This window comes from Dysidea avara, chromosome 1, assembly GCF_963678975.1.
Source record: "Dysidea avara chromosome 1, odDysAvar1.4, whole genome shotgun sequence".
Classification (NCBI taxonomy): domain Eukaryota; kingdom Metazoa; phylum Porifera; class Demospongiae; order Dictyoceratida; family Dysideidae; genus Dysidea; species Dysidea avara.
Window position 1 is genome coordinate 28,141,470 of NC_089272.1, and position 68,782 is coordinate 28,210,251.

Genomic DNA, 68,782 nt, shown 5'->3' on the forward strand with positions numbered 1-68,782 from the left:
TAAATTGCAGCCGATCTCTCTACAAGGTAATTTGTTTGTAGCTGAACTGTCTATAAAGTGATTTATTTGTAGCTGATCTCTCTGCAGGTTGATTTGTTTGTAGCTGATCTCTCTACAGGGTGATTTGTTTGTAGCTGATCTCTATACAAGTTGATTGTGTGTAGCTGATCTCTCTGCAGGGTGATTTGTTTGTAGCCGATCTCTCTACAAGGTAATTTGTTTGTAGCTGAACTATCTATAAGGTGATTTGTATGTAGCTAATCTCTCTGCAGATTGATTTGTTTTAGCTGAACTCTGATTTGTTTTTAGCTTATCTCTGTACAGATTGATTTGTGTGTAACTGATCTCTCTACAAGCTGATTTGTTTGTAGCTGATCACTCTGCAGGTTGATTTGTTTCTAGATGATCTCTCTGCAGGTTGATTTGTTTGTTGCTGATCGCTCTAAAGGTTGATTTGTTTGTAGCTGAACTCTGCAAAATGTTTTGTTTGTAGTTGATCTCTCTACAAGGTGATTTTTTGTAGCTGACCTTTCTTCAGGGTGATTTGTTTCTAGCTGATATCTCTACAGGGTGATTTTTGTAGCTGACCTCTCTGCAGGTTGATTTGTTTGTAGCCGATCTCTCTACAAGGTAATTTATTTGTAGCTGAACTCTCTACACGGTGATTTGCTTGTAGCTGAACTCCTTACATTGTGTCTAGTTTCTAGCTGGTCTCTCTACAGGGTGATTTGTTTGTAGCTGATCTCTCTACAAGTTGAATTGTGTGTAGCTGATCTCTCTGCAGGTTGATTTGTTTGTAGCCGATATCTCTACAAGGTAATTTATTTGTAGCTGAACTGTCTAAAAGGTGATATATTTGTAGCTGATCTCGCTGCAGGTTGATTTGTTTTAGCTGAACTCTCTACAGGGTGATTTATTTGTAGCTGATCTCTCTACAAGTTGAATTGTGTGTAGCTGATCTCTCTGCAGGTTGATTTGTTTGTAGCCGATCTCTCTACAAGGTAATTTATTTGTAGCTGAACTGTCTAAAAGGTGATATATTTGTAGCTGATCTCTCTGCAGGTTGATTTGTTTTAGCTGAACTCTCTACAGGGTGATTGCTTGTAGCTGAACTCCTTACATTGTGTCTAGTTTCTAGCTGATGTCTCTACAGGGTGATTTTTTGTAGCTGAACTCTCTTCAGGGTGATTTGTTTCTAGCTGATCTCTCTACAGGTAGATTTGTGTTGATTTGTTCATTGCTGATCGCTCTAAAGGTTGATTTGTTGCAGTTGAACACCCTGCAAAGTGTTTTGTTTGTAGCTGATCACTCTAAAGGGTAATTTGTTTGTAGCTGAACTCTCTCCACAGTGACTTGTGTGTAGCTGAATTCTGTGTAGCTGAATTCTCTAGAGAGTGACTTAATTGTAGCTGAATTCTCTACACAGTGCATGACTTGTTTATAGCTGAACTTTCTTCAGTGTGACTTGTAATGTTCTGAATCTCTATAGTGATATATTTGCTTAACTCTCCACATGGTGACTGTCTTCTTGCTGAACTGTCTATAAGATTAACTGTTTGCAGCTGAACTCCCTACAGAATAACTTGTGATGTAATGAAATTCTACAATGGAATAAATAAATTAGCCGAATGCTCTATTAGGGTGACTGTTCTATTAGAGTATCTCGATCTCGCATTTGCTACACGGAGTTGGCTTTCGAATCATAACTCAGTGGTTTGTAATCCGATTCTTCTGTACTACTGCAAGGACTTTCTATGAAGATTATTCCAGCTATACACCGATTTTCAGCTCATTGCTCTAAGCGGTTTGCCTAGTAGGCGTGAAAACTAATACTTTTTTATTCATAAAAATCGATCGCGTAATTGTGACACAGGTTGGGTTTTGTGTCATCTCCGTGGTCTTTATCTCGATTCCTTTCAAACCACCAAAAGGCACTCCTACGATGGTTACTCCATCTACATAGCAATTTTCAACTCATTCCATGAATCGGTTTACCCTGTAGGCGTGGCAACAAATCGATCTTGTTTTACGCGAATAATCGGTCATAACTCCTTAACCATTCATCGGATTTGTACCAAATTTGATGCTAGGATTCGCCTTTGGACTCCCTTGCTGTGTGCCAAATTTCAAGGCGATCGGAGTACGTGTTTGCTTGTTATAGCAATTTTTGCAAGTGTGCGAAAAGACGAAGAAGAAGAAAAAAAAAACGAAGAAAAAAAATCGAAACTTTGGCAGCTCGTATCTTGGAAATGGCTGGAGCGATTTCCTTCAAATTTGGAATGTAGACTCCCTTGGCTGGCGGGCAACTGTGTAGCAAATTTGGTTTCAATCAGATACGTGATCACCGAGATACAAAGGTGTGAAAATGACGTTTTCGTTCTTCCTGTCAATATACTCACGATGTGGCGTGCCGGCTTCTTGGGCCGCACGACACACTATCGTGTGTCTTGATATTCACTTCATTGATAAATTTGCTATTGAGTATAGTAGCTAAAGCTGTATGATGAAGCAATAACCTACAACTAGATGTGGCATAAGTATGAGTCAGCAATTTTATATGCTGGCATTTTGTAGCAGAACTGCTGAAGCATAATGCATTATGCTTGAACAGTTCCAAAAAAATATGCTCGCTTGCTCAGCTATAGCTTAAAATTAATTATAACTGTGCATGACAAGCACAAGAAAACTGAGTCAAGAAAGTATAAAATAATAAGCACCCAGGAGTATTATAGCTTAATTACTGTAATAAATTCTTTAACTATATACAACATATACAATTAAAATTGTATACATAATGTATTGCATAGCTCTCAGATAATATGTTGTATGTGGATAGAACATGAGATGAAATTTTTAGCCTAGTGAATGAGGTAGCTGACTAATGTGGACTGAACATCACTACAAAAAAACCTCATTTCTAGCTGAAGATGAATGTGCTTGAGGACATTGTATGTTTTCTTTTTGTAATGCTTATTTTTCTTTGTATGTACAAATGTGTGTACATGATCTATGCACCAATGATATGATCTACGTACCATTATTACATAGAGTATGTTAAAACCAGCATTATATAAACCCAGCTCATTTCAGTCATTTGCTGACACGTACCACTGCTTGAAGGTTCTTAGTTTACTAATTTGTTAAGATGCCTTACTGTAGTTATACTTATAGTAAAGTGTCAGTAAACTTAAGTATATGGAACATAATTATTTTACTAAGTTTTAAACTCTCAGTAAAACATCAGTAATGCGGGTTTACTGAAAAACTACTAAAATAACAAACAATTAACTGTTCCATATACTGGGGATATACCACTGTAGTAAACTAAGATACTTCAAGCAGTGTACATACATAGGAAATTCTCCAGACTGGCTGTCAACAGTATCAAGTACTAATTGTGTCAGCAGCCTTTGATTCCTTTCAGTGTTCATTGTATAAGAAGTGCTTATAAATCACTTGTCTTATCTACTTTTAAGTGGAGTTTTATACCACAAGTTATAGTTAGCATTCAATAACAACATGTTGGAAGACATAAATCCATCCTCACATCTCTCTGCAGCTGGAGTTTCTACTCACATTGAGTCTCAATGCTGTTTCAACCAGCCTATGCATATTACGTATGCTGACATAATTTTAACATAATAGGAACTTAAAGCATCAAGCAAAATAGGTGCAGAATACCATATGTAAGAGGAAGAATTTTCATACTCTAATAGAACAGTCAGTAACTAATCGACTACAGTAATTATTATTGAACAATTTATTTTTACTTTTAATCATAAGATGAAGTCCTGAGGCATACTTATTAGTATTGAGCATAGGGATGCGGCGATTATGGCAGCATAATTTCGGGCATAATATAGGTATGCATGGGAATCAAGAATTATGCTAGCATTTTGAGGTGATTATAAAGCTTTAACAGTAGGAAAATCTGCAGATTGCATAATTCCATTAGAAAAGATTGAGATACTCTAATAATGCAGTCAGAAACTCTAATAGAACAGTGAATATTATTTACTCTAATAAAGCAGTCACATTCAAACGAAATACTCTAATACAGCAACCAGCTAAAGAATTCAAGATTATTGGAAGCTTATTAGCTTAAATAAACATCAAAGAAAATGGTCTGATACAGCAATAAACTGGCATTATTAGCCAATTATGATGGCATAATTTTGGGAATAATGGGAAATTCTCAAAAACATAATAGATGATTTATTAAGCACTGCTCAAAAGCATAATGCTCAATTTTTGGAGCATAATAGCCTCATGCCTAATTGAGCATACATACTTATGTTTGAGGCTAATGGGCAGAATTTTTGAGCATTGTAATTGTAACATAGCATAATAATAGGTTAATGCCTACCATAGACTTCTTGAATTGCCACTCAGACAACCCATAAAGAAAACATATCTGAAGAGCATACGTAGACAGACTATTAGCATATGTACATCTTCACCTTGCAATTGTCAAAAAAATACTTTCTGTAACAACCTTAAACAGACGGGACTCGGAATCCTACAGACCTTCAGCACTTATGCTGTAATGTCTTAATAAATAAATAGCTATCATTGTGTTGTAGTATATAACTTATGTAATGATGTTGGTCAAATCCCACATGTACTGTATGTATGATGCAAATGCTGGAAAGGTGTACACTTATATCTCTGCATGAAACGCAATTGTTATTAGTGTTCTACTAGTACCCCTGTACTTGATACCTTACTTTATAACTACATAGCTGTGACCAGATTTTATGAAACCAGTACAAGTCACACATCAGGTAAAATCTAACTAACATAATGCCAGTGGATGGCTACATGTAAACTTCTGTACTATTAGTTTTGATCCTCAGCATTATAATTACTCAAGGTTAGTTTTAAGAGACATCTAGTTGGTGTGGCAAGCTCTAATGGCAGCTTCTAGCTTTGTGCATGTGAGGACTTGGCTTAACAAGTGTGCTGGTGGATGAGTGAAGTACAGACATGAGATTATAGGACTATGCTGGCTCCTCAGTGGCTGATATGCATCAAAATCAATACAGAAAATGCTGTATCATTCGGCCATCAAGGTCTGACTACACTTGAAGTCTACCCACTCCACCAACCCTACCCCCACCCCTTTGTGAGCATTTGTGATACTACTTCACCTGTCCATCTACTCAGATTTTCTGCCTTATTTGGCAGGAAACCCTACAAGCAGCTATAGTATGTTCACATTGAGCTGAATCCTGAAAAACAGCTAAAAATTAAAAGTGGATTTTTTCTCAACAGAGTTAACATTTCAGCCAACCAGATGATTATTGGTAACAGCAAAGGTGTCAACAACAGACACGTACGGTTTGGCTCCATTACAAGTTCAGGAAAGGGGTGCAATGGACACTGTACTTACATGGCTTCCCAATAGGAAATGTATTGTGAAAATTTTGATTGGCCGTAAATATTATTTTAAACATTTGAACAAGATTTTGAAATTTTTTAGTGGGTCAAGCAGTACTACAAATGAGCCAAATTTCAAGATCGTGTGTAATTGCATCTATGAGTTATTAAATGTTTTTGAGGATTCAGCTCAACGTGAACATACTATACAAGTACTGGAGGCAGTCTGAAAGGTAATAAATTGATCAATCTCTTGTCACAGTCTTGTGTAAATTTCATAGCTATGTGTGCTCACTGTCCTTGGCAAGTTATAATGGCTTGAATGCTTGAAATACTTTAAAACCATTTATCTTGAAACTTCTAATGTGTGATTTGGATTGTTTCTTCCAAAATCCATAATATTATTTTCTAAGCTCATGCATAAATGGAATATTGGCTTTAACTATACAGTACACAAACATTTTCCCATGCCTTTTCATATACAGTATAAAATTAATACTGTACATACGCATAACATATGTGACCATCTCAGCAAAAACCTGACTTGTTTGCACAAGCATGTGTATTGAGAAAAACGAAATTTAAAAAAAAATCATAAAATTACACACGCTACAAGAAAAATACGCAAGTTTTTATTGGGCCAGTACTCAAAGAAGGAAGACTCAAATCAATTAAAACTATACACCATCATATTTGCCTGCTCATGGAGAGTTCGAAGATGTTTGTTTCGTTTCTGTAGCTCCAACGGTTTGCGTGTCATGTTCATTTTTTTACGATGTGGTAAATGTAAACAAGATCGTCATCATTTCTTCTACTAAACTGCCTTCATACCCATATGTGCAAGTGACTACAGGGCTAACACTATACCTTGGCTGATGTGCTAATTTATGTAAGCCAAATTCCAATGTTGTAGACTAATCCAAACAGAAGTTATGGCTGCGAATGTAAGCGCCTGTAGTTTATTTTCAGTATAGTCGCTGGTTGACCTGGCTGTGCACAAGGGGCATATCCAGCCTTAGATTGGAGATTAATATAGCCGTTTTTGTCTGTTTGCGATAATGATTATTTATTATTATTCTAAAAAGAAAAGTATAGTAGCTGTACATATCGATTATCTTGCTCTTCCTACTATAATTCCAAAACTACTCACCACAGAAGGCTGAAATTTTGGTGATTCATTTTTTGGACACTGTAGATAATGCTGAGATAATATCAAAAAAATTATTGTGTGAACAAGTCTGTTTTTTGGCGAGACGGTCACATATAGCTAGACTGTATGAACAACATGAATAATGGACATGCACACACAATGTACACAACATACATAACACATTCTACACACTCAAACTAAATGTTATGTGCATGAATATTCATGTATCAATATATCACTACAATACAAATTCTTAAAGTTATTTTGCCAGTAACATGTATATTTATGCTGTACATACTGTGTGCATGGACCTGCTAATGCATTCATCATTTGCAATGTAAAATATATTCACACGTAGGCATAATCATGTACCACTGTGTACAAATACATAATAACGTATATAGTACATAGGTACACAGATGAACCTGTAAAAATGAAAAGTGTAATTATTTGCAAATAGTCCTTCACCCAGTAAAAGTCAAACTACAAACTGCAGTACAGAAATAAAAGAAATACTATAGCCTGAAAAATGAGGTAGAATACAAAACGTAGAAAATCACACCAGTTTAACACATATGCTGTTACCAGCTAGGTATAGGCAACCTGGGTGTACTTAACAACAGGATCATCACCCATGGAAACCTTCACTCCAGATGTAGATCCATGATGTATTTCAGCATAGCTAATCTATGGTGAAATATGATACCATGCATAACATGTATAAATTTTATTATTCTAGTACTTATGTACTGATTTAATGTTCATGCCGTTCACATAAATAAACTAGTCTGGTTTTTTTTGTTATATTTTATCTAATCCAAAACAGCCAGCTGTAAAAAAAGTGTGCGGTCCTCAAAAAGGCTATGGGGAAAAAAGATGTGAAATCCAAGGTGGCGGCCAAGAAATGGCTGTGATGGTAGGTTAATGGTAAAAATTTTAATAACAACAATTCAGGTGAATTTTTGTGCCGCTTGATCTTGGCAAAAAATTCATCTAAATTGCCGTTATTAAATTTTTTACCATTAACCTACCATCACAGCCATTTCTTGGCCGCCACCTTGGATTTCACATCTTTTTTCACCATAGCCTTTTTGAGGGCCGCACACTTTTTTTACAGCTGGCTGTTTTGGATTAGATTTCACTTCTTTTTGTATTTGTATACCCCAAAGCCGGCCGCTTTGGGACTTTTTTAACCTGTTTTTTTTTCTTTTCCACAGGAAGAAGAAAAGATGAAGCAGATGTACTTTAAATATTTCTGATTTTATCAGTAAATGTACAAATTATATGTGTATAATACATATATTTATTACAGAACTCTCCATGGTGGTTTCTTTGTAACTGAACACTCTACAAAGTGACTTCTTCTTGCTGCTCTCTCTATAGGGTGAATTGTTTGTAGCTGAACGATATACAAGTAACTTCTTCGAGCTGATCTCTTTACAGGGTGGTTTGTTTGTAGCTGAATTCTGCGCAGGTGATTTGTTTGCAGCTGAGCTCTTTACAGAATGGTTTCTTTGTAGCTGAACTCTCTACAAGGTAACTTCTTCTAACTGATCTTTCTACAGGGTAATTTGTTTGTGGCTGAATTTTCTACAGTGTGATTTCTTTGCAGCTGAACTCTCTACATGGTGGTTTCTTTGTAACTGAACTTTCTACAAGGTAATTTCTTCTAGCTGATCTCTCTACAGGGAGATTTGTTTGTAGCTGAACTCTCTACAAGTGATTTGTTTGCAGCTGAACTCTCTACATGATGGTTTCTTTGTAGCTGAACTCTCCACAAGGTAACTTCTTCTAGCTGATCTTTCTACAGGGAGATTTGTTTGTAGCTGAACTCTCTACAGGTGATTTGTTTGCAGCTGAACTCTTTACATGATGGTTTCTTTGTAGCTGAACTCTCTACAAGGTAACTTCTCCTAGCTGATCTCTCTACAGATCGATATGTAGAGAGATTTGTTTGTAGCTGAACTCTCTACAGGTAATTTGTTTGCAACTTAACTCTCTACATGATGGTTTCTTTGTAGCTGATCTCTCCACAAGGTAACTTCTTTTAGCTGATCTCTCTACAGGGAGATTTGTTTGTAGCTGAATTCTCTACAGGTGATTTGTTTGCAGCTGAACTCTCTACATGATGGTTTCTTTGTAGCTGAACTTTCCACAAGGTAACTTCTTCTAACTGATCTTTCTACAGGGTGATTTGTTTGTAGCTGAACTCTCTACAAGGAAACTTCTTCTAGCTGATCTCTCTACAGGGAGATTTGTTTGTAGCTGAACTCTATATGGGTGATTTGTTTGCAGCTGAACTCTCTACATGATGGTTCTTTGTAGCTGAACTCTCTACAAGGTGACTTCTTCTAGCTGACCTTTCTACAGGGAGTTTTGTTTGTAGCTGAACTCTCTACAGGTGATTTGTTTGCAGCTGAACTCTCTACATGAGGTTTCTTTGTAGCTGAACTCTCTACAAGGTAACTGATGTCTCTACAAGGTCACTAGTTTGTAGCTGAACTATCTAGATGGTGGTTTCTTTGTAACTGAACTCTCTACAGGGTGACTTCTTTTAGCTGATCATTCTAGAGGGTGATTTGTTTGTAGCTGAACTCTCTACAAGTGATTTGTTTGCAGCTGAACTCTCTACATAATGGTTTCTTTGTAGCTGAACTCTCTACAAGGTAACTTCTTCTAGCTGATCTCTATACAGGGAGATTTGTTTGTAGCTGACCTCTCTACAGGGTGATTTTTTTTGTAGCTGAACTTTCTACATACAAAGTGACTTGTTCTAGCTGGTCTGTCTACAGGATGACTTGTTTCTAGCTGATCTCTCTGTAGGGTGACTTGTTTCTAGCTGAACTCTACCGGGTGATCTATTCGTAGCTGAATTCTCTACAGGATGATTTGTTTACAGCTGAACTATCTACATGGTGGTTTCTTTGTAGCTGAACTCTCTACAAGGTAGCTTCTTCTAGCTGATCTCTCTACAGGATGACTTGTTTCTAGCTGGACTCTCTACAGGGTGATCCTTTCATAGCTGAACTCTCTACAGGGTGATTTGTTTGCACCTGAAGTCTCTACATGATGGTTTGTTTGCAGCTGAGCTCTCTACAAGGTAACTTCTTCTAGTTGATTTCCCTACAGGGTGACTTGTTTCTAGCTGATCTCTCTACAGGGTGATTTGTCTGTAGCTGAACTCTGTACAGTTTGATTTGTTTGCAGTTGAACTTCCTACATGGTTGTTTCTTTGTAGCTGAACTCTCTACAAGGTATCTTCTTCTAGTTGATCTCTCTACAGGATGACTTGTTTCTAGCTGAACTCTCAACAGGATGATCTGTTCATAGCTGAATTCTCTACATGGTAGTTTCTTTGTAGCTAAACTCTTTACAAGGTGACTTCTTCTAGCTGATCTCTCTATAGGGTGATTTGTTTGTAGCTGAACTATCTGCAGGGTATATGAACTCTCTACAAGGTGATGTTTTCTAGTTGATCTCTCTACTCAGTCTGGATGACTTGTTTCTAGCTGAACTCTCTACAGTGTGATCTGTTAAGTTTCTACCTGATCTCTCTATAAAGTTATATCTTGTTTGTATAGCTGAACTCTTTTACATGGTGGTTTTTTGATTGGTTGCTGAACTCTCTCTCCACGGTGACTTGTTTGTACTACAGAGTGACTTGTTTGTAGCTGAACTCTCTACAGAGTGACTTACTTGTAGCTGAACATTGCATAAAGTAACTTGTTTGTAGCTGATCTAGATGAACTCTCTACTAGGTAGCTTTTTTTTGTAGCTGAACCCTTTACGCAGTGACTTGTTTGTAGCTGAATTCTCTACAGAGTGACTTGTTGTAGCTGAACTCTCTACAAGGTGACTTGTTTATAGTTGAATTCTCTTCAGTGTGACTTATAATGTTCTGAATCTCTACAGCAACATATTTGTAGCTGAACTCTCTACAGGATGACTTGCTTGTAGCTGAATTGTCTATAAGATTAACTGTTTGTAACTGAACTCCCTACAGAATAACTTGCAATGCCAAAGAAATTCTATAATGGAGTAAGTTATAAACGTAGCTGAATGCTTTATTAGGGTGACTGTTCTATTAGAGTATCTCGATCTCGCATATGCTACACGTAGTTGTCTTTGGAATCATAACTCAGTGGTTTGTAATCCGATTCTTCTGTACTACTGCAAGTACTTTCTATGATAATTATTCCAGCTACACACCGATTTTCAGCTCACTGTTCTAAGCGGTTTGGCTGGTAGGCGTGAAAACTAATAGTTTTTTTATTCATAAAAGTCGATCGCGTAATTGTGACATAGGTTGGGTTTTGTGTCATATCTCGATGGCCTTTAACTGGATTTCTTTCAAACCACAAAAAGGCACTCCTACGATGGTTACTCCATCTACATAACAATGTTCAGCTCATTCCTTCAAGCGGTTTACCCTGTGGGCGTGACAGACCTTCGACCTTATTTTACGCAGATAATCGGTCATAACTCCGTGAATGTTTATCGGATTCCTACCAATCTTGGTACTGAGATTCGCCTTAATGAGCCCTTTAAGTGTGCCAAATTTCAGCCCGATCCAAGCACACATTCGTGTTTTATTGCGGATTTTGCAAAGTGTGCGAAAAGAAGAAGTAGAAGAAAAAAACGAAGAAAAAAAACCCAAAGTATGGCCGCTCGTATCTCGGAAATGGCTGGAGCGATTTTCTTCAAATTTGGTATGTGGACTCCTCTACCTCGCCGGCATTTCCGTAGCAAATTTGGGTTTAATAGGATAAGGAATCACGGAGCTACAAGGGTGTTAAAATTGCGTTTACTTTCTTCCTGTAAATATACTCACGGTGTGGCGCGCCGGCTACTTGGGCCGCACGACACACTACCGTGTGTCTTGATATAATATACTTCAGTAAAACAGCCACAATACATTGTGATGCTGATATGCATAGACTATTTATGCATAGACTATTTATGCATGTGCAGGGTTACATAATCATGAAGTACTTTTCATATCCAAGTTTAACCCTCTCACCGTCACAACCGCCATATGGTGGTTTCAATTATAAACGCTCGTAGTATTACATTGCAAATGCTCTGTAACATCAGTCGAGTGTTTTAGTAGCCCCTGTGCTTATCCTGTAGAGGGAACGCCCTTAAGTGAACGGGAACAGGGATAACCGGTCTCTTGTGCACTGTTATGTGGTTAGATGATGCAATCACGTACTTTCAGAACGTCGATAACAAGCATTGTAGATGAGTCTTCGATGTGATAATGGCACTACTCATAAAGAGAAACAATAAGGAGAGGGGTTATTATAGGTTGGAGTGGCGTGTTGCTACTTTTGTATGCCTCAAAACGGTAACCTCGTGCTTGTATGCGCATGAGCACTTGCTCAAATGCTGGAAAGCCAGACTTAGCTTCAACTGTAAACAGGTTGGTGATATTTATTGTATCAAGACACACGGTAGTGTGTCGTGCGGCCCAAGAAGCCGGAGCGCCACACCCGTGAGTATATTGACAGGAAGAACGAAAACGTCATTTTCACACCTTTGTATCTCGGTGATCGCTTATCCGATTGGAACCAAATTTGCTACACAGTTGCCCGCCAGCCAGGGGAGTCCACTTTCCAAATTTGAAGGAAATCGCTCCGGCCATTTCCGAGATACGAGCTGCCAAAGTTTCGTTTTTTTTTCTTGTTTTTTTTTCTTCTTTGTCTTTTCGCACACTTGCAAACATTGCTATAACAAGCAAACGCGTACTCCGATCGCCATGAAATTTGGCACACAGAAAGGGAGTCCAACGGCGAATCCTAGCATCCAATTTGGTGCAAATCCGATGAATGGTTCAGGAGGTGTGACCGATTATTCGCGTAAAACAAGATCGATTTGTTGTCACGCCTACAGGGTAAACCGCTTCATGGAATGAGTTGAAAATTGCTATGTAGATGGAGTAACCATTGTAGGAGTGCCTTTTGGTGGTTTGAAAGGAATCGAGATAAAGACCATGGAGATATGACACAAAACCCAACCTGTGTCACAATTACGCGATCGATATTTACGAATAAAAAGTATTAGTTTTCACGCCTACTAGGCAAACCGCTTAGAGCAATGAGCTGAAAATCGGTGTATAGCTGGAATAATATTCATAGAAAGGCATTGCAGTAGTACAGAAGAATCGGATTACAAACCACTGAGTTATGATTCTAAAGCCAACTCCGTGTAGCAAATGTGAGATCGAGATACTCTAATAGAACAGTCACCCTAATAGAGCATTCGGCTAATTTATTTACTCCATTATAGAATTTTATTGCATCACAAGTTATTCTGTAGGGAGTTCAGCTGCAAACAGTTAATCTTATAGACAGTTCAGCAAGAAGCAAGTCACCATGTGGAGAGTTAAGCAAATATATCACCATTGAGATTCAGAACATTACAAGTCACACTGAAGAAAGTTCAGCTATAAACAAATCATGCACCCTGTAGAGAATTCAGCTACAATTAAGTCACTCTCTAGATAATTCAGCTACACAGAATTCAGCTACTCACAAGTCACTGTGGAGAGAGTTCAGCTACAAACAAATTACCCTGTAGAGAGATCAGCTACAAATAAAACACTTTGCAGAGTGTTCAGCTACAACAAATCAACCTTTAGAGCGATCAGCAATGAACAAATCAACACAAATCTACCTGTAGAGAGATAAGCTAGAAACAAATCACTCTGTAGAGAGTTCAGCTACAAAAAATCACCCTGTAGAGACATCAACTAGAAACTAGACACAATGTAAGGAGTTCAGCCACAAGCAATCACCCGTAGAGAGTTCAGCTAAAACAAATCAACCTACAGAGAGATCAGCTACAAACAAATCACCTTATAGAGAGTTCAGCTACAAACAAATTACCTTGTAGAGAGATCCGCTACAAACAAATCAACCTGCAGAGAGATCAGCTACACACAAATCAACTTGTAGAGAGATCAGCTATAAAATAATCACCCTGTAGAGACATCAGCTAGAAACTAGACACAATGTAAGGAGTTCAGCTACAAGCAATCACCCTATAGAGAGTTCAGCTACAAACAAATCACCTTATAGAGAGTTCAGCTACAAACAAATTACCCTGTATAGAGATCAGCTAGAAACTAGACACAGTGTAAGGAGTTCAGCTACAAACAAATCACCCTGTAAATAGTTCAGCTAAAACAAATCAACCTGCAGAGTGATCCACACAAATCAACTTGTAGAGAGATCAACTGCAAACAAATCACCCTGTAGAGAGATCAACTAGAAACTAGGCACAATGTAAGGAGTTCAGCTACAAGCAAATCACCCTGTAGAGAGATCAGCTAGAAACTAGACACAATGTAAGGAGTTCAGCTACAAACAAATTACCCTGTATAGAGATCAGCTAGAAACTAGACACAATGTAAGGAGTTCAGCTACAAGCAAATCACCCTGTAGAGAGTTCAGCTAAAACAAATCAACTTGCAGAGAGATCAGCTACACACAAATCAACTTGTAGAGAGATCAGCTACAAGCAAATCACCCTGTAGAGAGTTCAGCTACTAACAAACCAACCTGTAGAGCGATCAGCTAGAAACAAATCACCCTGAAGAGAGGTCAGCTACAAAAAATCACCCTGTAGAGATATCAGCTAGAAACAAATCACGCTGAAGAGAGGTCAGCTACAAAAAATCATCAGAGATCAACTACAAACAAAACACTTTGCAGAGAGTTCAGCTACAAACAAATCAACCTTTAGAGCGATCAGCAACAAACAAATCAACCTGTAGAGAGATCATCTAGAAACAAATCAACCTGCAGAAAGATCAGCTACAAACAAATCAGCTTGTAGAGAGATCAGTTACACACAAATCAACCTGTAGAGAGATAAGCTAGAAACAAATCACCCTGTAGAGAGTTCAGCTAAAACAAAACAATCTGCAGAGAGATCAGCTACAAACAAATCACCTTATAGATAGTTCAGCTACAAACAAATTACCTTGTAGAGAGATCGGCTACAAACAAATCACCCTGCAGAGAGATCAGCTACACACAAATTAACTTGTATAGAGATCAGCTACAAACAAATCACCCTGTAGAGAGATCAGCTACAAACTAGACACAATGTAAGGGGTTCAGCTACAAGCAAATTACCCTGTAGAGAGTTCATCTACAAACAAATCAACCTGTAGAGCAATCAGCTAGAAACAAATCACCCTGAAGAGAGGTCAGCTACAAAAAAAATCACCCTGTAGAGAGAAACAAATCACCCTGAAGAGAGGTCAGCTACACACAAAACACTTTACAGAGAGTTCAGCTACAAACAAATCAACTTTCAGAGTGATCAGCAATAAACAAATCAACTTGTAGAGAGATCAGCTACAAACAAATCAACCTGCAGAGAAATCAGCTACAAACAAATCAGCTTGTAGAGAAACCAGTTACACACAAATCAACCTGTAGAGAGATAAGCCAGAAACAAATCACCCTGCAGAGAGTTCAATTACAAGCAAAACAACCTGTAGAGAGTTCAGCGACAAAGAAACCACCATGTAGAGAGTTCAGCTGCAAAAAAATCACCTTATAGAGAGTTCAGCTACAAACAAATTACCATGTAGAGAGATCGGCTACAAACAAATCAACCTGTAGAGAGATCAGCTAGAAACTAGACACAATGTAAGGAGTTCAGCTACAAGTAAATCACCCTGTAGAGAGTTCAGCTAAAACAAATCAACCTGCAGAGAGATCAGCTACAAACTAATCACCTTATAGACAGTTCAGCTACAAACAAATTACACTGTAGAGAGATCGGCTCCAAATTAATCAACCTGCAGAGAGATCAGCTACACACAAATCAACTTGTAGAGAGATCAGCTACAAACAAATCACCCTGTAGAGAGATCAGCTAGAAACTAGACACAATGTAAGGAGTTCAGCTACAAATAAATCACCCTGTAGAGAGTTCAGCTAAAACAAATCAACCTGCAGAGAGATCAGCTACAAACAAATCACCTTATAGACAGTTCAGCTACAAACAAATTACACTGTAGAGAGATCGGCTACAAATTAATCAACCTGCAGAGAGGTCAGCTATACACAAATCAACTTGTAGAGAGATCAGCTACAAACAAATCACCCTGTAGAGAGATCAGCTAGAAACTAGACACAATGCAAGGAGTTCAGCTACAAGCAAAATCACCCTTTAGTGAGTTCAGCTACAAACAAATCAACCTGCAGTGAGATCACCCACAAAAACGCACTTGTACAGAGTTCAGTTACAAACAAATTACCCTGTAGAGAGATCAGGTAGAAGAATTCACCTTGTAGAGAGTTCAGCAACAAAGAAACCACCATGTAGAGAGTTCAGCTGCAAAACAAATAACCCAGTAGAAAGATCTGCTAGAAGAAGTTACCTTGTAGAGTGTTCATGATCAGTTACAAAGAAACCATCACATAGAGAGTTCAGCTATAAAGAAATTACCCCATAGAGAGTTCAGCTAGAATAAATCACCTTGTAAAGAGTTCAGCTACAAAGAAACCATCATGTACAGAGTTCAGCTACAAAGAAACCACCTTGTAGAGTGTTTAGCTGCAAAAAATCACTTGTAGAGAGTTCAGCTAGAAACAAATCACCCTGTAGAGAGATCAGCTAGAAGAGGTCACCTTGTAGAGAGTTCAGCTACAAAGAAACCACTACATAAAGAGTTCAGCTGCAAATAAATCACTTGTAGAGAGTTCAGCTAAAAGTAAACCCCCTGTAGAGGGATCAGCTAGAAGATATCTCCTTGTAGAGAGTTCAGCTACAAAGAAACCATCATGCAGAGAGTTCAGTTACAAACAAATCACCCTGTAGAGAGATCAACTAGAAGAAGTTACCTCGTAGATAGTTCAGCTACAACAATTCACCCTGTAGAAAGATCAGCTAGAAGAAGTCACCTTGTAGAGTGTTCAGTTACAAAGAAACCATCATGTAGAGAGTTCAGCTGCAAACAAATCACTCTGTAGAGAGTTCAGCTACAAAGAAACCACCATGTAGAGAGTTCAGCCTCAAACGAACCACCTTTTAGAGAATTCAACTACAACAAATCACCTTGTAGAGAAGAAGTTACCTTGTAGAGAGTTCAGCTACAAAGAAACCACCATGTAGAGAGTTTAGCTGCAAACAAATCACCTGTAGAGAGTTCAGCTAGAAACAAATCACCCTGTAAAGAGACCAGCTAGAAGAGTTCACCTTGTAGAGAGTTCAGCTACAAATAAACCATCCTGTATATAGTTCAGCTACATTTCAAGTCACCCAGTAGAGAGATCAACTGCAAAAAAATATCCTGTGGGGAATAATGGGCATGTAATAAATATATGTATATAATTTGTATAATTACTAATAAAATCAAAAATAATTGAAGCATTAAAAATCTTCTTTAAGTTCTTTTCTTATTCCTGTGGTAAAGAAAAAAACACATGGGTTAAAAAGCCCCAAAGCCAGCCATAGGCCGGCTTTGCAGTATACAAATACAAAAAGAAGTGATATCTAATCAAAAGCAGCCAAGCTGTAAAAAAAGGTGTGGCCCCCAAAAAGGCCATGGTGGAAAAAGATGTGAAATACAAGGTGGCGGCCAAGAAATGGCTGTGATGGTAGGTTAATGGTTACATTTTAATAACGACAATTCAGGTGAATTTTGTGCCACTTGGTCTTGGCACCAAATTCACCTGAATTGTCATTATTAAAATTTAACCATTAACCTACCATCACAGCCATTTCTTGGCCGCCACCTTGGATTTCACATCTTTTTTCACCATGGCCTTTTTGGGGGCCACACCTTTTTTACAACTTGGCTGTTTTTGATTAGAATATTATAAACAGTGCTAGCCTGTAAAGTAGTGAAATATCACGTTTGTTTTCACTTAGATCAATTTTCGTACTTTAAAGTTACATAATGGATTTGTGGTTGTTCTTGTGTAAACAACAACTTCATAATCGAATTCCTTGGTCTATAGCAAGTAAATTGATATATAGTTTTATAGGATTATATGGTATGGTGTGTAAGTTATAGCAGTTTAGAAGCAGTAGATTGGAGCCTCTACAAATTTGGTGGTGAGGGGGTTAATTAAATAGTAATAATAAATGCATAATAATATTATGAAGCTGATGTCCATTTATACACTTAATTCCTCACTCCTTGTGGGCTCTTGTCCTTCACATCATCACGTTGATGAGCTGCTGATTTAGAAGACACAGCATATACTGCTCCAGTAGCTGCGGTTTGATGTGGAACATTCTGTTGAAATTAAAGTGCAAGTACGTATAAGCATCAATGACTATCAAAAATTTTGTCACAATTTTAACTACACGATGAAATCTAGCTGCCCAGTATAAGTAAGATGGCTAACAATTTTAATGAACAGTTTGTACATACACTACATATAGACACATACATACATACATACACACTCAGTTACAGCAGCTAATTTTTTATGTATTTCTGTACTCAAACATCAATCTACACAGACAGACAAAGACACACACACAGACACAGACACACAGACACAGAGTGAACTTCACTTTTCATCACGAATGGATAGCCACACCAATACACTACACATTTGCACCACAACTATGCCACTGATTTGCTAAGGATACTTTTCACAAGTAGATTTCTAGAGATGTATGCAGGCCACTGGGAATACTTTGGCACTTTGCAATGCCATTGGCCAGCTGGGTAGAGATATGAACAGGACGTGCAGTTGCCCAGATGTTTTTCACATAAATTTCATTCATTTTCAGTAGCACATGTACAGGTGGTCTTGAGAGCCCAATATCAAGACTGGAGACACCGTATTATCTACTTGGCTATTTTCTGTTCATATATCAATTGCCTGCCATTTATCCCTACCACCACCCATGGTGATGTGCTTGTGTTGCAGATACCATAATGAAAAGAGGTGCTCAAAATCATAGTTATATCAGTTGCTATGGAACAGACACTATGGTGAGCAGCATTCACAGTGAAAATAGACTCATTGCTTTTGACTTCCCAAACTAAACTGGATTGAAATGTTTAAAATAGCATATTTCACAATCTATTGATGTGCGTAGATTGATGGTTTTCTCAAATTTGGTCACAATTATTAGGTTCCAGTGATAAAAAGTAGCAAAACAAGATCTATGAATGACAGTAGTTTTACAGCATATTTATGTCCAAAAATGCCTACATTGGCATGCTACTACCATCTGTTCAATGCCAACATAGGGATTTCCCACCTACAATCCTGGACATGTGTAGCTCTCAAGCATATTACCAGTTCATTTCATGTAATACCACACTGATAAATGTACTGTACAATAATACCTGTCCAGCTGTTTTGGCATACATTACAGGAAAGTAGTGAAGTATTTTACTGAAAGCCAGCAAATTTTTGAGTTTAAAGTAGACTGCAAAACTCGAACACTTTCGAAATTTAATTTCACATGGTATTACATACGTACTATGTCATTAGGTAATACCTTTAACACATCAGACAAACCACATACTTTCAAGATTCAAAATCCTAGATACACTATTGCCCTTCAGGAATGGAGATGGTCACCTTGTGTGTAGCTAAATCTCGAGTTTAATTTGAAGTAATATTAGATGCAAGCACATGTACTGTAGTTATATCATACAATACTGTACTGTATATTAGGGATCATGACATTTTCTGGCTAAAAATATCACCCAAAAAACCAGTTCACATTATCATCCTAGTGCTTTGGCAGTATTGGTTAGGTATAGCCAAGCCCAAAAGTGACCTCAGTATGACCCTAAATGCTTCCAATATGTACATAGCTACAAAATGAAAAATTATTCAATAGAATTTTCTACTGACTGACTAACTGTCTGACTGATGCCTTCAGTCAAGCATAACTTGATAACCACTAAGGCTATGGGCTTGACTGTTTGATGTCACTTCATTCCTAGATGTGCCTTTTGGCATACTGCTGTACACAAAATGCACACATCATGGACATACCTTTGTCCTCCTTTGTAGTGGTGCAATGCATAACTCCCTGTTTGTTAAATCATCCATATTTTCTGTGGTGACTGAATTGATTGCAAAGACGTTTTTGTTTGTAATGCTGTGTAACAGGAAGCGTACTGACCACTTCTTCACTTTTGAGTCAGTAATTGAAAGTTGGGGCATGCAAATCGTTTGTATTTTTCATGTTGGCTGGATTGATGCAGAGGTTCTTCTCCTGCTGCTCTTCGTTTGTAGCGCTTTGTATGGGATCAACATAGCTGAAAGCAAAGTGTAATGTTTACTTCACATTCAAGTCAACAATTGATAGCTGGGCGTATGTTAAGATGAAAACATTAACTCTAGTGCCATCATTACTTTTGATGTGGTATGTGCGGCTTTACCGGTCATAATAATTTTACAAAAATGTAAACAAACAAGTATAAGAAAAAATTAGGAATTTTAAGTTCAAATAGGGATCATAGATTAATATTAATTACTTGACTAACCTTTGACGTGTCCAGGGAGGTGCAGCACTGGTCGCTCTTCACCACCGACCAACTGTTGTTGGTAGTGGTGGTTTTGGTATGTGTACCTGGTCCCGGTTCCTGGGTTTGATTTAAAGAATTTTCTGTCCTAAGATTTCTTTTTGGGCCTACCGGGTCTTATATTTGTATTTTCCAGATGTGCTGATACTTGGGCAGGGAAGGACTTTGGTACCTAGAGGCATTCTACACACCAAAGGCCTTCCTTTAAGCCATAGAAAGGTGAGCACCCCCCACCAGGCACACAGGTGGGTGGGGGGAGAGACCTTTCACCCAAGTATCTAGATTATGTGTTTTGGAGATACCGGCTGTTTGGGAACAGCACTTATGGCAGGTGTGCATGCCAACAAATTGTGTAGGTCAACCGTTATAGCATGAAGCCACTTTGCAGTAGTGTCAAGACAAGCACGGTAGCAACAAGAAGTGACTGTACAACACTATCAATATGACATATGCAGTACTATTAGACAGTCCTTAGTACATATAAATACACCAATTACATGCTGAGTTTGTCAAAAAGGAGTCAGTGATGACCAGCTGCGATGATCTTGGACATATTTGCTACCTCACTGGGAGGAGGTCTGATATACCTTTTAAATGCGTTGCTTTTCCAGCGGCCAAGAATTTGTATGTGAGAGTCTGGCAGTTTGGCTAGAGACGCAGATGTTGCTGCCCCAATCCGAAGGCTATGTGTGTTATAGCGGCGCTTATCGAGTTTGAGGCTGACCATCAGGGACTGGAGGCCTGCACGAAACATGGCTCCCGTCCAGCCATTTCCTTCTTCAGTGATGAAGAGTGGACCTGGTTGTTCACTCCTTCTGCCGAGGTATGAAATCATTGCTTTTATTGGACATACCAAGCTATCTGTGGCACCCATGTGCACCTTGGCACCCTGCCTGAATGGGTCTGTTTTGGATTCTTTGAGGGACAGTTGCAGGAGAGGGGGTTTCTTCCTGTTGTCAACTGCAATATCCTTGAGAGATAGGTGTCGTGATGGATCATAGGAGCCTTCTGTAGGAATTGTAAACTCGCTGACTCTTAAGAACCCAAAAAAGGCAAGACAGCACATAGCCCAGAGTGTGGTATTATAATAGGAAGGAGGTTTCTTTGATAGGAGGGCTTTTATGTTATAGAGCATCTGGATGGTAATCGGCAGTCGGGTTTTTCCTGAGTGCATGCCTGCTTGGCGCTTTTTGATTCCCCTTAAGATGAGATGGAGCCTAGGAGTGATTTGGCGGTTGAAGTGGTTATGAAGCCCCTTGCATACATGCATGTGTCTAACTGCTGATAGATACACCTTGATAGTTCCCTGCGAGATGTTGGAGGTAGCTAGGTGCGATATGAACAGAGTTAGGGTGCACTCGGATGTTGGGATCGGGTGAATCCTTGCCATTTTGCAGAAGTTAACATATTGTCTTCGTCCAGCCGTGTAGGTGTTTCTGCTGGATTTGGCCAGTCCATGATGTAGTAGCTTTTGGGCTTTGTTCAGTAGCTTGTTGAGGTGAGTACTCCTTGGTAGGTCTACAAATGGAATTTAAGTATGTATGTGTGGCCTTGTTTGCAAGTGTCTATTGGGATTTTGTAACAAGAATGGCAAATGAATTATCAGCTAAGTTAATCATACAGCAATTACAATGAACAGCATAAATTACATTGAACAACAAGTTGGGGCATGCAAATCGTTTGTATTTTTCATGTTGGCTGGATTGATGCAGAGGTGCTTCTCCTGCTGCTCTTCGTTTGTGGCGCTTTGTATGGGATCAACATAGCTGAAAGCAAAGTGTAATGTTTACTTCACATTCGAGTCAACAATTGATAGCTGGGCATATGTTAAGATGAAAACATTAACTCTAGTGCCATCATTACTTTTGATGTGGTATGTGCGCTTTACCAGTCATAATAATTTTACAAAAATGTAAACAAACAAGTATAAGAAAAAATTTGGAACTTTAAGTTCAAATAGGGATCATAGAAAAAAAAAAAGTAAGGAAACAAGGGAGGTTGCCTACACACTATTGAACATTTAATTTCATAGATATAGACTTAATCAGGGATTAAATGTTCACTAGTATATCTGCAGATTTGGGCAACCTCCCTTGTTTCCTTACTTTCTTTTCTATTGAACTTAAAACTCCTAATGTTTGTCACTTAACAAGGAAATGTGTATACTGTACATAGTTTTATGCATGGGCTCCATCATCTAAAGTCACACAGAATACCCAAATAACCTTTGGACACATAGTACTTCACTCAACCATATTGAAGAACCTTATTATACACTACTGTAAAGATTCTAGGTACCTCCACAAGACTACAGACACTAGGACACTGAAATTCAGCTTTCAAACCAGACCTGTCTAGTTTTCACGTACGTAAGGTTTGTGTAGATTCCTGAGGGACATGTACTGTATTACCTAAATGCACTGTTCATATACAAACAGTATGAACTGATTACATATTACTTACTGCTGGCTCATCCCTTGTTGCATCATAACGATGAGGTTCTTTAGCTTCTGCTGCTTTTGTTGACACAGCATATTGCACACCGGTAGTTGAACTTTGACGTGGAATAATTCCAACAATGTACTGTAAAGCAAGTATGTAGCAATACATGATATAAATATTGCTTTATGTAAAATGTGTAGATAACGTATCAAAATGCATTTACACCTTCATACAATGCAGTAACTACCTTTTTCTTATCCACTGCTGCATAGGCATATTCAGGTGGTGGTTCATTGAGTGAAGCAGTTTTAGTAGACACGGCATATTCTACTCCACCAGCTGAAGATAGGTGTGGGACAACTCTAATACCAGGCTTATCAACTGCATCACAGTAGTTCTCTGGGAATGTGTCTTTCGCAAAACTACCTGTTGGGCTTTAAACACAACAAAATAAATTACTATTAATAATTAAACTTTATTGATTAGGCTAAATAAACAATGCATACGTAGCTGTATTGGGTTCTACATGGTACTGCTAATAGCTGATCTATAGCCTACCTCTGCAGAGCTGCATATGTCTCTTTCTCAAGATCAGCTCCACCTATATAGCAGGAAAGGTATTTAATTAAGTGTGTGGAATTAAATTGGTAGAATTAGTACTAGTAATAGCATGGGTAGCAGTGAAATTTGGGATAAATACCATGAGTGTTGTATTGGAAATTTACCATTTCCAATACAACAAGAGTGGTATTTATCCCAAATTTCACTGCTACCCATGCTATTCCCAGTTAATACCATACTAGCTGCATATACGCATGCTGTGCATTAGCTGCTATGTACGCAATTTGTCACTATGTACTAAACATGTGTCAACACTAATTGTTAACATAAATTCTAGCCAATGAAATTGCAATTACAACATTTTCACTGCTACCAGTGAAATACGGGATAAATTTCACTGCTACTATTGAGACTTTTGTATGGGCAGTAAAACAGGTATGGTATTATACCCTAAAATACTTCATTACTCTGAAATTATTATATTAAATACCCATTGTCACCTTCTGACTGGTTTAGTGCTATAGTTAGGTATGTTTGCAGTTAATTATGTGTACTACACATACTACTAAGTTACAATAGTAACTAGATACAATACTTATGTACACACAGTCACTAGTAAACATGCTTTAAAAAAAATTCTACTACTTTTGCACCATTCATGCCACAACCAAAATAAGTAAACACATTCTGTGTACTGTACTCCATGATTCATGTTGCATATTTTAGTTGAAACTGAGCTAAAATGGTGGAAAATAATAATTGGGAAAGCGTGTGTATGTATAGTTTATTTTTTCCTCTTTCACAAGGTACAGTATATCTGAGTGGAATAATCGTACAAACATGAAGTTAACAAACAAGCATATAAAGTAACTTATCCACTAGTTACTTCTGCAAAAGTAATTCTAACTAGATAATAGTAATGAGTCACTAGAAACTAGTTACTATTTGAAGTAACTCTGTCTACTGTGTCTCTACTGTTGAAGTTCTAGGCATGTGGGGATAAAATTCCTACAATCTCTGTTTGGTGAGGTAGAAATGGTACTGAAAAGTTGGCATCTAGAATAGTTTGATTAAAGTCATATTTGACCGGATTTGCGAAAAGGTATCTTTTCCACACATTTTACATGCCAGCAAACAAAATGATGTAACACTTGACTCCTTACACTGATTAACTTGCTTTTAGTTTCGAACTGCAGCCAGATACTTTATCTGCACTCATGGAAAATTTCAAGCAATTACATACAATTATAAAAAAAGGTACGAAGTTACAAAGTTCAAAAAAATGGGTCAAATTTTTTGTGTGAAAAAGGTACCTTTTTGCAAATCCAGTCACATATTATGCTTTCCATTATATATACTTGCATTCATAACCAGGCCGGTGGAAGCTCTTAGTAGCTGGTCAGGTAACAAGCCAGGTAATGATTCAGGGATTGTGATGAATGTATGAACTCTAGGGGGGGTCTGGGGGCATGCCCCCCCCCCCCCCCCCCCCCAGGAAAATTTCAAACTTTTAGTGTTTGTAAACCACATTCTGAAGCAATTTTAGCACTTTTAAAGAGTTGATTTTAAGATATTGCTTCATACATACACTGACTTTTGTAGCTAACTTCCCTGAGCTGTCACACTAGCTACCTTTCTATAATATGTTGTAAAGTCTAATTTCGTTTATACAATTGATCAGGTTTTTACAGGCTTTGCCTTCTTACCTGTACCCCAATAATAATAATAACCTACCTCTCAGCAGAGCTGGAAGAACGTCCACCGCACGTGCTTCGATCATTAGATGAACGAATATAATAGAGGATAAACAAGTGGTAACGTAAAGTCGGCTGCACATCCTTTTTCTGCATTAAAGGTTAGAATGGTTGGTGTCTATAAATTAGTGTATGTCATGACGACGTAACTACTATACGGAGCTACCTTATTAGTGTGTAGCTATATTAGCTTAGCTAGGCATACGCTCACATGACTGGCTTGGGCTGTGAAAATCTGCTACGGCAGTGGCCGTAGTGGCCATAGTGCTTCCACCAGCCCTGATAACATAGTGCCTTTATGTACTCGATGCTTTCCCATTGCACCCATACTTAGTATATATGTGACCGGATCTGCAAAAACCTGACATAATGGCGCAAGCCTAAATTTTCAGTATAGGTTATTCATTGCAATGCGTAAAATATTTGCATAAATGAAAAAAAATTGGAAAATGTTTAAATGCTTTGTTCTTTATGAAGAAAGAGTGCAATGATAAAAACATGGGTGCCATCTTATTCACCCACCCAAGAGGAGTTCGAAAATCTTTGTTACGTAGCAGTAGCCTAAAGGATACATGAGTTATAGGTGTCTGTTTACGTCATGTCAAAGCAGTCATACGCGATTGGTTTTTGTTCACTGATTTCGTCTCTGTATGTAGTGAAGAAAGGTAATAGGAGAAACAATTCACCATATAATGGACTCCCCTATTCATGGCGAACACGACGGTACAAATGGCAACTCTGTACTACATTGCATTTGTAAGTTACAGTCATTTTTGTAAGCACCTGTAATTTGTTTTCCCAATACTTGCTGTACAAATCGATCTTTCTGTTGCTGCTACTTTGCCGGGCTGTAACTCCAAAAGTTGTTGGCATACAAGGCTGAAATTTGGCCAAAGCATGCACTCGGCTAAGTAGATTATAAATATTCAATAATAAAGAATTGGAAAAATGTGCCATCATGTCAGGTTTTCGCACATCCGGTCACATATGTAAAACATATATGTGAAAGGGTAACCTGTCAAAGTATTACACTGTACCTAATCTACATAATTTAAAAATGCAGCAGATGGAGCTTCTTCACAGCTACATAAAATAAAGGTATTTAAGTAGATAAATTTTGCATGGTTAAACATTGATGTGAGAAATTCTATACCTGGTGGGCTACAACCATTCAATAGTTGAAACTATGATTATCGTAAATTTTATGGACTGTGTTAATTTCATTAGCTATATATAGCTATCCAGTAAGAAGAATAGTTAGCACTATGTACATGCTTATATCATCCATTATACATGATATAGCAATTAACGCATGATATATTCTACAATATCATTTACAAAAATACTTTATAGTTTGAAAAGTAGCAATATGCTGCATTGCCATCCATGCAACCAGGAGTCTACAGAGTTAGTAGATAAAACTCAACACACTTCATGTAATTTTTATAATATTCATAGGTAAACAATGTATGTGTGCTAGAATTGGGATATTTGCATTAACTGTATAAGAAGGGAAGGGTGTTTATATGCATTGACTAATATGGTCACAATAATAATAAATGTACCATTCTCATTTACCATTCTTCTTGTAAACACAAAACCAGTACAACATAACAATGATGATGATCACCACAATAACTGCAATTATTCCTCCAACAACTCCACCAATAATACCTCCAGTACCTCCACCTCCACCGCCACCACCACCACCAGTACTATCACTACTACCACTGCTGTTGCTAGTAGCTACAAAATTGTATGAAAGAGCAATACATTACAATGTATGCATTGTGCATATACATATGAAGACCATGAATTTTATTTGGACATACACCTAATGTAAGAGATACATAGCACAAAGTGTGGCCAGCCAGCCGGCCAGCCAGCCAGATCACTGTTACAAGGCTGGAGACCAAATGAGCAGCATATGGCCACCATTTTACACCACAGTAACTACTCACCAGTGAGATGTGTCTTTACGAGTGCATGCCCTCTGCGCCCTACCATTCTTTTTATCTTCAATCATCATCTTCATGCATATTGAGGCATTGATTTTTCCAATTAACAATTTCCTTGAGCAGCTAATTTAGACACTGCAAAATTATTTAAAGAGTTTAGTTACTGTTAAAGATACTAGACACCTGATAGATGCCTTTAACTTCACGATAGGTCTAAGACCATGCCCATTGACAATCTTGGATGGTTAATAATAATCAAGTGTGGAGACCACACCTCTTAACAATTAAATTGTTTATTAGAAGTTTCAAGATATATAGTTTTAAAGAATTCAAGTCATCATACATAACTTTTCAAGGATAACAAGTACACATATGAAATCGACACAAGAAATTGTGCAAATTTCATAACATATTACTAATAAAGTAATAAATCTACACAATTCATTACATTATAGACCACTTGCAATATTTGTAGCTGCTTGTAGATTTACAGAAAATCTGATGAGTTTGATGAGTGAAGTATTATCATAAATGTTCACAAAGGGGTGGAGGGGTGGACAAGAGATAGATTTTATAAGGAGATAGAGAGCCCAGACAAGGGATTATAGGACTGTTTTAATTAACTCTTTAGTGGCTGATACGCCTCAACACGGAAAATGATTGGCCAACTAAAACAGGCTATCCACCAGTGTACCACTGATTTTCATCAAGCCCGATTCTCAACAAGGCCATAAATCATGATTCAAGCTTGTCACACCACCCAGAAAAGATAGCTAAAACCAGCCTTAAGTAGTTTGAGGGTCAAAATCAATAATATGGTGGTGTTGGTTTGATTTTGACTGATGTGCAATTTGGATCGAATTTTTTACATAATACAATATTGCATACATAACAGCCTTACACCAATTTGATTAATTAAATTTAAATGGTATTGATAAGTTTAAAATCATACTATGAGCTGTGTAAATTGGCTAGTACGTATGTGCAAGATTTAATGCTAAGTACATACAGGGTAATAGCCAAGTGGTATTGTATTACAGTTTATTAAACACAGTCAATCTCACTTACACTGAACAGGTTACAATCAAGAGGGAGGAGCAGTATTCATTGTTGATGGGTTGGCTACGCTACCGTTAATCCTTTTGTTCTGCTGCGTAGTGTGATTTTGTGTATTTGTGGAAGCAGATCAAGTAGGGGGCATCCAGTTCAAGTAGATGACCTTACTCTGGCTGGAGGCCTGCCATTGGACTGATGTTACATTACTGTTTTATTTTTAATTGTATTTTTAATCAATGTAATAACAGGTTACAATCATAGTACAATTAAGAAGATTAATAGTCACTGCAACTCAGAAGAAGTACAACAATAAGTGTACCAGCTACATAAGCAGAGTACAAGTACGTATACAATTACAACAACTATTGATGAAATTGTTGAGGCCTTTTTCCTGAGTTGGCGTTTGTATAAAGCCCAACCAAGGTCCTCAAAGCCACTGTAGGTGTCAATTATTAAATTCAGGTAGACTATGAGGTCTATAACACATTCAGATTTGGCATGCAGTACCACTCCAATGCATGTAAGTTATAAAGCATTGGATCTGGTCCATGATATGTGTGACATCCTGTTGTTTGTGTCTGGAAGCTTATGGATTAGTCGTTGTCTGTAGTATTTGTTTCTATTGGGGATTAGCTTGCCATATCTATGTTCAGACCACTTTCAAGACTTGTACCTGCTTGTAGAGTTTTCTGCCAAATAAGATAGAAAATCTGAGCAGTTGGATGAGCAAAGTAGTATCACTAGTGCAGGAAGGGGGAGGGAGGTGACGGGGTTGGCAGGAGATAGACTTCAAAATAGAGTCAGACAACGATTGGAGTCCAGACATGAGATTACAGGGTTGTGCTGGCTTCTTAGTGGCTGTTACAGTTGTATGCAGCAAAATCAACAGAAATAACATTTGTCCAACATCATCAGGCTATCCACCAGTAACCCACTGATTCTTGCCAAGCCAGGTCCTTCACAAAGCCAGAAGCTGCTATTTGAGCTTGCCACACCACCCAGAAAAGTTGTCTGTTAAAACCAGCCTCGAGCAGTTTGAGTAATGCTAAGTGTCAAAACCAGCAGTACGATAGTATAGCTGGTGGTGGTGTTAGCTTGTTTTTTGCCAGATGTGCAATTTGTATCAGTTTTGTAAAATCTAGTCACATACCTATGCTGTTGTTCCTTTGTTTAAGGTTATCTTTTCCTCTGAATCCTGGTGTTTTCACTTCATCTTCTGAATCAGTGCCAGTCTTGTTAAAAGTGTAAAGGACAATCTTCACAATTTTTGGGATGTATTTCTAACCTGTATGTCACGACAATGCTCAGCAGTGGTTGTTTCACTGGCTGACCGATTGCTTCACTTCCTTGAGGGTGTTCCTGCTGGAGCAGTATCCTTAGTGGCAGTCGATGATTGTTGATGAGTGGAAGCTCTGGCTCTGGTAACACTGTGGGTTGATGTAGAGGATGGTTTCTTCATCAATATTTTCATTTTACAGCAATCCATTATCACTGGTAGCTTTTTTTGATGATGATACATGGCACCTGGTTGTACGTATTGTTGCTCAAGTGCTATTCCTATTGTTGCAAACATGTTACTCTTTTTGTTGCACCTCCCACATTCTTATTAATACAATACAGTATATCATCGACTGAGATGTGTTGCATGCTAGCTTGAGTATAAGTTTAACTACTTAAATGTCATCTAAATTAATTTCACAACAATGCGTGATATTGATAAAAGTCTATAGTTAATATAGCTATCTAGCAATTGAAGCAGTAGCAGCTTTAGTGTCCTGTATAATACAAACTGCACATAAAAGGTATGTAATTCACATGTGATGTTTGCAAAAGTGCATAAATAATCATAAGAAAATTTAAGAGTAGGGATCATAGAAATAAAAAAGTAGTAAAATGAAGGAGATCATTCTACACTTCAGCCATACACATTTAATCCCTAATTAAGTTATGGCTGTACAATTACAGAACTATATGACCAAAGATATGTATGGCTGTGGGTGTAGGGTGGTCTATCTTGGTCAATATAAAATATTGCTTTAACGACACAACTGAATTATTAAAACTGTGCTTTTGCATTGGATGATATAAATTAATAATCTACTAATTCTGTTCAACTAAAATTTCCATTTAAGCGGTCACTAAATTGAGTACTTAAAGTTTAAGTAATTCAGCTGTACCTGTAGACATCACAATTTTAAAACCAGGTACGTGCCCACAGCCAGCCAAAAGCCAGCTGTGGGCACGCACATGGTTTACTGAAATTGTTTTTGTAAGTGTGTGTGTGTACCTACAGTACAGCTCAAATACAACTTCGTGCACGCATGGAGTAAAAACGCGTGCTACTGAACACCAAAACGCATGTAGCTTAACAGTGCACGCGTGGAGAATAAAGTTACACATTACACGCCATGCGTTAATACGCAGGGCACAGGCTAGTGCACGCGTGTAGATTCTCCAATGCTCGTGCATTCTATACAACACGCGTGTGCCTGTTGGTTGTGAAGTTGGCTGTCTGCGTGTATGCTACTGCACGTTTCCTTCGTACAGTAAGTAAGGTAGATGTATAATTGTAATTACTCCACAGAACGTACATACAGTGTACAGTATACTAATGTACGAATGTGGTGCTGGTATTGTATCATGTTTACTTTGCTATTGAAGACAGTTATGGCAAAGCCCCCAGGCGTACATACAGTGTACAGTATACTAATGTACGAATGTGGTGCTGGTATTGTATCATGTTTACTTTGCTATTGAAGACAGTTATGGCAAAGCCCCCAGGCGAAACTCGCTTACTGCGTCAACCCAGCCAATGGCAGAAAAACTCATGTTCTAAACTCTCAACTTAAGAGGTATGTTGCTAAATTATCAATGTATAATTCTTTAACAGTTCAGTTCAGGTATATAATAACAGAAATAGCTATAAATACGGAGCCTTTTGAAGCACCTGCTAAATTCGAAGATGTTAAATTAAGTTGAAATGCTGAAGCTACAAAGCAAGCTGTGGGCTACTGAGCTGGCCTGCAATATTGGAAACTTTATACATTGTGCATGATGTACTACTTACCTGATAGAACTTCAACAAAGTATTCTGCTCACAGTACCCAGCAATGGTGCTTATCAATAGAAAATGACAAAATAAAATAGATAAGCCTTAATTCTTTATACAAACTAATAAATATACTACAACTAACCTAGAACAGCACAATTTTCTATCCTATGACAAACTTAGCCATGCATGCATTACACAAGTAACAATAAACACTCCATACAGAAATGAGTGAATTGATTAGAATTGCTTCAGTTGGCATAGTGGGTTAATGAGTTGTATTATGACTTGTAGCTGGCTGCTACTAAATTCTTGCATTCTGTGCTTATTAGGTGTAATAGAAACTACATATATTTTTAACAGCTTATGGTCAATGTACCTCACTAGAAACAGTGGCTCTCAAAGCCGCTATGGTACTTCCACCTTTACTACTTCAAAGACCACACCATAGGTCTTCAAATCACAACAACAAACAGTGTTTGGAACGTTGTTTACAACTGTGGCATGATGGTGATTTGTTGCAGTTATTGCAAGAAGGGCGTACCATCCAACAGCATCTGCAGCCCTCTAAGGCTTGTTCTTCTACTGATACTGCTCACATATTTGCTCAATTAATGTTCCAAGGAAAGGTTAAGGCTGCCCTTCGGTTACTTTCATCTAACTCATGGGGAAATTTCCTTCTCCTTAGTGCTAAAGTGGGAGACAGTACTGTTTTAGATGAATTGAAGAAGAAACATCCCTGTTCATCTCCTATTAATTATGATGCTCTGATTGACCCTAAGCTTCCATCATCAGAGACCTGTCATGAAGTGATCTTTGAGGGTCTTGATGGAGTAGTCATTCGCAATTCCTGCCTCAAAACTGATGGGGCTGTTGGTCCCTCTGGTATTGATGCTGCTGGTTGGTGGCGTATGTGCATTTCCTTCCAGTCTGCATCTGCTGATTTGTTTGATTCCCTTGCCTCTATTGCTAGACGGATGGCATCCATTTACGTAAATCCTCATGGCCTTTCATCCCTCTTGGATTCCCGCCTTATTTCCCTTGATCAGAATCCAGGCATTCGTCCCATCGGCATAGGTGAGACGAGTCGCCGAATTATATCCAAAGCTATTCTTTTTATGGTGAAGACTGACATTTTGGAGGCTGCGGGCAACCTTCAACTTTGTGCTGGTCAAGAGGCTGGCTGTGAAGCTGCAATCCATGTTATGGAAAGCCTTTTCCATTCTTCTACCACCCAGGCTGTGCTTTTGGCCAATGCCTCCAACGTTTTCAATTCCTTAAATCGGAATGTTTCTTTACACAATTTACATTTTATCTGCCCTCCACTTGCTGTTACTCTTACCAATGTGTATAGGGAGGCATCCTCTTTATTTACTGATGGTGAATGTCAACTCTCTGAAGAGGGGACCACTCAGGGTGATCCCTTGGCTATGGCCATGTATGCGCTCTCTACTGTTCCTCTTATACAAACGTTTGATGGCTTGGCCACCCAAGTATGGTTTGCAGATGATGCTGCTGCTGCCGGGTCTCTTGTTGACCTGCTGGTCTGGTGGAAACAGTTGTCTGGTTTGGGTCCTGGTTATGGGTATTGTGTGAATGCTTCTAAGTCCTGGTTGGTCGTTAAAGAAGATTACTATGACACTGCTTGCACTTTATTTGCTGGAACTTCCCTGCGCATTACAACTGAAGGTCGTCCCTCCTCTAGGTTTAAATCCATCTTTCTTCAGAAAAAGGTATGTCAATGATGACATTATTCAGCTTTCCAATTTTGCTTCCAGTCAACCACATGCTGCATATTCCGCTATGATTCACGGCCTGTCATCTCGTTGGACCTTTTAACTAGGACTGTGTGTGATTTGTCCTCTCCACTTGCTCCCCTTGAGGAGGCTATTCATCTGCATTTGCTGCCAAAGTTATGTCTCCATGCCCCTAATGACTCTGAACGGGCAATGTTTGCTTTGCCAATTCGTCAAGGGGGCCTTGGTATATTTGACCCTTGTAAATCTTCCCAAGACAACTATTAGTTTTCCACATCCGTTGCATCCCCCCTAGCATCTGCCATCTTGAATTAGCTTTCTTGTTTTGATTCCTCCATCCTACAACAACAGCGTGCTCTTAAATAAGAAGCTCTATCCATCAAACGTCAGAATCTCTCTCAAAGATTTTCAGAGTTTTTCTCAACTTTGTCCAACAATCTCCAACTGTCCCTGAAACTTGCTGGTGAGAAGGGTGCATCCTCCTGGCTTTCCATTTTGCCTTTGGAATGTCATGGATTTACTCTCCACAAAGGTGACTTTTGCGATGCGTTAGCTCTCCGTTACGGTTGGTCTCCTAAGAATCTTCCTGTCAGCTGTGTCTGTGGCAGATCCAACAACATTGAACATGCTCTAAGCTGTCCGAATGGAGCCTTCCCTACCATCCGCCACGACGACATCTGAGATTTGACTGCAGAATTAATGTCAGAGGTTTGTCATGATGTATCTACTGAACCTCCCCTTCAACCCTTGAGTGGTGAATCTCTCTCCCTACGTACAGCTAACCAAGCTGTTGGTGCTCGGTTGGACATCAAGGCTTCTGGTTTCTGGGGTTCTCGGTTTGAACCTACTTTTTTTGATGTTAGAATATTTAACCCTTATGTCCCTTCAAACCGTTGTAATCCCTATCGCCAGCATGAAACTTCAAAGCGTCTTCAGTATGAGGAGAGAGTGTGAGAGGTGGAACACGATAATTTTAGTCCTCTTGTTTTTTCAACTTCTGGAGGCATGGGTGCCTCCACCACTGTGGATTACAAGCGCCTGACCTTCCTCCTATCATGTAAGTGGAAATCACCCTACTGTAGGGTGATGAGCTGGCTTCGCTGCCATCTTGGCTTCTCCTTATTGCACTCTGCCATCATGTGCATAAGGGGTTCTCACTCCTCCTCTGGTCATCCCTTTAAGGGTCATGTTCCAGTATCAGTTGACCTTGCGCGAGTTTTCCTCCTACCTCTCCGATAGAATCCATTGATACCCTTTATTACTTTGTTCTAAGGACTAGCTAGTTTTGTCACAGCTGAGTAGCTTATAGCATAAAGGCCTTGAAGCCTACAACCAGTTTGAATGCTAGTGGTTGGGGAAGGATGTTCAAGACATATCCTACTGACACAAGGAAAGTCACTGTCTGGGTAAGTATGCAGCCAAGTAAATGTTGACAAGAAAAGTCAGAATGTGATGGTTCTGGAACTGTGGAGGATCAGCTTGCTGATTGCCAGACAGCTACTCATGAACTAACTGAGCAAGCAACTGAACCTCTACCACCATTGGAAAGTTTCGTGGGTGATGATTTCACTGGAGCACACGCTGACATAGGGCTACTGAAGGCTACATTTGACTGTGTGAGCAGGACGTTGCCACCAAATTGTCAAGGTTTAGGGTGTGTCAGTGACAAATAGTTAACAGAACACTGGTATATTTTGAAGAAACTCTTGCCAAGGGATATAATGTTGGTAGACTGTGGATTTGATATTACTGTTTCTTTTGGAGCATTGCAAGCTACATTGCACCTTCCTTCATTCACAAAAGGAAGAGTCAACTGTCAGCAGTAGAGGTTAAGCAAACTAGAACTATTGCTAATGTCCCGTACACATGTGGAATGTATCATTAGCTCTGTCCAGCAAAGGTTTCCAATTCTTCAAAGCACTTATAATTACTGACTCATGTTTGATCAGAAAGGTGAAAAGGTACCTTTGATTGATTGAATAATTTGTTTGCTGTGCTTTAATCAATGTATGTGACTTGTTTGTACCATTATTGACTAAAACTAAAGTTAATAGACAATTGTACAGTAAATATTATCTAATCCAAAACAGCCAAGCTGTAAAAAAAGTGTGCGGCCCTCAGAAAGGCTATGGTGAAAAAAGATGTGAAATTCAAGGTGGCGGCCAAGAAATATCTGTGATGGTAGGTTAATGGTAAAAATTTTAATAATGACAATTCAGGTAAATTTTGTGAAGCGGCACAAAAATTCACCTGAATTGTCGTTATTAAAATTTTACCATTAACCTACCATCACAGATATTTCTTGGCCGCCACCTTGGATTTCACATCTTTTTTCACCATAGCCTTTCTGAGGGCCACACACTTTTTTTACAGTTTGGCTGTTTTGGATTAGATTTCATTTCTTTTTGTATTTGTATACCCCAAAGCCGACCTATGGCCAGCTTTGGGACTTTTTTAACCTATGTTTTTTTTCTTTACTACAGGAAGAAGAAAAGATGGATGAAGTAGATGTATTTTAAATATTTTATCAGTAAATGTACAAATTATATTTGTAATACATAATCTAATCAAAAACAGCCAAGCTGTAAAAAAAGGTGCAGCCCCCAAAAAGGCCATGGTGAAAAAAGATGTGAAATCCAAGGTGGCGGCCAAGAAATGGCTGTGATGGTAGGTTAACGGTTACATTTTAATAACAACAATTCAGGTGAATTTGGTGCCAAGACCAAGCGGCACAAAATTCACCTGAATTGTCGTTATTAAAATGTAACCATTAACCTACCATCACAGCCATTTCTTGGCCGCCACCTTGGGTTTCACATCTTTTTTCACCATGGCCTTTTTGGGGGCTGCACCTTTTTTTACAGCTTGGCTGTTTTTGATTAGATATCACTTCTTTTTGTATTTGTATACTGCAAAGCCGGCCTATAGCTGGCTTTGGGGCTTTTTTAACCCATGTGTTTTTTTTCTTTACTACAGGAAGAAGAAAAGAACTTAAAGAAGAATTTTACTACTTCAATTATTTTTGATTTTATTAGTAATTATACAAATTATATACATATATTTATTACATGCCCATTATGCCCCACAGGATATTTTTTTGCAGCTGATCTCTCTACTGGGTGACTTGAAATGTAGCTGAACTATATACAGGATGGTTTCTTTGTAGCTGAACTCTCTACAAGGTGACTTCGTCCAGCTGATCTCTCTACGGGGTGATTTGTTTCTAGCTGAACTCTCTACAGGTGATTTATTTGCAGCTAAACTCTCTACATGGTGGTTTCTTTGTAGCTGAACTCCCTACATGATGGTTTCTTTGTAGCTGAACACTCTACAAGGAAACTTCTTCTCTACAGGGTGATTTGTTGTAGTTGAATTCTCTACAAGGTGGTTTGTATGAGGCTGAACTCTCTACATGGCGGTTTCTTTGTAGCTGAACTCTCTACAGAGTGATTTGTTTGCAGCTGAACTCTCTACATGATGGTTTCTTTATAACTGAACACTCTACAAGGTGACTTCTTCTAGCTGATCTTTCTACAGCGTGAATTGTTGTAGCTGAACTATCTACAAGGTAACTTCTTCTAGCTGATCTCTATACAGGGTGATTTGTTTGTAGTTGAATTCTGTACATGATGGTTTCTTTGTAGCTGAACTCTTTACAAGGTGACTTCTTCTAGCTGAACTCTCTACGGGGTAATTTCTTTGTAGCTGAACTCTCTATATGATGGTTTCTTTGTAACTGAACTCTCTACAAGGTAACTTCTTCTAGCTGATCTTTCTACTGGGTGATTTGTTTGCAGCTGAACTCTCTACATGGTGGTTTCTTTGTTGCTGAACTCTCTACAAGGTGAATTCTTCTACCTGATCTCTCTACAGGGTAATTTGTTTGTAACTGAACTCTGTACAAGTGTGTTTTTGTGGGTGATCTCACTACAGGTTGATTTGTTTGTAGCTGAACTCACTAAAGGGTGATTTTGCTTGTAGCTGAACTCCTTGCATTGTATCTAGTTTCTAGCTGATCTCTCTACAGGGTGATTTGTTTGTAGCTGATCTCTCTATAAGTTGATTTGTGTGTAGCTGATCTCTCTGCAGGTTGATTAATTTGTAGCCGATCTCTCTACAGTGTAATTTGTTTGTAGCTGAACTGTCTATAAGGTGATTAGTTTGTAGCTGATCTCTCTGCAGGTTGATTTGTTTTAGCTGAACTCTCTACAGGGTGATTTACTTGTAGCTGAACTCCTTACATTGTGTGTAGTTTCTAGCTGATCTCTCTACAGGGTGATTTGTTTGTAGCTAATCTCTCTACAAGTTGATTTGTGTGTAGCTGATCTTTCTACAGGTTGATTTGTTTGTAGCCGATCTCTCTACAGGGTAATTTGTTTGTAGCTGAACTCTGTACAAGGTGCTTTTTTGTAGGTGATCTCACTGCAGGTTGATTTGTTTGTAGCTGAACTCACTAAAGGGTGATTTGCTTGTAGCTGAACGCCTTACATTGTGTCTAGTTTCTAGCTGATCTCTCTACAGGGTGATTTGTTTGTAGCTGAACTCTCTATAAGGTGATTTGTTTGCAGCTGAACTCTCTACATGGTGGTTTCTTTGTTGCTGAACTCTCTACAGGGTGTTTTGCTTGTAGCTGAACTCTCTACAGGGTGATTTGTGTGTAACTGATCTCTCTACAAGCTGATTTGTTTGTAGCTGAATTCTCTGCAAAGTGTTTTTGTTTGTAGCTGACCTCTCTTCAGGGTGATTTGTTTCTAGCTGATCTCTCTACAGGGTGATTTTTTTTGTAGCTGACCTCTCTTCAGGGTGATTTGTTTCTAGCTGATCTCTCTACAGGGTGATTTTTTGTAGCTGACCTCTCTTCAGGGCGATTTGTTTCTAGCTGATTGCTCTGCAGGTTGATTTGCTTGTAGATGAACTCTCTACAGGGTAACTTGCTTGTAGCTGATTACTTTGTGTCTAGTTTGTAGCTGATCTCTCTACAGGGTGATTTGTTTGTAGCTGAACTCCTTACATTGTGTGTAGTTTCTAGCTGACCCCTCTACAGGGTGATTTGTTTGTAGCTGATCTCTATACAAGTTGATTTGTGTGTAGCTGATCTCTCTACAGGGTGATTGTTTGTAGCCGATCTCTCTACAAGGTAATTTGTTTGTAGCTGAACTGTGATTTGTATGTAGTTAATCTCTCTGCAGATTGACTTGTTTTAGCTGAACTCTGATTTGTTTTTAGCTTATCTCTGTACAGGTTGATTTGTGTGTAACTGATCTCTCTACAAGCTGATTTGTTTGTAGCTGATCACCCTGCAGGTTGATTTGTTTCTAGATGATCTCTCTACAGGTTGATTTGTTTGTTGCTGATCGCTCTAAAGGTTGATTTGTTTGTAGCTGAACTCTCTGCAAAATGTTTTGTTTGTAGTTGATCTCTCTACAAGGTGATTTTTTATAGCTGACCTCTCTTCAGGGTGATTTGTTTCTAGCTGATAACTCTACAGGGTGATTTTTTATAGCTGACCTCTCTTCAGGGTGATTTGTTTCTAGCTGATATCTCTACAGGGTGATTTTTTGTAGCTGACCTCTCTTCAGGGTGATTTGTTTCTAGCTGATCGCTCTACAGGTTGGTTTGCTTGTAGCTGAACTCCTTACATTGTGTCTAGTTTCTAGCTGATCTCTCTACAGGGTGATTTGTTTGTAGCTGATCTCTCTACCAGTTGAATTGTGTGTAGCTGATCTCTCTGCAGGTTGATTTGTTTGTAGCCGATCTCTCTACAAGGTAATTTGTTTGTAGCTGAACTGTCTAAAAGGTGATTTGTTTGTAGCTGATCTCTCTGCAGGTTGATTTGTTTTAGCTGAACTCTCTACAGGGTGATTTATTTGTAGCTGAACTCCTTACATTGTGTGTAGTTTCTAGCTGATCTCTCTACAGGGTGATTTGTTTGTAGCTGATCTCTCTACAAGTTGATTTGTGTGTAGCTGATCTCTCTGCAGGTTGATTTGTTTGTAGCTGATCTCTCTATAGGGTAATTTGTTTGTAGCTGAACTCTCTATAACGAGATTTGTCTGTAGTTGATCTCTCTGCAGGTTGATTTGTTTTAGCTGAACTCTCTACAGGCTGATTTGTTTGTAGCCGATCTCTCTACAGGGTAATTTGTTTGTAGCTGAACTCTCTACAAGTTGATTTGTGTGTAGCTGATCTCTCTGCAGGTTGATTTGTTTGTCTCTACAGGGCAATTTGTATGTAGCTGATCTCTCTACAGGGTGATTTTTTTGTAGCTGACCTCTCTTCAGGGTGATTTGTTTCTAGCTGATCTCTCTGCAGGGTGATTTTTTGTAGCTGACCTCTCTTCAGGGTGATTTGTTTCTAGCTGATTGCTCTACAGGTTGATTTGTTTGTAGATGAACTCTCTACAGGGTAATTTGCTTGTAGCTGAACTCCTTACTTTGTGTCTAGTTTGTAGCTGATCTCTCTACAGGGTGATTTGTTTGTAGCTAATCTCTATACAAGTTGATATGAGTGTAGCTGTTCTCTCTGTAGGGTGATTTGTTTGTAGCCGATCTCTCTACAAGGTAATTTGTTTGTAGCTGAACTATCTATAAGGTGATTTGTACGTAGCTGATCTCTCTGCAGATTGATTTGTTTTAGCTGAACTCTCTACAGGGTGATTTGTTTCTAGCTTATCTCTCTACAGGTTGATTTGTTTGTTGCCGATCGCTCTAAAGGTTGATTTGTTTGTAGCTGAACTCTCTGCAAAGTGTTTTGTTTGTAGTTGATTTCTCTACAACGTGATTTTTTGTAGCTGACCTCTCTTCAGGGTGATTTGTTTCTAGCTGATATCTCTACAGGATGATTTTTTTGTAGCTGACCTCTCTTCAGGGTAATTTGTTTCTAGCTGATCGCTCTACAGGTTGGTTTGTTTGTAGCTGAACTCTCTACAGGGTGATTTGCTGGTAGCTGAACTCCTTACATTGTGTGTAGTTTCTAGCTGATCTCTCTACATGGTGATTTGTTTGTAGCTGATCTCTCTACAAGTTGAATTGTGTGTAGCTGATCTCTCTACATGGTGATTTGTTTGTAGCTGATCTCTCTACAAGTTGAATTGTGTGTAGCTGATCTCTCTGCAGGTTGATTTGTTTGTAGCCGATCTCTCTACAAGGTAATTTGTTTGTAGCTGAACTGTCTATAAGGTGATTTGTTTGTAGCTGATCTCTCTGCAGGTTGATTTGTTTTAGCTGAACTCTCTACAGTGTGATTTATTTGTAGCTGAACTCCTTACATTGTGTGTAGTTTCTAGCTGATCTCCCTACAGGGTGATTTGTTTGTAGCTGATCTCTCTGCAGGTTGATTTGTGTGTAGCTGATCTCTCTGCAGGTTGATTTGTTTGTAGCCGATCTCTCTACAAGGTAATTTGTTTGTAGCTGAACTGTCTATAAGGTGATTTGTTTGTAGCTGATCTCTCTGCAGGTTGATTTGTTTTAGCTGAACTCTCTACAGTGTGATTTATTTGTAGCTGAACTCCTTACATTGTGTGTAGTTTCTAGCTGATCTCCCTACAGGGTGATTTGTTTGTAGCTGATCTCTCTGCAGGTTGATTTGTGTGTAGCTGATCTCTCTGCAGGTTGATTTGTTTGTAGCCGATCTCTCTACAAGGTAATTTGTTTGTAGCTGAACTGTCTATAAGGTGATTTGTTTGTAGCTGATCTCTCTGCAGGTTGATTTGTTTTAGCTGAACTCTCTACAGTGTGATTTATTTGTAGCTGAACTCCTTACATAGTGTGTAGTTTCTAGCCGATCTCCCTACAGGGTGATTTGTTTGTAGCCGATCTCTCTACATGTAATCTGTTTGTAGCTGAACTCTCTATAAGGTGATTTGTTTGTAGCTGATCTCTCTGCAGGTTGATTTGTTTTAGCTGAACTCTCTACGGGGTGATTGCTTGTAGCTGAACTCCTTACATTGTGTCTAGTTTCTAGCTGATGTCTCTACAGGGTGATTTTTTGTAGCTGAACTCTCTACAGGGTGATTTGTTTCTAGCTTATCTCTCTACAGGTAGATTTGTGTTGATTTGTTCATTGCTGATCACTCTAAAGGTTGATTTGTTGCAGCTGAACACCCTGCAAAGTGTTTTGTTTGTAGCTGATCACTCTAAAGAGTAATTTGTTTGTAGCTGAACTCTCTCCACAGTGACTTGTGTGTAGCTGAATTCTGTGTAACTGAATTCTCTAGAGAGTGACTTAATTGTAGCTGAATTCTCTACACAGTGCATGACTTGTTTATAGCTGAACTTTCTTCAGTGTGACTTGTAATGTTCTGAATCTCTATAGTGATATATTTGCTTAACTCTCCACATGGTGACTGTCTTCTTGCTGAACTGTCTATAAGATTAACTGTTTGCAGCTGAACTCCCTACAGAATAACTTGTGATGTAATAAAATTCTATAAAGGAATAAATAAATTAGCCGAATGCTCTATTAGGGTGACTGTTCTATTAGAGTATCTCGATCTCGCATTTGCTACACGGAGTTGGCTTTCGAATCATAACTCAGTGGTTTGTAATCCGATTCTTCTGTACTACTGCAAGGACTTTCTATGAAGATTATTCCAGCAATACACCGATTTTCAGCTCATTGCTCTAAGCGGTTTGCCTAGTAGGCGTGAAAACTAATACTTTTTTATTCGTAAAAATAGATCGCGTAATTGTGACACAGGTTGGGTTTTGTGTCATATCTCCGTGGTCTTTATCTCCATTCCTTTCAAACCACCAAAAGGCACTCTTACGATGGTTACTCCATCTACATAGCAATTTTTAACTCATTCCATGAAGCGGTTTACCCTGTAGGCGTGACAACAAATCGATCTTGTTTTACGCGAATAATCGGTCATAACTCCTGAACCATTCATCGGATTTGTACCCAATTTGATGCTAGGATTCGCCTTTGGACTCCCTTTCTGTGTGCCAAATTTCAAGGCGATCGGAGTACGTGTTTACTTGTTATAGCAATTTTTGCAAGTGTGCGAAAAGACGAAGAAAAAAAGGAAGAAAAAAAAACGAAACTTTGGCAGCTCGTATCTCGGAAATGGCTGGAGCGATTTCCTTCAAATTTGGAATGTAGACTCCCTTGGCTGGCGGGCAACAGTGTAGCAAATTTCGTTCCAATCAGATAAGTGATCACCGAGATACAAAGGTGTGAAAATGACGTTTTCGTTCTTCCTGTCAATATACTCACGGGTGTGGCGCGCCGGCATCTTGGGCTGCACGACACACTACCGTGTGTCTTGATATTGATTACAGAAATCTCCATGGTGGTTTCTTTGTAACTGAACACTCTACAAGGTGACTTCTTCTAATTGCTCTCTCTACAGGGTGAATTGTTTGTAGCTGAACGATCTACAAGGTAACTTCTTCTAGCTGATCTCTCTACAGGGTGATGTGTTTGTAGCTGAATTCTGTACAGGTGATTTGTTTGCAACTGAGCTCTTTACAGAATGGTTTCTTTGTAGCTGAACTCTCTAAAAGGTAACTTTTTCTAACTGATCTTTCTACGGGGCAATTTGTTTCTGGCAGAATTTTCTACAGGGTGATTTCTTTGCAGCTGAACTCTCTACATGGTGGTTTCTTTGTAGCTGAACTCTCTACAAGGTAATTTCTTCTAGCTGATCTCTCTACAGGGAGATTTGTTTGTAGCTAAACTATCTACAAGGTAACTTCTTGTAGCTGATCTCTCTACAGGGTGATTTGTTTATAGCTGAATTCTGTACATGTGATTTGTTTGCAGTTGAGCTCTTTACAAATGGTTTCTTTGTAGCTGAACTCTCTCCAAGGTAACTTCTTCTAACTGATCTTTCTACAGGGTGATTTGTTTGTAGCTGAACTATCTACAAGGTAATTTCTTCTAGCTGATCTCTCTACAGGGTGATTTGTTTGTAGCTGAATTCTGTACAGGTGATTTGTTTGCAGCTGAGCCCTTTACAGAATGGTTTCTTTGTAGCTGAACTCTCTACAGGGTGAATTGTTTGTAGCTGAAATCCCTACAATGTAACTTATTCTAGCTGATCTTTCAACAGGGTCTAGCTGATCATTCTACAGGGTGATCTGTTTGTAGCTGAGTTCTCTACAGGGTGTTTGTTTGCAGCTGAATTCTCTACATGGTGGTTTCTTTATAGATGAACTCTCTACAAGGTGACTTCTTCTAGCTGATCTCTCTACACGGTGATTTGTTTGTAGCTGAACTCTCTACAGGTGATTGGTTTGTAGCTGAACTCTCTACAAGGTGATACTTCTAGGTGATCTCTCTACAGGATTCCTTGTTTCTAACTGAACTCTCAACAGGGTGATCTGTTCATAGCTGAACTTTCTACTGGGTGATTTGTTTGCAGCTGAACTCTCTACATGGTAGTTTCTCTGTAGCTGAACTCTCTACAATGTGACTTCTTCTAGCTGAACTCTCTACAAGGTGACTTGTTTCTAGCTGATCTCTATCCAGGGTGACTTGTTTCTAGCTGAACTCTCTACAGGTGATTTGTTTGTAGCTGAACTCTCTACATGGTGGTTTCGTTGTAACTGAACTCTCTACAAGGTAACTTCTTCTAGCTGATCTTTTTACACTGCATATTTGTTTGTAGCTGAGTCCTCTACAGGGTGATATGTTTGCAGCTGAACTCTCTACATGGAAGTTTCATTGTAGCTGAACTCTCTACAATGTGACTTCTTCTAGCTGAACTCTCTACAGGGTGACTTGTTTCTAGCTGAACTCTCTACAGGTGATTTGTTTGCAGCTGAACTCTCTACATGGTGGTTTCTTTGTAGCAGAACTCTCTACAAGGTAACTTCTTCTAGCCGATCTTTCTACAGGGTGATTGATTTTTTTTGCATCTGAACTCTTTACATGGTGGTTGCTTTGTAGCTGAACTCTCTAAAAGGTGACTTCTTTTAGCTGAACTCTCTACAGGGTGATCTTTTTGTAGCTGAACTCTCTAAAAGGTGACTTCTTCTAGCTGAACTCTCTACAGGATGATTTGTTTGCAGCTGAACTCTTTACATGATGATTTCTTTGTAGCTGAACTCTCTACAGGGCGATTTGTTTGCAGCTGAACTCTCTACATGGTAGTTTCTTTGTAGCTGAACTCTCTACAATGTGACTTCTTCTAGCTGAACTCTCTACAAGGTGACTTGTTTCTAGCTGATCTCTCTACAGGGTGACTTGTTTCTAGCTGAACTGTCTACAGGTGATTTGTTTGCAGCTGAACTCTCTACATGGTGGTTTCTTTGTAACTGAACTCCCTGCAAGGTGACTTCTTCTAGCTGATCTCTCTACAGGGAGATTTGTTTGTAGCTTAACTCTCTACAGGTGATTTGTTTGCAGCTGAACTCTCTACATGATGGTTTCTTTGTAGCTGAACTCTCTACAAGGTAATTTCTTCTAGCTGATCTCTCTACAGGATGATTTGTTTGTAGCCAAACTCTCTACATGATGGTTTTTTGTAGCTGAACTCTCTACAAGGTGATTTCTTCTATAGCTGATCTTTCTACAGGGTGATTTGTTTGTAGCTGAACTCTCTACATGATCGTTTCTTTGTAGCTGAACTCTCTACAAGGTGATTTCTTCTATAGCTGATCTTTCTACAGGGTGATTTGTTTATAGCTGAACTCTCTACATGATGGTTTCTTTGTAGCTGAACTCTCTACAAGGTAACTTCTTCTAGCTGATCTCTCTACAGGACAATTTGTTGGTAGCTGAACTCTCACATGATTGTTTCTTTGAAGCTGAACTCTCTACAAGGTGATTTCTTCTAGCTGATCTTTCTACAGGGTGATTTGTTTGTAGCAGAACTCTCTACAAGGAAACTTCTTCTAGCTGATCTCTCTACAGGGAGATTTGTTTGTAGCTGAACTCTCTACAAGGTAACTTCTTCTAACTGATCTCTTTACAGGGTGAAATGTTTGTAGCTGAACAATCTACAAGGTAACTTCTTCTAACTGATCTCTCTACAGGGTAATTTGTTTGTAGCTGAACTCTCTACAAGGAAACCTCTTTTAACTGAGCTCTGTACAGGGTGAATTATTTGTAGCTGAACTATCTACAAGGTAACTTCTTCTAGCTGATCTCTCTACAGGATGATTTGTTTGTAGCTGAATTCTGTATAGGTGATTTGTTTGCAGCTGAGCTCTTTACAGAATGGTTTCTTTGTAGCTGAACCCTCTACAAGGTAACTTCTTCTAGCTGATGTATCTACAGGGTCACTAGTTTGTAGCTGAATTCTCTACATGGTGGTTTCTTTGTAACTGAACTATCTACAAGGTGACATCTTCTAGCTGATCTTTCAACAGGGTGATTTGTTTGTAACTGAACTCTCTACAACAAAACTTCTTCTAACTGATGTCTGAACAGGGTGAATTGTTTGTAGCTGAACTCTCTACAGGGTAATTTGTAGCTGATCTCTATACAGGTTACTTATTTCTAACTGATCTCTTGAATTCTGTTCAGGGTGACTGCTCTATTAGGATGACTGCTCTATTGAGAGAGAGAGAATAAAGAGTATCTCGATCTCGCACTTGCTGCACCAAGTTGGATTTCGTGTTATAACTCCGTGGCTTTAAGTATGATTCTTCCACACCATTGAAGAGCCTTTCTAAGATGATTACTCCATCTGTACAGTGAATTTCAAAGCATTACCCCAAGCGGTTTATCTGGTAGGCGTGGCAAGTATTCGTTTTTTATTAGCTAATCTCGGTTGCGTAATTGTTACACACTGTTGGTTTTGTTGTTGTATCTTCCTGGTTTATAGCTCGATTTCTTTCAAACCACAAAAGGTTTGAGGTTCAATAGTTAACCTATTCACCCACCGATTTTCAACTTCTTCCCATACGCGGTTTACCCTGTAGGCGTGACAACATATTGGTGTTATTTTTCGTGCATAATCACTCATAACTCTTTGCCTGTTTATGGTATTCCAGCCAAAGTTGGTACCGAGATGCGCCTTTATATCCCCTTCTGTGTGCCAAATTTCAAGGAAATTGGATAACGTGTTCGCATTTTATAGCAGTTTATGTAAGTGTGCGAAAAGAGGAAGAAAAATAAGAAGAAAAAAAAAACCAAGAAACTAAGCCAATTTTTGAAGTCGCATATCTCAGGAATGCCTGAAGCGATTTCGCTCAAATTTGGAATGTGGAGTACTGAAGTTGGAGGGAATGTACAAAGCAAAATTCGTCTTGTTTCATCAAGGCAGCACAGAGCTACGGAGGTACGAAAATTGCGTTTTCTTTCTTCCTGTCAATATACTCACGGGGTTGCGCGCCGGCTTCTTGGGCCGCACGACACACTAGCGTGTGTCTTGAAATTTTACATGAATGGTTGTACAACACAAATAATATGACATGCCTCAGCACTTCTTAAGTGTTTTTTTTACTGTTGCCTTTTCCTTTTAGAAATTGTGGAATCAGGGCATGCAGTACCACTTTCCCCTTGGAACAGTCATGAGCTTAAGAAAATCCATTTGCATTTACAGTTACTGTTGTGATACTCATCTGTGGATACTTACTCTGGTCCTTGCACAATTTTGTTTTCCCTGTTTCCTCGAGATCGTCTGTGTGAACCAGATAAAACACTGCTGCTACAGTATACTTGTACAGACTTCTCCAAGGCCAACCATGCAATTGCAATGTGAACAGCAGACATGACCGGACACCTCTAGAATTTTCCACATGCTCAGTGGCATCTCACTCATAATCTGTGAATGGCCTATACAACACATAATATATAATTACAACTTTGCATGTGTATAGAATGAACTGTACATGTACGAAAATTGTTTACGAGTATCATTCAATCCTAGGCTATGATTCAATAAAGAAATATACCCTTATATACCCAGCCAGTGACTTTCCAGCAACTTTCTGTTCGTGCAGTACAATTAGTATAACCAACCTGCACTAGTATACAAACTGGTTGTCGGCTTCAAGGACTTTCCACGCTTTGAGCTGCTCAGCTGTGACAAAACTAGTCCTTAGAACAAAGTAACAAATGGTGTCAATGGATTCCACAGGACAGGCAGGAGGAAAACTCGGAAAATCTGTCAGCTAAATTTACAAATAGCTGAGAAACTGGTCGATTTCACCTATAATTCATAGTTTATCCTTGTATCGTTCCTTTGCTTCGTCGGGAAGCCTTCAGTCTAACTTGACAATCTCTACATTCCGCAGTTTGTATCAATCAGGTGGTGCATCAAAATGGTGTCTCGGTACGGTTTACGTAATGTTGATCACATGCTGAAATAGCTCTATAGTGATATATAGCACTTTGCAGTGTAGTTCCCTGGGGATTGCATTATCCAGTCCTAGTTTGGGCAGCTTTGAAATACAACATCAGTAGCCAGTTCAGGTGTTAACAGCTGACAATACGGCCTCTAAGGCTTGAATAGCCTTCTCTTTTGTTACCTATGAAGCAAAAATATGTGGTGCTGTAATGTTAATGGCAGCATATTATAATTGTAGTTCTGGAGGATGGACTAGGAACAGCGGCTAGCTATTCATGGCTGATGCTGATCAGGATAGAGGCTGTAGCTACCTGTAAAATATACAAGCATTGTCAATATGTAGCTAGCTATTACAGATTACAGTATATAAGTTCAGTGGATATGGTGTGCTTCGTACAGTAGCTACGTATAGTGTAAAAACGTAATAAAGTATTACAACGTACAGTAGCTAGTTATGGCAAAATTAGGACAGGTGAATGACTCAACTACACTACGTAAAAATGCGTATTATATATACTAACAATATGAAAGTCAACTATGAATACGTGTAGCCACAGTGTCACGTACTAAATGCAACCCACCATGTGTGCTCATGTGGCTACATGAAGTATGCACATGTAGTGCGTGTGAATAACTGTTTCATGTGTGTAACAAGACACGCGCTCCGATGCGTGTACACTAGGCCAAGCTTGTGTGTGCGTGCTTCAGTTCACGCGTGTGGAAATCACGCAAAACGCGCATGCTGTGAAGTTGTATTTGAGCTGTACTGTATCTACGTATCTTCCTACATGTATTTGCTTATGTTTGTCCGTGCACGCTCATGTGAGCAAAATTGTTAAATGGCAAAACAGCATTTACGTAAGAAGAAAAATCAAAATGAAATCTGTATTAAACTACTGCACAGGTAAGCTTTGCTCTGAGGTGGTTTCTTTTCAGTGGTCTGAAATACCGGTGTGATAACTCTCCTCAGACTTTGTGGATATCTTCTCTTCGGGTTCTACAGATGTTTAATAACTGAAAAACAATGATGCAGGCCTTGTGGGCTACCAGGAATAGCCTATTCCTTGGAGGTGGTTGAAAGAGGGTGTATCTCCTACGTACGCAAACAAAAATTAAGAGCAGCTTTGAGGCTTTCTTGAGAGAATTTGTTAGAAAAATATAATAGTAAAACCATAAAACAATTTAGAAGGTACTTCTGGGCATAATATGTTGTTGAAAGTGGTTTGTTTACCAAGCGCTTCCTTAGGAGTACATACTGTAACAACATAATTGAATTATGAAAATTCCATTAATTACAAAATCCGAGAATTACAATAAATTAATTATGTATTGTTGCATGGTTAAAGTAATAAAAATACATATACGTACGTAGGTAGTAGTTGGTTAATTCCAGATGAGTTAGCTAGCTACATGATGCCGGTTTTTAGAAGTAGCTGAACATCAACTTGTTTATGTAGTTTTAGTTTTTCTACAGTACCTATGTAGTATATACCCCTAAAAGACTTATCTTCGATAAACTATTCTTATTTCTACATTTTATTTATTTTATAATCAATTTTGTCAAAAGACACTTAACTGTTCAGAAGTGACATTCTAATGAAATTCGAGTAGTAAATTCCAAAGGTACAGTTTATTGTTTGCTTAGCCACATGATGCAATGGACCAACCAGGCAATGACAAGCTAGTACACATTGTAGCAGACAGGGTAACAGACCGACTAGACAGTAACCACACTATAACAGACAGTGACCACACTATAACAGATAATGTAACAGACCAACTAGACAACAGACAATATATAACAGACCAACTAGACAGTGACCACATAACAGACAATGTAACAAACAGTGCCCACATTATGACAGACAACGTAACAGACCAACTAGATAGTGACCACATAACAGACAATGTAACAAACAGAGACCATATCAGACCAGACAATTATCAGCCTGCAAATGACCAGCTAGATTGTAAAGTATTTTGTAACTCTGGGAATCATCTCGGATACCAAACTTTCTCTTGGAATAAGGAAATGGATTTTCTGGAGATTGGTTATCAGGAAGCATATGGTTTCCTTCCTCCAAGAAAGCCTTATTATTGCTCTGTTGGGCAGTCCCAGATTGCAAATGATCAACTAGCTGGATAGTATGAATGGAACCAGGTTGCAGGCAGTTCATGGATGCATCCACATCCTCCTTTTCCATTTCATTAGTGGCTTCAGCTTGACACAGATTACTATTCACTATTAAACATAAGATCAAACCTGTTACAGTGTATGGGCTTTAGAGGCTGGTTTGTGATTCCAGATGAATCTGTAGACAAATTCAGTTTCGTACTTACAGGGTAAACAATGTTGGTTCACCCATTATCACCTTCACCATTGAAATACATGCCACAATGAGTGGTGGTTAAAACTTCCTTCTGGTATTCTGTCAAGAGACCATTATGATCTTTTACAAGCCTTACCTCTTCGATTGAGATTTGCAAGTGATGTAAAGGTAGTAATTGATATGATTGATGCTTGCAAGAATTGCAAAGGAATAGATGAAGAGAAGTATGAGCCACTCACTGAAAAACACAAAGGAAGGTTTTATGATTATTCAATAAAGTATATTAATATAACATTTATGATAATAATTATGCGTGCACTGAAGTTGGTTGCATATCTTTTTGTAGGAAAGAAACTGCTTGCACATTATGACCACCACTTCAATTGCATATGACATGTTCAGTGTTTGAGGCTATTGTTATTAAACATGAAGAAAGACCTGTGTGAGTACTGCTACAAGTAACAGAGAAATGTCCTCAATAGTACCTTGCGCAGTTTACACCAGGGAGAGAGCCCTAACCGTTCAAGTTCACAAACCCACACCAACTATAGGCATTGTAATACTGCTGAAATGCATGCAAGGCTTGCTGATTCACACCATGTCACCCGCTTAGAGAGTAGAGCACTTCAACGGATGAAATCCAAAGTAGATAGTCTCATTGAGTCAGAAGCATTGCAGGTTGATCAAACTATGGATGATGATCTTCGATGATCATGTATAGCCAAACGTAGAACGTGCTTTCCAAGTATAGTGAAGATTCCTTTCAAGTTATATTTTGGAAGCAGCAGCTGAAACTGTCTGCTTGTAAGAGTCCTAATGGCAGATGGTGGCATCCACTAGATATGAAGTGGGCAATGTATCTGCATCACCTCTCTGGGAAAGCTTATGATACAACCTGGAATTCTGGCATTCTCACACTTCCCTCAGCACAGACTCTGAGAGAATACACTCACCTTTCTCCAACCAGAGTTGGCTTTTCTGTTGATGCAGAGAGACAACTGCTTGATGTTTTAAATCTTAGAGAAGTATTGGCTAAGTATGGTGTTATTCTCATTGATGAGATGTAAGTGAAACAAGGAGTTGTGTTTGATAAGAACACTGGAGCTATGATAGGTTTCACAGATTTTGGTGAGGTGTCTAACCAATTAAGTGAATTCAAAAGATCTCTGAATAATGACAACCCTGGATTACACTGGCCACTAACCAAGTCTATGCTGGTGTTTATGTTCAGAGGATTATTCACAAATATTGCACTGGCATTTGCACAGTTTCCTGTGACATCTGTGAAAGGGCATAACATTTTTCCTCTGCTGTTGGAAGCTATAGGTCGTCTAAACAGGATGGGTTGTGTAATCCTTGGGATTACCTGTGATGGTGCAGTACCTAACTGGAAACTGTTTTGCATGCATACCAAACCAGAATGCAATAACCCTGATGCAACTTATAAAACAGTCAACATCTTTTCTAATAATGAAAAAGAACTTTTTCTTTGTTGATCCTTCTCATTCGATTAAGACCATCAGGGACAGTTTTCGTAATCCTGCCCAAAAGCTGTGGGTAAGAAATTAAATGTGACTGGATTTTGGAAAAACGATCCAAATCGCACATTAGAAGTTTCGAGATAAACGGTTTTAAAGAATTGAAGCCAGCATAACTCTCCTAGGATAGCAAGCACGCGTATGAAATTTACACAAAAGATGCATCAATCTGTTACCTTTCAAGCCACTTCCAGTACCTGTAGCTGCTTGTACAGTTTCCCACCAAATAAGATAGAAAATCTGAGTAGTTGGACGAGCGAAGTAGTATCACGAGTGCTCACAAAGGGGTGGAGGCTGGGGGGTGGCGGGGAGGGCAAAATATAGGCCTCAAAATGGAGGCAGACCACGATTGGAGTCCAGACAGGAGATTACAGGGCTGTGCTGGCTCCTTAGTGGCTGATATGTAGCAAAATCTACAGAGAACATGTCTGGCCAACATTATAAGGCTGTCCACCAGTAAACCACTGATTCTTGCCAGGCCAGGTCCTTCACAAGGCCTGAAACCGCCATTTGGGCACTCCACACCACCCAGAAAAGACGTCTATTAAAACCAGCCCCGTGTAGTTTGAGTAGTGCTGAGGGTCAAAACTTGTAGTACGATAGTGTAGCTATCCACTGGTGGTGTTAGTTTGATTTTGCCTGATGTGCGATTTGGTTCGGTTCTGTAAACTCTGGTCACAAATTTTGATTTATATTGTTACAGTAATAATTATTGCATGTGTGCCTATGTGTATATGTATATAATTATTTTATGTCTATTTAGTGCAATCGGAAGAGCATCAAATGGGATTTTATTAAGGATTTGTATAAAAGAAATGCTGGCAGACCAGGATACTCCATGGTCTATAAGATTAAGTATGAACATATCAAGCTCACAAACATTTCAAAAATGAGAGTGGACCTTGCAGCAGACGTGAGTATATTAGACAATGTCTATATATTCCCAATCAATGCATGAGCTTGCATGTAGTTAATAATTTAAGCTGTGTATGTTGTGTATACTTTAATCATTTAACTCAGTATTATACTTGTGTAGGTTTTCAGCAACAATGTAGCCAATGCATTAAAGTTGACAGGTGGAACGGACGTCAGTAAAGCAGCAATTCTTATTGACTTGATGGACAATCTTTTGATTCCTTCAATGTATTGTCTTTCTCCAAAGGTTAGAAAGAAAGAAAGCAGTTTAAACAGCCATACAGGTATTCAAATGATTCTCGTCTAAAGGTAAGCTGGTTGTGTGCATTGTGACAACGTTTTATAACTTCAACTGCAGTTTCTCAAAGAGGAATTCCTTGTTTACTTTGAAAATTGGGAGAAGAGTGTCATGGCTAGAGATGGGTTCACAGATGCTGACAAAGAAATGATGATAGCAAGGGAGTCTAGAACTGGGATGCAAATGTCATGTATTGCTACTCTGGATAATACATACACACCTGTGCATATCACTTTTAATTTTAGTTTACTTATTACTGGAGTTAGTGCCAACGGTACTTGCCATTCCTGGAGTTAGTTGCTTCATGAGTGGACATGTAAATCAAGACTAGGCATGAAGCTATTATGCTCCAAAAATTGAGCATTATACTTTTGAGCAGTGCTCAAAAAATCACCTATTATGCTTTAGAGAATTGCCCATTATTCCCAAAATTATGCCACCATAATTGGTTAATAATACCAGTTTATTGCTCATTTTCATTGATGTTTAAGCTCCAAATAGTCTTGAATTTTTAGCTGGTTGCTGTATTAGAGTATTTAATTTCAATGTGACTGCTTTATTAGAGTAAATAATATTCAGTGACTGTTCTATTAGAGTTTATGACTGCTCTATTAGAGTATCTCGATCTTTTTTAACAAATTGTGCAATCTGCAGATTTTCCTACTGTTAAAGCTTTATAATCACCTCAAAATACTAGCATAATTCCTGATTCCCACACATACCTATTATGCCTGAAATTATACTGGCATAATAGCCGCATCCCTAATTAAGACTCACTAGAGAAGAATTTTGGCATGCAATGCCAACAGGGAAAATCAAACGATAACCCTACTGTCCTGCAGTTTGTCAAGAATAGTGACACTATCCGTCAAGTTGGCTTGATGTGGTTTGACGATGCTAAAGGAAATTTCCAGAAGAGTGTCAGTGTCCAACAATCAATTGATGACACAAAGCTGCTTCCTCTTGACAGAGAAAGTGTACACGCAGATATTCATGCTAATAATTTTTCTTTAACACTATTTACGATTTTGAGTTAATTTTTCAATTACATAATGATTAAATTAAATATGCAGTATATTATTTAAAATAATGTTTTTCGCAATGCTTTTGTTTTACCGATGCCTTGTTTGGCTTCCCGTTTGCATAGTTCTTGAATTGTATTAGCAAAACATTTGTCAAAACACATCTCGAGCAACTCTAAGACTTCTACTCGCTCATCACCAATTTCATTAGACATTCCAGTCAAGCACCATTGAATTGTACGTCGTCATCTGCAAAAAAGTTTTTCTTAAGCTTTATCCTAGTTGTTTCATCCACGGTGTGGGCTTTATCAAGGACTAAATGCCTACAGATTGCATTTTCAATAGCAACAAAAGCCTGTTGTGCTTCTTTACTAATACGAATCAACCCACTTCTGTTAATTGTGTTAGTCCACACAGCAGCTTCACACTGGTAATCCTGTTCTTTAAACTGCAAATGGTCAAGCCCATGAATTAATTCAGCATCAGCTTCATGTGCTTTCAGTTGGCGAACCACATAACCCCCACCATAATATATGGAATTTTCTTCCTCAAATGTCAATGGTTCATCTGATGGTCCAGTGTCAGCTGTCTCGTTAACTGCAAATTTCTTTTTTAGCAAATCTCCAAAAATAAATCTTGTAAGGTGTTGAAAGAAACTTGCTTCTGGGTTGGCATTAATTGAAAACAAGTAGGTTGTCCACTTCTGTTTAAAGTAGTCTGAACCTTGTAAAAAATGCAGCTTAGGCCACAGAACACCTTGCTTTACTGTGCCTTTCTTAGAAAGTGATTGGTTGATTATTAAAACAAGCTCATTGATCAGCCACTGACAAAACCATACAGTCCTGTCAGGTAGGCTATGAGTATCAACTAACATTAAGTCAGCAGTTGCCAGATATGCTTTATTAGCTGACGAGGGCAACTGGAAACTGTCGTCCAGCTTCATTTCCCCAAGGAAAGCTCGAATAAGTAACATGGGATCTGTTATTAACGAAAACAGAATAATCATAACATGGTACAGTACAACGTGATGCACGTCCTTACCTCCTGGAAAAGAATCATTCTGACACTTTATGTTTCTTGAAGACGACACCATGTGGATCAACCAGCAGAGAAAGCCATAGAAGGTGAAGCCCAAGAAAGGTGTAAATTGCAGACTGTAGGCAAGGAGTACACACGTGAAATTTAAGTTTTCTATCTTCTCTCTCGATAATCCATGACAAGACATTACAAAAGTAATGAAACTACTAGGACTACAAGGTCAAAACAACAGAATTGCACAAAATCAAAATAAACACCTATATGAATACACAGCAAAAGAGGCTGAATGGAATAAGGGTAACTTTTAATCTGCAGAATGGCATGAGGTACACAGTATGGTGTTCCACAAAATGGGCTGTTGACAAAGAAAGAATAACGTAAAGAATTAATAAAAGAAGCAACAGGCCTAATAGATAGAGGATATGATCTTTTAGGTACTTGAGACAACTATACATATATATATATGTGCATTTGTGTGCGCGCACGTGTGTGTGTGCGTGTGTGCATGCATACAGTGGTAAATTCATTTGTGACTGAGTCTGCATGGGAAACAGCAGATGTGGTTTTTCACCATAAAAGTAAAACTATATGAACACACTATCATCAACTTAACTGTCAAATCAGCCAGGCTTGAGTGGTCTGCATTTGCTTACTGCTTTTCCCAAGTCCAGTGACAAGCTGTACAAGCAGTCTGGGGCCTTAATGGAGCTTTGGTCAACCTGCAGAGGATGGCTGTTTGTGGCTATACAGCTTTGTGATGTTGATAAAGATCCATGCTATAGATTTCCTTTCATTTTAGCCAGTTTTGAGACCTGAATTTGGCCTAATTTATTCCTATGCAATCCTCTTTAATTTTTAAAACAACTTCTTGATCCATCTCCTTCCACCACCCTCATTGGAACTCACTTGAAACACTCAACCACTTTGATTTAAAAGCTATGTATCTAAAATGGTGGGCAACTTAGCTGTTGGTAACTTGAACAGTGGATGCCCCCGGAAGGTAAAAAGCATGTGAAAGTTTGGTACACGTAGCTTCAACCATTGTCGGGCTACAACACACTAAATACTAAAACTGGCATTTCTTGATACATTTAAAAACTGAGAAAGTCACATGCACATTGCATTGTAATTGCATTAGCATGCGTAGTGCTTTATGCACCTACTGAACCACAAAGGATTACTTTTTGATACACACTGAAAACTACGTATATCATCTACCATTATTTAATGTAATTTTATTACCTGTAGGTGTTGTTGTTGTTGGTGTTGTTGTTGTTGTTGTTGTTGGTGTTGTTGTTGTTGCTTTTAGTGTTGTTAGAAATGTTGTTGCTGTTGTTGTAGAGCTAGATGTAGTTTGTGCGGTGGTCATCCCCATTGATGTTGGTACAGATGGCCTAATCACAAGTATCATATTAGTAATCACCATAAAAGTATCACTAACTGGACCAGTTCCACAAATATTCACAGCAGTTACAGTCACATAATAAGTTGTGTTAGGAGTTAACTGTGTTATAGTAATGTTTGTCAGTGATGTAGATTCTTCGAAACTACTATCATCATCAGTCCAGTTTACAATATAACAATCAACATCATCCACCTCATCCCACTGTACAACAAGATTTAATGATGCATTACTAATGTTACTAACTCTGATATTGATTGGTGTACCAGGTGGACCTGTGGCATATACATATTATATAAAAGTAGTGACATACTATCATCAAGCAATTATGCACATCGTGCTGTTTAAGACATACCGGATATTAAATTTTCAAATTGGGTGATAATCTCAGCACTATTTATTGTAAGCATATTATAAACCTTGCTTACACATGCTTGTTAATTTTTTGTATCATATGTGACCGGATCTGCGAAAACCCGACATAATGGCGCATTTTTTAAAGTCTTTATTATTGAATATTTATAATCTACTTAGCCAAGTGCATGCTCTGGCCAAGTTTCAGCCTTGTATGCCAACAACTTTTGGAGTTACAGCCCTACAAAGTGGCAGCAACAGAAAGATCGATTTGTACAGCAAGTATCGGTAAAATAAATTACAGGTGCTTACAAAAATGACTGTAACTTACAAACACAATGCAATACAGAGTTGCAACATACACCATCGTGTTTGTCATAAATATGGGAGCCCATTATATGGTGAATTTTTTCTCCTGCCACCTTTCTTCATTACATACAGAGACGAAATCAGTGAAGAAAAATCGATCACTTTACGACTGCTTCAACATGACGTAAACAAACCACGTATCCTTTAAGGTACTGCTACGACACAAAGATTTTCGAACTACTCTTGAGTAGGCGTATAAGATGGTACCCATGTTTTTATGATTACACCCTTTCTTCATAAAGAACAGAGCGTTTAAAAATTTTATGAAATTTTTTTTCCATTTACACAAATATTTTATGCATTACAATCAATAGCCTATACTGAAATTTTAGGCTTGCGTCATTATTTTGGGTTTTTGCAGATCCGGTCACATATACTTATGTCACCATTAATAAACTCCTATACACTTCAGTAAAGAAGAATGGACATATTAGGCTATAATTGAGCCACAAAAATGCTTGCCTTCAATAACTAGAGCAAATTCAGAAACTCTTTCGCTTTGATACTACAGTGGATCCTCACTAATCCGAACAGCTCTGTTCTCAAGTTGACAAAAGTCTGTTCAGATTAGTGAATTTGTTTGGATTAGTGAACCCATTGATTATATACAGAGCCTAATTCAATTACTCTAATAGAACATACATTTGTTTGCAAATACTCTAATAAAACAGTCATTTGTACTGCTCGGATTATCGAGCGTTCGGATTACTGGAGTTCGGATTAGTGAGGATCCACTGTACAAGCAAATATTAACAAGTACATACGGTACAGCTCAGCTCCAAGATCATGCACACCTTCATCTAATATGTGAGTAAAATGCAGGCAAAATGTGAGCAAAACAAGAGAAAGTCGCATCCTCATGCAATGTGTATTATGAGTAAACTTGTATTGCGACATGTACATAGATTCTACGTGGTGACAGCATAATTTTATACGGACGAGTGAGACACATGCAAAATGCAGGGAAAATGCGTCTAAAATGTGGGTGAACGTTACTTTGGAGCTGAACTGTACCATATTAATAAATTGTACATCTGCGTGTAGGAGTCGTAGAAACACAGTACAAAAAGTAATACAATATGGAGGTCATTCATCTACAGCTGCAGCTATACTAGTGGCTAAAACTGGGATACAACTTTACACGTCAAGTAATTCTCTACTTTCTCTTAGCTCTTTAACAAACATTTAAAACATTTTAACACTTACTGTAACAGTTTCTACTAGCTTCTGTAATTTTTAAATTTTCTCACCCTTTATATTTAATAATAACTATATGAAAATCACATTATTTGTATAGTAGGAATGACGAAGGTGTAGGTGTGGCCCATGAATAAAATATCACCCAAAAACCTGCTTCGATTTCTCCCCATGATGACATGAGAGTATTGGTTGGGTGAAATCTATCCCAAAATTGATTTCAGATTGACTCAAAATGTTTTCATTATGTTGCTACAGAATTTATAAGAAAACATCAACAGAAATTTCTACTGCCACCCTGATGCATTCAGTCAAGCATAGTCGAAAAATCACTATAGCTACGGGCTAGCCCTACTTCTTTCACAGAAACACTTCGGGCATATTGATAGCCATACAATACATACACTATTATCTTACTTTTATCCTTTCATATACTATGGCGGCCATAGCACAGTACTGCTTTGATCTCCAGGGTGCACGCTCCACAGTGTTATTGCACCAACACATTGGAATACACGTGTCTTTTCCAGATGAGATTCACTAAGTATCAGAGATGTGGTGTTATAGTTGACGCTACAGTTGACGTCATTATGTTTATGACATCATGATGTTTATAAGCAAGATTGGTTACATAGGGGTAGATTAAAGAACAAATTTTCACAATTCTAGTAGTCCAAAGTTAGGGTTTGGGTCAGCTTTAGCTAGTTAATCCAACTAGTTAGTAGCCATATTTTTAATATACTTTAAATCACCACATTTATATAAACACAAAAAAATTGAATTTTCAACTAGAGTAGGGACCATAGCACATTGATAAAAAGAACTGGAACAAGTTAGAGTAGTCTATGATATTAAATCACAGTAAAGCAATAAGAATTGTTACATCCCTACTGTGCATTTTTATTATGGTATCTTGAGCACAGTAGGGATATAACACTTTTTATTGTTTTACTGTGATTTAATATCATGCACTACTCCAACTTGTTTCAGTACTTTTTATTGATGTGCTTTGGTCCCTTCTCTAGTTGAAAATTCTAATTTTTTGTGTACTTGTTTATTAACTTTTTATGTAAATAATTCTTATGACTGGTGAACCCATGCATACCGCATCTGAAAGGGCACTGTGCACCCCAGCTTATTATCATCTGAAAAGTGAAATATCCATTATACTTCGTTGTCAGCTATGTTCAACCCGCTATACAGCATTTCGGATCAAGAACTGTTTGATAGCACCTCTGCAATCCATGCATAACAAAAGAAATGGCGCCACGCACCCAGTTATATCAAATATCATCTGAAAAGTGAAATATCCATATGCTTTGTTGTCAGCTGTGTTCAACCTGTTCGTTACACAGCATTTTGAATCAAGAACTGTTCGAAAAGCACCTCTGCAGTCCATGCATACAGAAAGAAAGAAATAGTCCCATGCACCCCAGCTACCAATAATTGTCTGAAAAGTGAAGTATCCTAATCATCTTCATTGTCGGCTATGTTCAACTCACAGTACAAATCAAGAACTGTTTGAAAAGCCCCTCTCCAATCAAAATAGCTACTATGAAAAATACAGACGATTTCCGTAACGAAGGAAAGCCATCACGTGTTACTGCCAAATCAACACTTTTCACTGTCAGTAAAGATGAATGGGACACAAAGGAGGACATTGGTAAGTCCATGAAGAATGCATAGTACGTACTGAGGTATGCCAAAAGGCACCTCTCGGGCCGAAGCGATGTCGAACAGTGAAAAAATCAAGCATGTAGCTTTAGCCATTATCGAGTTACACTTGTCTGAAGGAATCAGTCAGTTACATACTCAGTCAGTCAGTAGAAAATTGCATTAAATAATTTTTAAAAATTCCTAGCAACTTTTTGAAGGCATTTCGGCTTGATCTAAAAGCTTCTTTGGGCTTAGTTTGACCTAACCAATAGTGCTTCATTGTCGTCTGGGATAATTGAGACTGGTTTTGGGGTGATGTTATTTCGTGGGCCATACCTACTCCTTTGTGGTCCCTGCTATAGTACTGTATGATTATCTTGGATTCAATTATATCTAAGATTCAGAGTTTGGCAGCTAGCAGTGGTGGTACAATAGCTAGGACTCTAACGTATTATGGAAGAGTGATGGGATTAAGCACAGTAATCTTATATATCAAACAGTACACTAGTACTGTTTAAGTAGGGATCCCCACTAAAATGATGAGCACCACTTAAAATGCTGCCTTTAAAAACCATCCTAGAGATATCTTACACCATGAAAATCACCGTTACGGAATAATATTAGTCCACCTGACATGAAATACAGCATTAAAAACAAGAAAATACTTATGGTAACCGGATATAGAATTTAAAGAAACCTCCAAAACTTGAAAGTTTGTCTCACTCACTCACTCATTCACTAACTCACTGACCACATTCGCAAGCCTAGAGCCCAAACGAAGCAGCATACGGTCACCATTTTATGCCACAACAACAAACTCACTGGTGGGATGTGCCTTTTTGGGTTCCGACAAGTGTACGCCCTGTACGCCTTGTCTTTCCTTTTATTTTCAATCAGGTTGGTTGTCTTCTTCTTCAGGCATCAAAACCATACCGTGGCATTAGTTTTCTGTATCAACACTTTTCTGTAGACACCACAAAATTATTTCAGAAAGCAGTTATGCTGCTGAAAGAGCGGGGTGCTTATAATTTCAAGTGATGCACGTGTCATCTATGGTGAAACATTGAGGCTTCTGAGTTGTCACTTCGGCTTTTGCCAACATCTGGACTGTAATCGAGAATGAGATTTGTTATTTAATAGATGGACTGATACTTGACGGCTTATTCCTCTGAACACACGGACACAGCCAGACAGCAAGATCGGTAAGTGATTGGATAGTACTTGAGTGGAAATTGTATTATTTCATCCTGTTAGTCAAGACTAAGTTCCAGACACCTGAAAGGGCTTGTTCGTTCGAACAACTTCTGATCCGGGTGAATAGAATGCAGACCATCGTACTGAGACAGATCATAGATCTGAGCGCCACTGCTATTACAATCAAAGGTAACATATGCACGCTACTACGGGGGCCTATGTGCTTTCAATTTTGGCACAGTACGTACTTTAATAAGCTGTACAGAAACTTAATAGCTAGCTCACAAGGTACAGTGTAACTAGCTGCACTACAACAAAAAACTAAACAAACTAGTGTTTTTTTTAAATTGTTATTTTAAAAATGAAGTAGGGATCTATGCAATAAAAAGTAGTGAAATAAGAGATGAATGATGGCATTACAGCATACCTCGATGGGAAAGTCCCTACTTTAGCACATTAGCTATAATCCCTACTTTAGCACATTAGCTATAATTTTGCTCAAGGTATAGGGACTTTCCCTCTGAGCTGTGCTATAATACCATCGTTCATCTCTTGTTTCACTACTTTTTATTGCATAGATCCCTACTTCATTTTAAAGTTAACATTTTTTTAAAAAATACGTACTAATTTCTTTTACTTTTTCTACATTTTTTATAAGTTTTAAGTTGAAGTCACTAAAGGCATCAAATTTCTGAGATTTAGTCAATTCCATTCCAAGTAGGAAGCTCAGAGAGCTGTGCTCCATTGTAGATGAGAAGTCGCCAGCCACTAAGAGATGAAGAGCTTGTAGAATGGTATGTTCAAAGCATAGTGCATGTATGAAAGTATACCACTGTTATAAGCGAAATAGTCTGGCAGCTACACCAAACCTTAGTGCATGGTGGTATATCAGTAGTAGGCTAGTACAGTTAGAATATAAGTGGACAGCCTTTGTGTATAATTGGATTATTAGATTGCAGATAGTGTAGCACGGATATCCAAATTAGCCGATTATTCTGATAACCAATTTTAAGCAACAGAATTAGCCGATACCGATAACCGATCCGATATACACTAACACTCATCCTCATCATTATTAAATGACTCATATTAGTGACATAACCATTGATATACAGCTTATTCTAGGCTAAAATGTAAAGTTAAATGTATCTAATCCAAAACAGCCAAGCTGTAAAAAAAGAGTGCGGCCCTGAGAAAGGCTATGGTGAAAAAAGATGTGAAATCCAAGGTGGCGGCCAAGAAATGGCTGTGATGGTAGGTTAATGGTAAAAATTTTAATAACGACAATTCAGGTGAATTTTGTGCCAATTGACCAAGCGGCACCAAATTCACCAGAATTGTTGTTATTAAAATTTTTACCATTAACCTACCATCACAGCCATTTCTTGGCCGCCACCTTGGATTTCACATCTTTTTTCACCATAGCCTTTCTCAGGGCCGCACTCTTTTTTACAGCTTGGCTGTTTTGGATTAGATTTCACTTCTTTTTGTATTTGTATACCCCAAAGCCGGCCTATGGCTGGCTCTAGGGCTTTTTAACCTGTCATTTTTTCTTTACTACAGGAAGAAGAAAAGATGAAGCAGGATGATTTCTTAGTAGCTGACCTCTCTGCAAGGTGATCCTTCTAGCTGATCTCTCTACCGGATGACTTGCTTGTAGCTGAACTCTCTACAGGGTGATTTGTTTGTAGCTGAACTCTCTACAAGGTAACTTCTTCTAGCTGATCTTTCTACAGAGTGATTTGTTTGTCTCTACAGGGAAATTTGTTTGCAGCTGAACTCTCTACATGGTAGTTTCTTTGTAGCTGAAGTCTCTACAATGTAACTTCTTCTAGCTGAACTCTCTACAGGGTAACTTGTTTCTAGCTGAACTCTCTACAGGGTGATTTGTTTGTCAGGGGCGGATCCAGAGTCTGGAAAGAGGGGGGCACCTTGCTGAAAAAAAGTTGAAGAGCAAAAAAAAAAAAAAGGTCACAACAATAATAGCTAGTTATCCTTTACCAAATATATTATATCACGTATGTTATGCAAAATAAAATCCTATTTATAGCTTCCTAAGTAAGCTACACTTCCCCATGAACACTGTGACTGCTTTATTAGAGTGATTGGTGATTGACTCCTCTATTAGAGTATCTCGATCTTATATACATTTTTTTAAGGGAGGGGGGGGGGAGCACGTCCCCCTGTGCCCCCCCCCCCCTCGATCCGCCCCTGTTTGTAGCTGAACTCTCTACAAGGTAACTTCTTCTAGCTGATCTTTCTACAGGGTGATTTGTTTGTCTCTACAGGGAAATTTGTTTGCAGCTGAACTCTCTACATGGTAGTTTCTTTGTAGCTGAACTCTCTACAATGTAACTTCTTCTAGCTGAACTCTCTACAGGGTGACTTGTTTCTAGCTGATCTCTCTACAGTGTAACTTGTTTCTAGCTGAACTCTCTACAGGTTGATTTATTTGTAGCTGAATTCTCTACAAGGTAACTTCTCCTAGCTGATCTTTCTACAGGGTGATTTGTTTGTAGCTGAACTCTCTACAGGGTGATTTGTTTGCAGCTGAACTCTCTACATGGTAGTTTCTTTGTAGCTGAACTCTCTACAATGTAACTTCTTCTAGCTGAACTCTCTACAGGGTAACTTGTTTCTAGCTGAACTCTCTACAGGGTGGTTTGTTTGTAGGCGAACTCTCTACAAGGTAACTTCTTCTAGATGATCTTTCTACAGGGTGATTTGTTTGTAGCTGAATTCTCTACAGGGCAATTTGTTTGCAGCTGAACTCTCTACATGGTAGTTTCTTTGTAGCTGAACTCTCTACAATGTAACTTCTTCTAGCTGAACTCTCTACAGGGTAACTGCTGAACTCTCTACAGGGTGATTTGTTTGTAGCTGAATTCTGTACAGGTGATTTGTTTGCAGCTGAGCTCTTTACAGAATGGTTTCTTTGTAGCTGAACTCTCTACAAGGTAACTTCTTCTAAATGATCTTTCTACAGGGCAATTTGTTTGTGGCTGAATTTTCTACAGGGTGATTTCTTTGCAGCTGAACTCTCTACATGGTGATTTCTTTGTAGCTGACCTCTCTGCAAGGTGATCCTTCTAGCTGATCTCTCTACCGGATGACTTGTTTGTAGCTGAACTCTCTAGAGGGTGATTTATTTGTAGCTGAACTCTCTACAAGGTAACTTCTTCTAGCTGATCTTTCTACAGGGTGATTTGTTTGTAGCTGAATTCTCTACAGGGCGATTTGTTTGCAGCTAAACTGCTGAACTCTCTACAATGTAACTTCTTCTAGCTGAACTCTCTACGGGTGGCTTGTTTCTAGCTGATCTCTCTACAAGGTGACTTGTTTGTAGCTGAACTCTCTACAGGGTGATTTGTTTGTAGCTGAATTCTCTACAGGGCGATTTATTTGCAGCTAAACTGCTGAACTCTCTACAAGGTAACTTCTTCTAGCAGAACTCTCTACAGGGTAATTTGTTTGTAGCTGAATTCTCTACTGGGCAATTTGTTTGCAGCTGAACTCTCTACATTGTAGTTTCTTTGTAGCTGAACTCTCTACAATGTAACTTCTTCTAGCTGAACTCTCTACGGGTGGCTTGTTTCTAGCTGATCTCTCTACAGGGTGACTTGTTTCTAGCTGAACTCTCTACAAGGTGATTTGTTTGTAGCTGAACTCTCTACAAGGTAACTTCTTCTAGCTGATCTTTCTACAGGATAATTTGTTTGTAGCTGAATTCTCTACAGGGTGATTTGTTTGCAGCTGAACTCTCTACATGGTAGTTTCTTTGTAGTTAAACTTTCTACAATGTAATTTCTTCTAGCTGAACTCTCTACAGGATGACTTGTTTCTAGCTGATCTCTGTACAGGGTGACTTGTTCCTAGCTGAACTCTCTACAGGTGATTTGTTTGCAGCTGAACTCTCTTACATGGTGGTTTCTTTGTAGCTGAACTCTCTACAAAGTGACTTCTTCTAGCTGATCTATCTACAGGATGACTTGTTTCTAACTGAACTCTCTACAGTGTGATCTGTTCATAGCGGAACTTTCTACTGGGTGATTTGTTTGCAGCTAAACTCTTTGCATGATTGTTTCTTTGTAACTGAACTCTCTACAAGGTAACTTCTTCTAGCTGATCTCTCTACAGGGTAATTTGTTTGTAGCTGAATTCTCTACAGGGTGATTTATTTGAGCTGAACTCTCTACATGATGGCTTCTTTGTAGATGAACCCTCTATAAGGTACCTTCTTCTAGCCGATCTGACTACAGGGTGACTTGTTTGTAGCTGAATTCTCTACAGAATAACTTGCAATGTAAGATTACTGAGTAAATTATAAATGCAGCTGAATGCTTTATTAGGGTGACTGTTCTATTAGAGTATCTCGATCCCGCATTTGCTGCACGTAGTTACCTTTCGAATCATAACTCAGTGATTTGTAATCTGATTCTTCTGTACTACTGCAAGGACTTTCTATGATGAGTATTCCAGCTACATACTGATTTTCAGCTCGTTGGTCTACGCGGTTTGCCTGGTAGACACGAAAACTAATAGTTTTTTTATTCATAAAAATCGATCGCGTAATTTTGACACAGGTTGGGTTTTGTGTCGTATCTCCATGGTCTTTATCCCGATTCCTTTCAAACCACAAAAAGGCACTCCTACGATGGTTGCTCCATCTACATATCAATTTTCAACTGATTCCTCCAAGGGGTTTACCCTGTAGGCGTGACAGACCTTCGACCTTATTTTACGCAAATAATCGGTCATAACTCCGTGAATGTTCATCGGATTCCTACCAAAGTTGGTACGGAGATCCGCCTTAATGAGCCCTTTAAGTGTGCCAAATTTCAGCCCGATCCGAGCACGCATTCGTGTTTTATGGCGGATTTTGCGAAGTGTGCGAAATGAAGAAGTAGAAGAAGAAAAAAACGAAGAAATTAAAACGAAATTTTGTTCGCTCGTATCTCGGAAATGGCTGGAGCGACTTTCTTCAAATTTGGTGTGTAGACTCCCCTAGCTGGCCGGCACCTCTCTACCAAATTTGGTTCCAATCGGATAAGGGATCACAGAGCTACATAGGTGTGAAAATTGCGTTTTCTTTCTTCCTGTTAATATACTCACGGGTGGCACGCCGGGTTCTTGGGCCGCACGACACACTACCGTGTGTCTTGATACCATAAGTAAAAGTTGTTCATGGTAAACAGGTTTTAAGTACGTTTTACTACTGCTATACAGTTGAAACAAGTGGCTGGTACTTCATAGAAACCTAAACCTCAGTTTACTATTGGGCATGGCCTAAAATCTTGACAGTTTACTATGGGCATAGCTTGTAGTCACCACTAAACCATTAACACATAACTTAATTAAAATGCCAAATAACTTATGTCTAGCCTCCCCCACATCATTATACTACACAGCGCAGTAGAGGTTAATATCGGGTTTGATTTCATCAAAACCAATTAATCGGCTAGTAGCCAATATCAGCCCAATGCCAATTAATCTTGGCTAGTAGCCAATATCCACCCAATTCCAATTATTGAACCAATTATCGGTGCAACACTAATTGCAGATCATGACCTTACTCATGAAACTAGAATTGTATGATATACGTATGTGAGGGTAGCTAGCTATTTAATAGTGGTCATGAATTGACTCACAAACAAGCATAAAAATGTAGGTACATTCACTTCTTACAGTATCTGAACAATATGTATTGCTCCGATCCATCTTGTTTCAGTACTTTTTATTGTAGTGGTACTACACTGTCCCTACTTTTATATTAGTTTAATATTCCTTATTTTTCTTATAAGTGACCAGATCTACAAAAACCCGACACAGTAGCGCATTTTTCAAATTCCTGTTTATTAAATACTAGCATTGGTACCTGCCCTAGCTATGTGCAGGACCACTTCAGATTTTGACAATAACATGAATCAATGCATTAGTTAAAGATAATGTCCTAAAGTAACATGCATGCCAGTATCATTTGTATGAACCTTATTCTGCTATCATGCAAGCCTAATAGTTATGATGTGAACATGGAGTTAACTAAACAGCAGCACTGCATGTAAGCTAAACTAATAATGATCAAGACATGTGCAAATTATGTGGTGCTGTCCTATCATGTAGGCTACAGTAGTCAACAAAGAGTGTTTAGAGCAGTACTACTTGTTGTAGCTATGCTGCAAGCAAAAGGTTGCTTAACTCACAGGTGCACACTTCCTGGTTAATTGTTTTTATAAATTAGGCAAGTAGTTAACATCGCAAAGAATTGGAGTTACAATGATAAGGCACTTACTCTAATAAAACACACAGATATACTTAAATGCACACACACACACAGAGACAAACAAACATGCATCTAATTGGCCTGCCCATGCCTGCCCTATACCTATCCAATGTGGGTCATTCCATGTCAAATCAACCAGGAATTTAGGGTCACCTCTCGGATTTTGATGAAACTTGGTGTGTTTCTAGTACCCGTGGTGTTTGTCACTCATGTAATTTTGTAGCTCCATACACTCTAAAGTTTCTGATTTATGACCACAAATATTTTGACTATTTCATGAAAATTTGGTCTATCTCTAGCTACAAAATCAACCGTAACTTCACACTGTGTAAATATTTTTAACACAATTTTCACCGATGAAAGACCGTTGATTGACCTTTACATTGATCCCTAAATTATGGGATATCTACTTAATTATGGTTCAAAAGTACTGTATTGAAAACTTTATTTATATTTCAAAAAAATGCTGCTTGAAATTCTTCAATTTTTTTGTGAATAATGATTGGGTCATGGTCTATATTTGATAAAATTGTTGTCGTGGGACCACAATGGGCTCAAGCGATATAATGAATTATGTTATGGTATGCAGTGGAAGTTTGTAGCCTATTATTTCTGTATGGGAGTGTACACCTCCAATAACCACTCACAACAAGGCCATGCCAAGTTTGTCTTGAAGGTGTCTAGGCATTAGTGACCACCTGTATTGAAAGGCCACCTATGTGCTGCAGTGAATTTATACTTTCTAATTGGATATCAGCAAAGCATCAACCCTTTCTAGCAAATCCAAAAAAATGGTTCTTATTAGACAGGTGGACTTTAAACGAGATCACCATGCATCGTGAATGTTGTACCATCTGTTCAGAAATATTTTATTAAGTCAAATCTCGTCATAGTGCACTTACATACATAGTCCCACTCCACACTATTCAAGTTATGTACATGGCTGTATAGGTACAACAGACCTCCTCAAAAAGGATACCCACACATCTTGATAGCCGGGATGTGTGTTCATGATCTCACTTTATAATTGTACGTACGTTTGGACCCAAGACAATCCTGTGGTTTCTCACTTTAACAATGGTCTAGGGAATAGAAGAGTTACAATTACTTGTACCAAGAGTATTTTATATTATGAACACTTGCTTGTACTTCAATGTGTGATTTATACTACTGCAATTATTAAAATTTAATGGTTTTTTGCATTCACACTTTGAAGATCAATACAGGTAAATGCACATGAAAACATGGTCAACATGTTTACCTCCTGCATGAGTATGTGAATGAATTTATGACTTCATCTTCAAAGTGATCATGAGTGCAAAGTAAATTAGTAAATAATTTCACACATTGAGGTGTAAGTAATGCATGTATACAGTAAAACCCCTCCATTTCTAGGACCATAATAAAGTGCTCATAATAAAGTGCTCATAATAAAGTGCTCATAATAAAGTGCTCATATTACAGAAACCACAGAAGTATCTTGGTTCAAATGTATGCGAATCACTAGCAGGGGCGGATTCAGGGTTGGCAAGGAGTGCGCCATGACCAGCATAGTAGGTAGCTATATAAAGCAAAAGCACAGAACCCTGGAAGCTAAAGGTACGTATCTTATATGTATCATGACTGAAAATTTTGTAGTTTAAGCATAAATATCTAATAAATCATGCTTTCTAAGTAATCTGCATTGATCAAGAGCTGTAGGGATCATGCAGTGACATACAGTCATGAGTTCAGTTACAAACCCGAAGTAAGTAATGACATGCAAAGTACCAAATGCATTTAAATTCCTAACAGGCTATATAGCTAAGTGTACATATGTCCATGGGTTAGCGCTACAGATGCAAGTTGTAACAGTGGAAATAATAGTAATTGACTGACTGCTCTATTAGAGTATCTTATGTATGACATTCACATGATATGTTTATGGACACGCGCTGGTCAGGTCAGATCTGTAGAAGTCCACCTGTCTAATAAGGGATTTGTAGAAAGCTTTCATGCTTTGGTGATATACATTAGTACTCAATTAAAGAAGTAGATGGCCTTTCAATACAGATGGTCACTAATACAGGTTGCACTGTACCTATAGACCCCTTCACTCTGTAAGACAAACTTGGTATGGCCTTGTTGTGAGTGGTATTGGAGGTGCACACTCCCATACAGCAATAATAGGCTACAAAATTCCACTACATACCACAACATAATTCATTATATCTCTTGAGCCCATTGTGGTCCCATCACAATATTTTATCAAACAGTATGGTCGTACCATTTAAGTAGGAATCCAGGTTAAAATTTCGCGCGCCGCCCAAAATT

At 38.5% G+C, this 68,782-nt stretch overlaps 1 protein-coding gene across 1 annotated transcript; it reads right to left on the reverse strand.

Annotated features, from left to right (window-relative positions):
- Positions 1-6,858: 6,858 nt before the first annotated feature.
- Positions 6,859-55,829, reverse strand: LOC136242503 (uncharacterized). The gene is made up of 8 exons (XM_066033976.1): positions 55,775-55,829; positions 55,260-55,694; positions 26,393-26,560; positions 23,058-23,100; positions 22,747-22,933; positions 22,521-22,640; positions 17,691-17,792; positions 6,859-7,216 (listed from the first exon to the last, which is right to left on the reverse strand). Exons 1-8 carry the CDS (start codon positions 55,827-55,829, stop codon positions 7,118-7,120), a joined length of 1,209 nt encoding a protein of 402 aa, XP_065890048.1. The 3' UTR covers positions 6,859-7,117.
- Positions 55,830-68,782: the final 12,953 nt, after the last annotated feature.

Coding starts and splice junctions, on each gene's coding strand:
- LOC136242503 (XM_066033976.1), bottom strand. CDS start 55,829: ATGCTTACAATAAATAGTGCTGAGATTATCACCCAATTTGAAAATTTA. Junction 55,695..55,774: donor ATTTGAAAATTTAATATCCG/GTATGTCTTAAA, acceptor TATATGCCACAG/GTCCACCTGGTACACCAATC. Junction 22,934..23,057: donor ACATATGCAGCTCTGCAGAG/GTAGGCTATAGA, acceptor TTGTGTTTAAAG/CCCAACAGGTAGTTTTGCGA.